The sequence below is a fragment of the Xenopus laevis genome, chromosome 4S, assembly GCF_017654675.1.
Source record: "Xenopus laevis strain J_2021 chromosome 4S, Xenopus_laevis_v10.1, whole genome shotgun sequence".
Taxonomy (NCBI): domain Eukaryota; kingdom Metazoa; phylum Chordata; class Amphibia; order Anura; family Pipidae; genus Xenopus; species Xenopus laevis.
This window is the reverse complement of record NC_054378.1, coordinates 10,298,757-10,368,510: the sequence shown is the minus strand read 5'-3', so window position 1 is coordinate 10,368,510 and position 69,754 is coordinate 10,298,757. Positions and strand designations below refer to the sequence as shown.

Below are 69,754 nucleotides of genomic sequence, written 5' to 3'. Positions count from 1 at the left end.
TACTTATAATAGCCGGACATTTTCTTTCTTTTGCTTCTAGAGTCTGGGGACAGTGTAATCCCGAATGGTCCTGTTTTTTTGTAGAATAGTCCCTCATCTTGGACCCTAAAAGAGGTTGCACTTCATTGGAAAGTGGACAGAGTCTGGCAGGTCAAAAATGGATCAGAGCATAACTGAGTATGTGTTACAGGGGTCTAATGGTCTAAATTGTCCCTCATTTGTCTGCACTTATAAATGTTGTTCACTCGAGCTAAAGCATATTGACTTTGTTTGTGCTGTCCCAAATTGTGTCCCGGTTTCCCATAACTTACCATTAGCAGAAAGAGAATGATCCTGTGGCAGAGGGGATACTAACTGTGCCAACCACAAAACCCTGCTGTATCACAACACCAACTATACCACCTAACAACGGTGCATATTGCTGAAACAAGAGCTGATTCCTGGTCTTTCTCTGTGGCTACTATTGGGCTCATGTGGTTCCATTGGTGCCCTCCATATAAGGGGGCCTGTAGTACCATGTCTCATTTTTCTTCAACAGGGGATCAAGCTCGTGGCTTCTTTATCAGAATCAGAACAAGCTGATCTTTTCTTATTTGGTCACCCATGTGACCTGATCCAATTTTTGGCACCATGGCCATCCACAGCAAGTAAAAAAAATACAAATATATTTGTAAATTCAATAAAATGACGTTTATTGACTGTAAGACACAGAAGAACCGTGAGGTGCAGAAGGTACTACAGTTAAGGACCCGCCATTTGTGGGTTGGGAAATGGTGGGAGTGAGTGATTTGGGTGGATTATAGGAGGAGCTTGGGTGTAAATGGGGAGAGTCCAGGGGGCAAATTGACTTACCTCCGAAATTGCGGCAGAGACGTCTTTGCTGACATCGCAACACTTCGCCAGGAGTAGATTTGGCAGGACAACGCTAATTCACAAAAATCCTAAATTGCGTCCAGGGTACCAAACGCTTGCGAAGATGTGCTAGCAATAATATGATAAGCAGTTCGAAGTTGCGCTTGCGATGCCTAATTTGCATACGGCGCGAAGTTAAAGATGAATTGACGTATATGTTGCAGCCATTACATTACACAAGGCCAGGGAACCTTAATAAAATAAAATAAAGTTATTATATTGCCCTACACATGAGCCCAGTGTATAGTTTATGTGCCATATGTTAGGAAATGTAGGGGGGAAGGAGGGTACCCTAAAAAAACCTTACGATCTTTTTCAACCTATCACCCTGTAAAAAGTAAAAAACGCCAGCGTTTTTTGGGACTTTCAAATATTTTTGAACAAACTCCTATCTACTCTATTGCACTTTGCCTGGTCTGAGGTGGCGAAGTAAACTCTGGCGCAAGAGGTAACGTTCAGAAAAATCCACATCTTCGTGAATTAGCGGAGTTATGTCCCTTCGCCAGAGTGCAACTTCGCATTGGCGTTAGTGAGCGAAGTAGCACTAGAGTCTATCTACTTCGCTAGCGAAATCGGCGAAGTGACAAAATTACGTCATGCTGGCGAATTTTCACCAGCGTTAGCCACTTCACACTTTCCCCTAGGTTGGCTCAGGGATGTTACCATGCAGGCACTGGGTCCCATTTTACTCGTTGGCAGGGCACACCACCTAGGGGGTTCACGTGACGAGTGAGCCAATAATAGGAGCATCCTGGGGAGACTTACATGCTAAGTAGTATGGGGTAGAGTTTGGGCCTGCGTCCATACTGGACCCACCAAGCAGTGGTTTGACCCCGACTCGCTGACCCCAGCATCATTGTCTTGAATATGTTAATAATCATGTTACACAACAGTCCTCATTTAGGGGGTTATTTATTAAAGGATAAGTAAACCTTAAAAAGAAGTGAATGTAAAATTGATGAGGGGGCTATTCTAAGCACTTTTGCAATTTAAATTCATTATTTTTTCTTTTTAAATTGCAAGATATTAAGGGATCCATGTGCTGTTAATATGAATGAGTTTTGTTACAACAGCGCCACCTGCTGGTCAGTTTCTGACCAGTCTGACCACCAAGTAGTCAAGGAAGTTGTCAGGAGAAAGAAAGAGGCTGCTCTGATGTTCTTCTGCTTAGGAAAACAATTAGAAACCTTTCTCACATCTTTCCTAAGCAGAAGAACATCAGAGCAGCCTCTTTCTTTCTCCTGACAACTTCCTTGACTACTTGGTGGTCAGACTGGTCAGAAACTGACCAGCAGGTGGCGCTGTTGGAACAAAATTCATTCATATTAACAGTACATGTATCCCTTAATATCTTGGAATAAAAAGAAAATAAATAATGAATGTAAATGACAAAAGTGCTTAGAATAGCCCCCTCATCCATTCTACACTCACTTATTTTAAAGGTTTACTTATCCTTTAAAGGCTGATTCTTTTTTCAAGTTTTTTCAAATCTTCAAGTTTTCAAGATTTATTAAACTCTGATCATGAACTCCATCTCAGACCTGTTGCGTTCATGTAGAAGTCAATGGCAGATGTCCGGTTGATCTGCTCTGGGTTTCGTTCAATAATCCAAAGATTTTGTGGTTTCGGGCATCAGATCCAAAAAAATTCTGCGGTTTTGGGCGTCAAATCTGAAAAAATCGCAGGTTTTGGTGACAAATCCGAAACATTCATATGATTCTGGGTTTTTTCACAATTTTATTTAATTTTTTCCCCGCACAAGAAATTTTCAGAAAAATATATTGATAAATAGGGGGAAAAGTCAGTGCGGATTTGGTCGGAGTCGTTTTCAGGAAATAGTGAGAACTTTTCGGATTTTGATAAATAAATCCAAGTGTTGGATAAAAATATTGTAAACGTAGCAAGGCTGCATGAATACATAGACTATATAATGTAATACACTGTAATAATGTTTCATTGTATTTCTGGTACAGCAAAGTATTCCACTGTTTTTTCATTCTGTATTGAGAACTGAGCTTGGTAGAAAAGAACTCATTTCCTAGATGATGTAATTGTTCCGAATACCGTATTACCAGTTTTATCGAGACTCGAGATTTTAAACGACTTGTTATTTCTTTCCTTATTACGATAATCCATTTATTGTCCTGTGTTTAATTTCATACCTTATAAAGCTTGAAAAATGTCTATTGTGTATTGTAGCCTGATCTCGTTATGTGACCCATTTTGATTACAGTCATCTTTAACGATGTGCTGATGTTTGTGCAGGTAAAGCCCTCGAAAACCCCGGCGACATGAAAAACAAAATATATGTGCCCTTTAAAAGAAACGTAATAGAAATGGGAAAGTGGTGCTTATTAACTGGAGGTCATTTGCCCAACTGGGAACTTGTAGCCGAGCTGATTATAAGATCTAAAGAGAAAAAAGGCTTTTGCTGGATTTAACAGTCTAAAGGTGGCCTGAAAGATCAGCTCATATAGGGGCAAATTCACTAAGCGCCGAACGCTAGCGTTACTTCGCTATCGTTTGGCATTTTCGTTACTGCGCAAATTCACTAACGAACGCTGGCGTAGTTTTGCTAGTGTTACTTCGCACCCTTACGCCTGGCGAAGTTTCGCTAGTGACGCAAATTCACTAACTTGCGCAGTGGACTGAACGCTTCCTTTTACGCCAGACTTCCTTCGCCACCTCAGACCAGGCGAATCGCAATAGAGTAGATAGGGATTGCTTCAAAAAAAGTCAAAATTTTTTCTAAGTCCCAAAAAACGCTGGCGTGTTTTCTACATTATGGGTGATAGGCTGAAAAAGATCGAAAAAATTTTTGGGGCTCCCCTCCTTCCCCCCTACATTTCCTGACTCATGGCAACTTACCTATACAGTGGGCACATGTGTAGGGCAAAAAAAAATTTTTATTTGATGTTTTGAAGCTTTTCTAGCCATTTGTAGTGCAGATACGTGTTCCTCCATTGAAATTTGAATTTGGCGCCGTATGCAAATTAGCCTTCGCTAGCGTAACTTCGCTTTACTTAGCGAAGCAATGCTAGCGCAACTTCGCAACCTTACGCTACCCCATAGTGCAACTATGGATTTTAGTGAATTTGTGAAGCGCTGGCGAAACTACGCCTGGCGAAGTGTGGCGAAGTGCGGCGAAGTTACGCCTGGCGCAACTACGAATTTTAGTGAATTTGCCCCATAGTGTTCTTACCAAAAAAAGTATTTAGAGCTCATTCTATTAAAATCACCAGACATAATGGGGCAAATTCACTAAGATGCGAAGTTGCGCCAGGCACAACTTCGCCACACTTCGCCAGGCGTAGTTTCGCCAGCGCTCCGCAAATTCACTAAAATCCGAAGTTGCGCACAGGGGTAGCGTAAGGTTGCGAAGTTGCGCTAGCGTTGATTCGCTATATAAAGCGAAGTTACGCTAGCGAAGGCTAATTTGCATGGAGGATTTTCAATGGAGGAATACGTATCAGCACTACAAATGCCAAGAAAACCTTCAAATCAGCAAATAAAAATTTTATTTTGCCCTACACATGTGCCCACTGTCTAGGTAAGTTGCCATGAGTCAGGAAATGTAGGGGGGAAGGAGGGGAGCCCCAAAAAATTTTCGATCTTTTTCAGCCTATCAGCCATCATGTAGAAAACACGCCAGCGTTTTTTGGGACTTAGAAAAAAAATTGACTTTTTTTTAAACAATCCCTATCTACTCTATTGCGCTTCGCCAAGTCTGAGGTGGCGAAGGAAGTCTAGCGTAAAATGTAGCGTTCAGTACACTGCGCAAGTTAGTGAATTTGCGTTGTTTCGTCGCTAGCGAAAATTCGCCTGGCGTAAGGTTGCGAAGTAATACTAGCGAAACTACGCCAGCGTTCGTTAGTGAATTTGCGCAGTAGCGAAAATGCCAAACGCTAGCGAATTAACGCTAGCGTTCGGCGCTTCGCGACTTAGTGAATTTGCCCCAATGTCTCTCTACCTGCAGGATTTGTGCAAAAGGCAGTTATTTTGTTTGTACTGGAATCAGTTATATGAGTGAGCTCTAATACATCTGTTAGGAAAGGAGCCCCCCTATAAGATATATTGGATCTGACTGTCAAATTCACAGCGAATTCGCGCCTGCCGAATAAATTCGCCCATCACTAACTGTCTCCATTCTAGTTTATATCATTATTTGAGTTTGTCCAGAGCAGTTGAGCCACAGGTCGGCGATAAGATGGAATTCCTGTTTTGTAGAGAAAAGTTCAACAGACCTACGTTTGTGGCCAGATAAAACGATTACTCCGCTAAACGCTTGCTCACCTCGATGGCGCTATTTAACAATTCTTGATACTATCGTCCAACAGATTCATAAGTTCTAGGAGAACGTCAGAGAGAGAAATGAAACAGACCATCCCTGGAAGTGAAGAGAGAGAGGGGGGTGCAAAAGAAAAGGGCACAATATTTATGGCTGTAGAATCGGTAACGTATAAAGCCAGACGAAAGTGTTTTCTTTATGATGTTATTTGCCAAAGAATGTCATGAGCATATTTCTAAATTCCGAATTAATCCGTAGTTCAAATAAAACCAGGGACGTTGGCGTTTCCCTTTAAAACCACGAGCCATTGATGTATGTGATTCATTTCTATTGGTCATCAGTCGGGTAGTCGGCCGGGAATGTTTTTATTTCTCTCGCCTTGATAAACGATTAAACCAAAGGGGCAGATTTAATCGAGGCGAAGTGGCTAACGCTAGCGTACATTAGCCAGCGTTACCGATTCAGGGACTTACTAACAAGCGCCACTTCGCTAGCGAAGGAGATAGACGCTAGCGTTGATTCGCACTCTAACGCCAGGCGAATTTTCGCTCTGGTGAATGGACGTTTCTCTGCAAATCCAATGAAATGCGGATTTTACTGAACGTTACTCTTTCGCCAGACCAGGCGAAGTGCATTGGAGTGCAGAGATCTTCCTCAGTCTTCTGTTACTTACATCATAGTTTTTTAGTGGAAAAAGTCCAAAAAAAACGCTGGCGACTTTTCCTTTTTTCAGATTAATAGCCTGCAATAGTCTTTAAATTTTTTTTGGGTAACCGGGTTCCCCCATACATTTTTCAACATGTGGAACATAAACTATACACTGGGCTCATGTGTAGGGCAATATAACAACTCTATTGTCTTTATTAAAGGGATACTGTCATGGGAGAAACAATTTTTTTCAAAATGACTCAGTTAATAGTGCTGCTCCAGCAGAATTCTGCACTGAAATCCATTTCTCAAAAGAGCAAATGGATTTTTTTTATATTCAATTTTGAAATCTGACATGGGGCTAGACATATTGTCAATTTCCCAGCTGCCCCAAGTCATGTGACTTGTGCTCTGATAAACTTCAATCACTCTTTACTGCTGTACTGCAAGTTGGAGTGATATCACCCCCTCCCTTCCCCCCCCCAGCAGCCAAACAAAAGAACAATGGGAAGGTAACCAGATAGCAGCTCCCTAACACAAGATAACAGCTGCCTGGTAGATCTAAGAACAACACTCAATAGTAAAAACCCATGTCTCACTGAGACACATTCAGTTACATTGAGATGGAAAAACAGCAGCCTGCCAGAAAGCATTTCTCTCCTAAACTGCAGGCACAAGTCACATGACCAGGGGCAGCTGGGAAATTGACAATATGTCTAGCCCCATGTCAGATTTCAAAATTGAATATAAAAAACCCTGTTTGCTCTTTTGAGAAATGGATTTCAGTGCAGAATTCTGCTGGAGCAGCACTATTAACTGATTCATTTTGAAAAAATTTTTTTCCCATGACAGTATCCCTTTAAGGTTCCCTGGACTTGTGTAATGTAATGTATTTGCTGCAACATATACGTCCATTCAACTTTAAATTTCCCGCCATATGCAAATTAGGCTGAGCGAAGACCTCTAACGAAGTTGCGCTAGGCAGAATTGAACGCTAGCACGTCTTCTCTTTGATTTGCTCGCATTGCCGAAGTAACGCTAGTGAAAATTCACCAGCGTTCGGGAACCCTGGACGCAACTTTGCATTTTAGTAAATAAAGTGTTGTCTGAACTAATTTTGGCCTGGTGAAGTGTCGCAATGGCTGCGAAGCTGTCGCTGGCGAATTTTTTCACCGCTTGGTAAATTTACTCCGATGATGGAAAAGCTAGCTGTAATTTAAGGACCGGAATAATGGGCTCTCCTTGGGCGTTGTTACTGCCAGGTTGTACATCATAAGAGAAGATCTAAGGGGCACATTCACTAACCTTGCGGAAATTCGCCAGCGACGGCTTCACTCACATCGTCAAACAAAAATTCGCCAGGACAACGCTAATTCACTAAAATGTGAACTTGCGTCCAGGGCACCAAACAATGTTAGCGTTAATTCGGCAACCAAAACGAAGTTGCGCTAGCGTTGGCTAATTTGCATACGGCGGGAAGTTAAAGTACAATGGACGTATATGTTGCAGACAATACATTACACTACACAAGCCCAGGGAACCTTAATAAAATAAAATACATTTCTTATATTGCCCTACACATGAGCCCAGTGTATAGTTTATGTGCCATATGTTAGGAAATGTAGGGGGGAAGCCGGGTCCCCTAAAAAAAATTTACGCTCTTTTGCAGGCTATCACCCTGAAAAAATGAAAAGTCGCCAGCGTTTTTTGGGACTTAGAAAAATTTTCACATTTTTTTTGAGGAAGTCCTATCTACTCTATTGCACTTCTGCTGGTCTGAAGTGGCGAAGGCAAGTCTGGCGCAAGAGGTAACGTTCAGTAAACACCGCATCTTAGTGAATTTGCGTAGTTACGTCCATTCGCCAGAGCGAAAATCCGTTAAGAGTGCGAATTAGCGCTAGAGTCTATCTCCTTCGCTATTGAATCAACGCCAGCGTCCGTTAGTAAAACGGCGAAGCCCCGAAATGACGTCACCCTGGCGAATTTTCGCCCGCGTTAGTCACTCCGGCTTTGACTCAGGTAAGAAGAAGTAAATGAGGGATGAGCACGGAGGTAGTCATTACGCACAGGATTCTGGTAATAAGGACAAGGAAATAATCTCAGCTATTAACCTGTTCTTTCCATTATTCGAAGGGAGCCTCGTGCTACATTTCAGCCCCCCCCCTTCCTATTATTCGTTTTCTCAGGACAATAAAAGGCACGCAGTGAATCTGAGTAATGGCAAGTGTTTTTATATCCCTTTATAGCCGTTTCTTTTCCCTAAACTCCCCCCGGTTTGCTGTTGGCTAAACTATAAGCACCTTTCTGTTAATTTATGGGAATGATTGTCGGTAGCGCGTTATCACTGATCTGTGCGGCACTTCCAGCATGTTAGAAACAAAGGTCCAAGCTACATAAAACACATTCAGAATTCATTAATGTACTATTGATTATTTTTTGGATAATTAATTTTATTGCTGGGCCCCCGGAGAGAGATAATGAGCTGCAGAGGGCAAAAGAAAATGAGGGAAAGTTCCTGGCGCTGCAGAGGGAGAATGAGAAAGCTTTGGAAACGTGGAGGAATCGGGTAGAATTAAATAGCGGTGCCAGTCTTTTTTTTCTCTTATTCACCTTGGCTAAACATGGGCACCATAGTAATGGTTTGTTACTACCAACTCCTCCTTAAATAGTGACTCTGCCAAACCAGGACGTTTTTGCTTCGTTCACAAAAAGGCTATGATGTAACTAATGGTCATAAAGGAACAGTAACAGTGTTTTAAAAGGGATGAATATATAATGTAGTATTGCCCTATAAGTACTACTATAGTTTATGTAAACAAGCTGCTGTGTAGCCATGGGGGCAGCCATTCAAGCACAGGATACACAGTAGATAACAGATAAGTACTACTATAGTTTATATAAACAAGCTGCTGTGTAGCCATGGGGGCAGCCATTCAAGCACAGGATACACAGTAGATAACAGATAAGTACTACTATAGTTTATATAAACAAGCTGCTGTGTAGCCATGGGGGCAGCCATTCAAGCACAGGATACACAGTAGATAACAGATAAGTACTACTATAGTTTATATAAACAAGCTGCTGTGTAGCCATGGGGGCAGCTTGTTTATATAAACTATAGTAGTACTTACCTGTTATCTACCGTGTATCCTGTACCTTTTCTCCGGAAACAGTCAAATTTTCTGATGAAACCCCCCCCCCTGATAACTGCAATTTGAGAGAGGCGTCTCTCCCATTGACTTATACAGGACCTCGACAGGTCTGAGATGGTGACGTTTCAGATTTGGGTGTTGCAACATCGGGGTATAAAAAATCTCGAAAGATTTTCCTCTAAGAATTTGACCTTTCTAGTTTGTACCATTCGGATATTAATAAATAACCCCCTTAATGTATGAAGATCCATATTATGGAAAGAGCCCTTATCTGGAAAACCCCAGGTCCCGAGCATTCTGCAGTACAGGTCCCTTACCTGAACTCTTTAGGGTAGAGACACGCTCAGATACGGGGAGATTAATCGCCTGGCGATAAAACGCCTCTTCTCTGGGCGACTAATATCCCCGAACTGCCTCCCCCCGACTAGAATCAAAATCGCTGGCCCCAAGGGAATGTCTGCACCCTCTAGTAACCCATAGCAACCAATAAGCTTTACTAGACTGGTCTCCAGAAGCAAATATGGGATTGGTTACTAGACTGGAGCAAAGACCGTAGCCATCGTTTTTATAACCCCTTAAAGGAGAATTCGACCCTAATGTTAAAAAATCCCTACCCTACATAGGGGCAAATGCCCCAACTTCTTACTTACCCCTTGGGCAGAATCAGGCATCGCGGAGCTCACGGGCTCCATCTTCAGTTGCTTTGGTAATCGCCGGAATGAGACCAGCGCTTCGCCAATTATTGTGAGTTTAGGCGTATGAACAGTTGTCGCGAAACAGAAAATTGCTCCAACTGCGCATGTGCCACCACGCCGGTCTTATTCCGAAGATGGTCGCCGTGAAATTCAATGTCTGAATCTGCACCAAGGGGCAAGTAAAGAGTTAGGGGCATTTGCCCGGGGGAGCAGCTAGGCTGAGGGGGAGGAGGGTCTATGTAGGGTAGGGTGGTAGTTTTTTTTTTTTGTATAATTAAGGGTTTGGTTATCCTTTAAAGGAGAACTAAACCCTAAAAACAAATATGGCTAAAAATGCCATGTTTTATATAGTGAACTTATTGCACGAGGCTAAAGTTTCAGCTTGTCAATAGCAGCAATGATCCAGGACTTCAAACTTGTCACAGGGGGTCACCATCTTGGAAAGTGTCTGTGACACTCACATGCTCAGTGGGCTCTGATTGGCTGTTGAGAAGCTAAGCTTAGGGCTCGTCACTAATTATCCAGCAGAAAATGAGCTTCCCTGGCTGTAATATAAGCTGATGCTACAGGTTTGCTGATTATTCAATTCTGATGCTAATTGCACTGGTTTCTGTGCTGCCATATAGTAATTATCTGTATTAATGACTAATCAGCCTTATATTGTGACATTTCTATTCTATGTGTACTGTATATTGTGAGTGGCTCCCTAAGCTCAGTAAGTGACAGCAGCACAGAGCATGTGCAGTGAATCAGCAGAAAAGAAGATGGGGAGCTACTGGGGCATCTTTGGAGACACAGATCTTTACTGCTAAAGGGCTGTGTGCCTTGGGTTGATACAGAAGCACAAAACTTCTTTAGTTAGGCTTTAGTTCTCCTTTAATTTATTTTGGTGGCAATTCATCAGGGAGTATTATGGGCTCATATTTTACATAGGGATGGTTTGAATCCACTATATTGGATTCGGCCGAACCCTTGACGAAAGATTTGGCCGAATACCGAACCGAATTTGCATATGCAAATTAGGGGTGGGAAGGGGAAAACGTTTACTTCCTTTTTTTGTGACAAAACGTACGATTTCCCTGCCCCTAATTTGCATATGCAAATTAGGATCCGGATTGGGTCGAATACGAATCCTGCTGAAAAAGGCCGAATCTGGATTCGGCGCGTCCCTAATTGTACATTATTTACATGATACAAACCTTTCGGTAAACGCACATTTTAAAATCCAAGTGTTAAATAAAAACAAACAAAACTTATATTTTTTTTTTGGTTTAATATCAGATGGTATAGAAACAATTTCCTTCCGATGTAAAGTTGAACTGCAAAAAGGGCTCGTCTGACACAACTGGATCCAGAGGAGGTAAAACTGATGGATTTTATAAAGCGTCCCAGAAACGGTTCTTTTCCCCCCGGATTAAAAAAAAAAAACAATAATATTTTTCAAGCGTCGGAAATACTGTAGAGGCTGTTCTTCACTTTGTTTAAGTTCAGCTTCCAAGTGTTCAGAATGTCGTATAATTGCTGCCACTGCTGCTTCCCAAACGTTCTGTGTGTGCTGTGACTAAAGAAAACAAATATATACAGTATATATATATATATATACACGTGTTAATAAATATGGCCCCTTTATTATGGAGAAGTCCAAATCAGATTTGCGGTATGTCTGCCATGTCTTCCTACAATAATCTTGTAGCCCTTCCTAATCTCCTATACAGGTAGGGGACCAGTTATCCAGAATGTTTGGGACTTGGGGATTTCCAGAGAATGGATCTTTCTGAAATTTGGATCTTCATACTTTAAGGGGCAGATTTATCAAGGGTCTAAATGAAAATTCTAATTTTCGAATTTTTTATTGTCAAAACTGTCAAATTCGACTAGGGATTTATTCAAATTCGATTCGAGTTTTTTAAATTAGATTTTCGCACTGCAGCCCTTTAAGAACTCGAATTAGACTATTCGCCACCTAAAACCTGCCGAATTGCTGTTTAAGGGCTCTTACACACGGGCGGTTCTTCCTGCGCTTCCTTCCGTTCAGCCGCAGGGGAGCGCAGGAGTAGACGCACTCAATTATTGTGAAGGGGGCTGGACTCACACAGACGCATGTAAGCGCCAAATGCAGATTGGGACGCATCATGTTGCATTTCACCTGCGTTTGGCGCTTCCATGTGTCTGTGTGAGTCCAGCCCCCTTCACAATAATTGAGTGTGTTCTAGCCGGCGGGGAGGCAGATCAGGGAGATTATTCGCCCTGAAGAAGAGTAGATTTGTCGCTGGGCGACTAATCTCCCCGAATCTCTGCCCTTAAGGTATGAAGATCTAAATTACGGAAAGATCCATTATCAGGAAAACTCCAGGTCCAAAGCATCCTGGATAACATTATATCCCCGAACTGCCTCCTGCCGGCTAGAATCTAAATGGCCAGCAGGATGGACTGGGATCGATTCGTTTTCCGAAGTTGCCTCGCTAGGAAACATCGGGCGACTTCGGAAAACAAAGCGCTCTGGGGGACATCCCGCCGGCGACTTAGATCCTAGCCGACGGGGAGGCAGTATGGGGAGATTAGTTGCCCCGAAGAAGAGTCGATTTGTCACCCGGCGACTAATCTCCCCAAATCTCCACGTGTCTCTGCCCGGAGGCAACTTCGGAAAACGAAGCGAGTCCATCCCGCTGGCGATTTAGATCCCAGCCGGCGGGAGACAGTTCGGGGAGATTAGTCGCCCCAATGAAGAGGAGATTAGTCGCTGGGTGATAAATCTCCCCAAATCTGAGTGTGTGTCTCTGCCCTTAAGGTATGAAGATCTAAATTACAGAAAGATCCATTATCAGGAAAACCTCAGGTCCCGAGCATTCTGGATAACAGGTCCCACATCTGTAAAACTGAGAGATTCTATGGCAACTGAGGGGCACAGGATAATCCCTGAGAGAGAATCCCTCATTGGTTAAATCCCTCCCCGGCGGTTATTGCAGGCACACAGCTAATTAACATTCAAGCCATTACTGAGCCCATTAAGTGAAATGTGCTGGAAAATAGGAGACTTTCATTAAATCAGCTAATCACATTCAGGCCTGGGCTTTAATAAAATTATGATAAATGGGCAGCATTTAACTACAGGCAGAGGACAGGAACAGGCCTCACTTCTGAACATATTAAACCCATACGATTACGTGAAATAATTAAAACCCGGTAAATTGTTTTGCTTGCGGAGAAAAAAAAAAGGCTTTTACCTGACGACAACCTTCTTCTGCGTCTGGTCGATCTTGCAGTAAACCATCTTGGTTTTAACAGCTGCACGAGAGAAATAAATCTATGAGCTTTTCCAGGTTATGACTTTGAAAAGGAAAGGGTTACAGTAGTATTACTATAAATCAGTTATGCACAAACCGGTTATCCAGAAAGATCTGAGATACGGAAAGGCCGTCTCCCATAGACCTTTTTATTAAAAATGATTTCGCTTTTCTCTGTAATAATAAAACAGTGGCTTGTACTTGATCCCAACTAAGAGATAATTAATCCTATTGGAGGCAAAACCAGCCTATTGGGTTTATTTTCCCTTCCCATCCCTAATTTGCATATTCAAATTAGGGTTCAGATTCGGTTCATATTCAGCCAAATCTTTCATAAAAGATTCAGGGGTTCAGCCAAATCCAAAATTTTGGATTTGGTGCATCCCTAATATCTAAATCTATCGATCCATATCTAAATCTACATCTATCTATATCTAATAGGGATGCATTGAACCCAGGATTGGGTTCGGGATTCAGCGAAATCCTTCTGGCCGAACGGAATCCGAATCCTAATTGGCACATGTAAATTAGGGGTGGGGAGGGAAATCGCACGACTTTTATTGTCCCAAAAACAAGGAAATAAAAGAGTTTTCCCCTTCCCACCCCTAATTTACATGTGCCAATTAGGATTCGGATTCCGAATCCTAATTGGATTCGGGCCAAACCCCCGAATCCTTTGTGAAAGATTCGACTGTATACCGAACCGAATCCTAATTTGCACATGCAAATTAGGGATGGGAAGGGGAAAACATTTTTTACTTCCCTCCCCACCCCTAATTTGCATGTATCAATTAGGATTCAGATTCAGTTCGGTATTCAGCCTAATCCTTCGTGAAGGATTCAGGGGGTTCGGTGCATCCCTAATATTTAAATTTTTCTAAATCTATCTAGATCTATCTATCCATATCTAAACAAGGTAAATATGTAATATATTTAAGCTGAACAACTACGTCAAAGTCATCCCATATCTGGCCAGTCCTACGCTTAATTTTCATCTGATTCATTAAGAATTCTATTGCTTCATTATACATTTTACACAGGGACTAAGTTTTACCTGCAACTTACTCGCTGCTCTCAAAGTAAAACTCCCAAACTTGGCTGCCCTTTTATTAGACACCAGTGGGATCACCTGACTATAGCTGGGAGGGACTAATACAGACCAGGGATGACTGTGACGTAGTTGGCCAGTGTAAATATATTGCAATATATGGACAAACAATCCCTGTTTTGTTTAAAGGGTAAGGCATTTTTTAGAAGCAGTATGCACAAAATGTCTCAATGTCCTTAATCTATTGATAATGAGTGCAGAGGACCTCGGGTGTGTATGTATGTGTGTGGATATATATATATATATATATGTGTGTGTTCATGATGTGTTGGAAATGCACCAATGGAGAGACACAAGAGAGAGAATGACTTGCCATCTATAATGAACGCTTCCACCTCATCAGCTCCCATCTGCAGCTCCTGCTGGATCGTATCAAATGAGATTTCCTTGTTGTCCACGGCCATTCCCATAAAGGTAAGGAGCCTCATCTTCTCCATGTTTTGCTCGTGAGACAGACCTGCAATAGAGGTTTAACCCTCCGATTGGTTAAATTGCAATTGCCAGCGGGTTTATTTCATTTACAATATTAAATCCTGAACTGTATTTATTAACTATGTATAAAGAAGTAAAATAAATGTGTTTCCCATAGGCACTGGTGTTCTGCTGTCCCTTTATATACTTTCCCCAGTGTGGGGTCAGTACAGCCAACACATACAACAGCCTTGTATAACACAATACAAGTAAATAAAGGTTGTGTTTTTGCTTTAGTCTCTCTTTAATTTAAACCTACAATGAAAGGTGGCAAAAGGCAGAGTTATTCATTAAAGGGTTTGTTCATCTTTAAATTAACTGCTAGTATGATGTAGAGAGGGATATTCTGAGAATTTGCAACTGGTTTTCATTTTTTTTTGTATTTTTGTTTTTACTTATTTAGCTTTTTATTCAGCAGCTCTCCAGTTTGCAATTTCAGGAATCTGGTTGCTAGGGTCCAAATTCCCCTAACAACCATGCATTGCTTTGAATAAGAGACTGGAATATAAATAGGAGAGGCCTGAATAGAAAGACGAGTAATAAAAAGCAGCAATAACGATACGTTTGTATCTTACAGAACATTTGTCAGTGACCCCCATTTGAAAGCTGGAAAGCGTCAGAAGAAGAAGGCGAATCATTTAAAAACTATAAATGATTAAAGGACCAGTAACATCAAATTTAATAAAAAAAAAAATTAATATACCACAAAAAAAACCACCAAGACAAATTAAAGGACAAGTAAACCTTAAAAATAACTGCATATAAAATTGATGAAGGCGCTATTCTAAGCACTTTTGCAATTTACATTTATTATTTTTTCTTTTTAAATCCAAGGATATTAAGGGATACATGTGCTGTTAATGTGAATGAATTTTGTTACAACAGCGCCACCTGCTGGTCATTTCCCACCAGTCTGACCACCAAGTAGTCAAGGAAGTTGTCAGGAGAAAGAAAGAGGCTGCTCTGATGTTCTTCTGCTTAGGAAAGATGTGAGAAAGGTTTTTAATTTTATTCCTAAGCAGAAGAACATCAGAGCAGCCTCTTTCTTTCTCCTGACAACTTCCTTGACTACTTGGTGGTCAGACTGGTGGGAAAATGACCAGCAGGTGGCGCTGTTGTAACAAAATTCATTCATATTAACAGCACATGTATCCCTTAATATCCTGGAATTTAAAAGGAAAAAATAATGAATGCAAATTGCAAAAGTGCTTAGAATAGCCCCTTCATCAATTTTACATTCACTTATTTTTAAGGTTTACTTATCCTTTAAACTTTAAAATGGCACAGCCTTTATTAAGAAATAACTTACCGAAACTCCATTTGCACTTCAGAAAAGGCAATCCATCGTGCGACGCTCAATTTCTCCTCCCTGCCTTCCTTATAGGAGATAGCCAGGTAGGAGAAATCAAGCGCCGCACGATGGATCGTCGCCGTGTCGCCTTTTCTGAAAAAGGAGCGCAAGCGGCGTTTCGGTAAGTTAATTCTTAATAAAGGCTGTGCCATTTTAAAGTTTAATTTGTCTTGGTTTTTTTTTTCGTGGTATACTAATGATTTTTTTTTATGTTACTGGTCGTTGAAGTTGCTTAGAATGGGTAATTTACTTAAAAATTAACTTAAAGGTGAACCACCCCTTTAATTCAGCCTCTATTACTGATCATAGATTCGCTGTAGAATGTGAATTAAAAGATACATTCAGAAACACCCATCCTCTTCATTCAACGTCCAGTGCAAATGCCTTGCATAAAGCAATACGTTAATTAGCAGTAATTGTAATGAGCCTTCATTAACCCGCACGACTTCACTTTCTGAAACCGTGGCCATAACTCAAGCCAATGAGGTGCATCGACCACGTGGCCTCATAAGTAAACAATCAAAATCAATTAGCGCACATTAAGCCAATTAATAAAAAGAAGCTGATGAACTTCCTGCTGGGGCGGTGAGATTCGCGCATGGAGTTACATGTGAGGGCGTTATTGTTGACAATGGTGAAAAGAAGGAGGAAAAACAAAAAACCCCAAATCAATATATAGTGTGTTTTTTTTTTGCCTATTATTAATTTATCTTAATCTCATTTTTGAAGGTGCAAACTTTTGCTGGAAATGTAAAAATATACGGATCCTGCAGAGGACTCGGATTTGACCTGTAAAGCAGCATAAAAGGCTGGACTTTAATTTAATAAGTTTTTGCTCAGCTCGGCCATCAGGAGCTTATTGCGGAATTAAAGGGACGCATCATTTAACATGTCTGCCATTGGCTGTGACCCCCCCAAAACCCCCGGCTGAAGGGGGCAGGGAAAAAAAAAAAAAAAGCAATATAGAAAATGTAATTTTAATGCAAGCAATAGCTGATGGACCTCTGCTCCTTTGAAACAGTCAATTACACATGAATGGGGGAGTGTCGGAGAGTTAATGACGACTCCCTTTTACCTTCGTGTGTAAATAACCGAGCTGCTGACATTAACATTCCATCACACACATCCCGAGCCAGGCAGTGAATGAATGGGAAAGAGTCGGACAGGGCCCTAGTTCCACTCTCTATGGGCATTATGGGGCAGATTTATCAAAAGCAGAGTATTTTAATTAAAAAAAAAAAGTCTACCCAAATTAGATTGGAGTTTATTTATTATTAATAAATCATGATTTAATCGGATCGGGGAGAAACACGGGAAAAAAATCGAGTGAAAAGCCTAATCTTACTTTTTTTGTGTACAAGTTTTTTCCCCTGAATCATTGACTTCTTCCAGGTTTTTTCCCCCGGAAAGTAGGGATGCACTGAATCCAGGATTCGGTTTGGGATTCATCCTTTTTCAGCAGGATTTGTTCAAATCATTGTGCTCTGCCAAACTGAATCCGAATTTGCATATGCGGGGATTGAAATCGTGTGACTTTTTGTCACAAGGCGAGGAAGTAAAAAGTGTTTTCCCCCTACCAGCCCCTAATTTGTATATGCAAAATAGGATTCAGATTCGGTTCGGTATTCGGCCGAATCTTTCGCTTTTCAGCCAAATCTGAAATAGTGGATTCGGTGCATCCCTACCGAAAAGCCTGAATTTTTTGGATTTCTGCCCGAAAAGTCTAAATAGTCAGATTTTCAGACTAATTCCAGCGCAAACCACAAAAACTTCCAAATAGGATAAGGAGCTCTCCCATTGACATATAGAGCCTCGGTAGGTCTGAGATGCCAGATTTTCGGATTCAGACTTTTTTTCCATCCTCGGGGTATAATTAATTACAAAAATATGAGTTCTTTTTCCTCTAAAAAATTCAGATTTTGTAGTTAAAAAAAAAAAAAAAAATGCGAGTTATTTTGAATTCGGACTAGGGATGCACTGAATCAACTATTTTGGATTCGGGTGAACTCCCGAATACTTTGTGAAAGATTAGACCGAATAGGGAACCAAATCGTAATTTGCATATGCTAATTAGGGGCGGGAAAGGGAAAACATTTTTACTCCCTTGTTTTGTGACAAAAAGTCAAGCGATTTCCCTCCGCACCCCTAATTTGCATATGCAAATTAAGATTCAGTTTGGCCGGAATGATTCGGCTTTTCCCGACCCGCACCTGCCCGCCCTCCCACCACCCGCACCAGCCTTCATTTTATAGACCCACACCGACTGGCCAAGGACATTACAAAAGTGGCGGGGTGAGAGGCTCGCGTCTATAAAAGTTCCACCCGGAAGTCGGAAGCCGGTATTTGGAAGGTTGCGGGCGGGGAGAACAGTCAGAAGAGCTCAACCCACACCCGCCTGCAACCCGGAAAGGAGGGGGTGAAAGTGTCGGTCAAACCCTACGGACCCACGGGTCACTAAGCTGCAGTATTTCTGGTCAGGTGATCTCTGAGGCAGCACACAGACCATCACAAAATGGTGGCTCAAGGCAAGAGATGTAAAAGGGCAATATTTACTTAAATATATATTCCAGTTCGATAATATTCTTTAATATGTCACTTCATTTGATATAAACTGCTTAAATATTAATTTTGGGGGTGAAGTTTTCCTTTAATAAATAACCCCTATGTGTAATGTTAAACACTGCAGGCAATCCTTCGGCCGAACCGAATTTGCATATTCAAATTATGGGCGGGGAGGGAAATTGAGCGACTATTTGTCACAAAACAAGGAAGTAAAAATGTTTTCCCCTTCCCACCCCTAATTTGCATATGAAAATTAGGATTTGGGTTCGGTATTCGGCCAAATCTTTTGCGAAGAATTCGGTGGTTCAGCCGACAAAAATAATCACCGTTTTTTTTATGAATGTATTTAAGTGGCCCATATAGGCTTAGACTCAAATCACCCGAGAGGCACTTGTAGCAGAAACAGCCCCGTGTGCCTCGTTATAGAATCAGAGAGGGAATTTTACGTAGAATTGGAGCATTCGTCTTACCCAGTGAGTCAATGAAATCTTTGTTGTTCTGGTAAAACTTGACGTAGGATGACAGCTTGGCACTGACAAATATGGTCAAAAGCTTACGGGATAAACACAAATAAAGGGTTAAATTATTTCAAATGCCTAAATGAACACGGTGCCTTTTAAATAAATAAAAGAAAATTCATCTCAAGGTACAGGTATGGGATCAGTTATCCAGAAAGTTCCAAATTACAGGAAGGCCGTCTCCCATAGACTCCATTTTAATCAAACAATTTAAAATTTTAAATGATTTCCTTTTTCTGTGTAATAATAAAACAGTAGCTTGTACTTGATCCAAACTAAGATACAATTAATCTTTATTGGAAGCAAAACCAGCCTATTGGCTTTATTTTATGTTTTCATGATTTTTTTTTTTTAGCAGGTTGGAGGTCCAAATTATGGAAAGAACCCCAGGTTCCAAGCATTCCGGATAACAGGTTCAATACCTGTACCATACAAATTGCTCATTAGCATAGAACTACAGAAAATAAAATATTGCATTTCGGGTGGACTACTTACGTCATGAATCAGTTCTCCTTCCAGAAATTTGACAGGCTTTAAAGCAAGAAGGTGATCAAGTAAGAAAGCTTTGGGATCTTTTAGCGCCCTCACGATGCACCTAAAGCAAATAAGAAATCATCAGTCACTGTATTTTCCTAAATTGAGGTCAAGGCCTCAAAAGAGATACTGACACCAGACACTGAACTATTTTTACATTTATCATAACATGGTCTTTGCATTTTTTTTTATAATTTTGCCATAAAAGTATTTTCCCCAACGCTTTTACATTACCTATCAGATCCACAATATTCCTCTATGAGGGGGCTGTCATTTTTGTGCAACAGTAGTCCGTTAACATTAGAAACTGACAGATTGAGAAGGGACAGTCAGGCTGACAAAACAGCCAGGTTTAGGTTAAAGTAACAATTACTGACAAAAGCAGACCCATCAGCAAAAAAAGGTCAACACGACCTGTAGGTAACTTTTAATGAATCATATTTTGAAAAGTAGTATTTTTTATTGTCGGTATCACTTTAATGTTCCCAGCAGAGCTAATCGATACCTTCTACAGTTGGATGGACAAGAGTCCCTAGAGACATTCATGGAGAAATACTGTACTGAAACACAGTAGGTGCCACGGCTCCACTAATGCTTGTCCATGAAATAGATGTGATGTCTCCTGTAATGATACTGTGGGGGCTTTCTGTCCTATCTGCTGCTAGTCCCCCCAGTGAGGCCTTTGAGAGTCCCCCCCCAGTGAGGCCTTTGAGAGTCCCCCCCCAGTGAGGCCTTTGAGAGTCCCCCCCCAGTGAGGCCTTTGAGAGTCCCCCCCCAGTGAGGCCTTTGAGAGTCCCCCCCCAGTGAGGCCTTTGAGAGACCCCCCCAGTGAGGCCTTTGAGAGTCCCCCCCCCAGTGAGGCCTTTGAGAGTCTCCCCCCAGTGAGGCCTTTGAGAGTCTCCCCCCAGTGAGGCCTTTGAGAGTCTCCCCCCCAGTGAGGCCTTTGAGAGTCCCCCCCCCCCCCAGTGAGGCCTTTGAGAGTCCCCCCCCAGTGAGGCCTTTGAGAGTACCCCCCCCCCCCAGTGAGGCCTTTGAGAGTCCCCCCCCCCAGTGAGGCCTTTGAGAGTCCCCCCCACCCAGTGAGGCCTTTGAGAGTCGTCCCCCCAGTGAGGCCTTTGAGAGTCGTCCCCCCAGTGAGGCCTTTGAGAGTCGTCCCCCCAGTGAGGCCCTTGAGAGTCGTCCCCCCAGTGAGGCCCTGAGAGTCCCCCAGTGAGGCCCTGAGAGTCCCCCAGTGAGGCCCTGAGAGTCCCCCAGTGAGGCCCTGAGAGTCCCCCAGTGAGGCCCTGAGAGTCCCCCAGTGAGGCCCTGAGAGTCCCCCAGTGAGGCCCTGAGAGTCCCCCAGTGAGGCCCTGAGAGTCCCCCAGTGAGGCCCTGAGAGTCCCCCAGTGAGGCCCTGAGAGTCCCCCAGTGAGGCCCTGAGAGTCCCCCAGTGAGGCCCTGAGAGTCCCCCAGTGAGGCCCTGAGAGTCCCCCAGTGAGGCCTTGGTGTTAAAGATACAGGGACCAAACAAACATGTTTTTAGTTGCAGCTATTGCTTGATTTCATGACATCTACATCTGCTGTATAAATACACCAGGCACAGCATTACTACTTCAATCAAAACCATCAACAAGTGTCATAATCCCTTGGGTGAAGCTTTGCACACACAGATATAGATATATAGGTGCCTGTGAGAACTCTGCCATATATAATTTGGCCAAATCATGTCCCATCTACCTACAGAGGCAAAAGGAAAGGTTACAGCCATTACTTGTGAGCGTCCAGGCGAGCCTGTGAAGCATTATCATCTGTGTAACTCCCCAGCAGCTCCACCATCACCTTCGCTGCTTCATCACTGTAAAGAAAAACAAAAAAAAAAAAGTCATTAAATTCAAACAAATGAGAATATAAAATTTGTTATAGGTGATCTGTGTAGCCACAAGCAGTTCATTAGAGCATGCCATTATTGGAGGAACTTTTTCCATGGAACCGCTCATCTCTATTTCATAGGGATCCACAGCAAACATTTTCAGTCCTAGTTAGAGAAATGATTCCACTGGAACAGACCCAAAAAGCTGACCTTGTTCATGTCGATGCATAATATTATTTTAAATAATAAATATCAAAATGCCTATTTATGCCCTGGAAATCCCTCATTAAATCATTTCCATTTTCAGCCAGAGATTAAAAGCAAACAAAAAGCACCCAGCAGTTTGAAGCGCATGTTGATTTAGAGGGTGATTTCGGATATGCAGCTGCTACACTATGCAGGATCCTTGGGCAGAGCCAATTCACCCGTCAGACATCGTTTGCCAGATTTAACCAGTGAACGGAGAATGGTATCTACTGATGAAAGTGCAACTGTCAATTTAGGATTTAGTAAAGACCATTAAAACTGGTCTTTAATAAATCAGCTGGTTTTTGCCCAATTTGGGACTGAGATGATGCAATGGTTAGACCCGAGGTCCAATTTGTCACGTTTGGCTTCCCAAAACTCAGAACCGACAACATGGTTCCAGTCAGGGCTTAAAGGAAAACTATACCCCTCGAACAATGTAGGTCTCTATAAAAAGATATTGCATAAAACAGCTCATATATAAAACCCTGCTTCATGTAAATAAACCATTTTCATAATAATGTACTTTTTTAGTAGTATGTGCCATTGGGTAATCATAAATAGAAAATTGCCAATTTAAAAAAATAAGGGCCACCCCCTGGGATTGTACGATTAACAGTGCACACATACAGACCATACATGTTAGGTCACATGAAACAATTGACAGTTGTCTTTAGCTTCCACACTTCTTCCTGTTACAGTTCGAGCTGCAGTATTTCTGGTCAGCTGATCTGAGGCAGCACAGAGACCATTACAAAATGGTGGTTCAAGGCAAGAGATGTAAAAGGGCAAGATTTACTTAAATATATTCCAGTTTGGTAAGATTCTTTATGGTCACTTAATATGATATAAACTGTTGCTTAAATATTTATTTTGAGGGAAGTTTTCCTTTCAGCTTTTGCATATAAATGTGGCCATACTCTATTAGATGCGCTTGTTTGGCGAGGTCGCCAAACGAGCGGATCTTAACTAGATGTGCCCACTAATGGCTGGGCGATATCGGGTGAATCCGAAGGTTCGGCCCTGGGGATTACAATGCTGAGAATGGGTGCCGACGGGTCATAGGACTGCATCTACTTATCGATATCGTCCTTGAAAAAAAATCAAACTTGACTGATTGATATCTGACCGATTTTTGGCCTGATATCGATCGGGAGGACCCGTCGGGAGCTCACATGGGCAGATAAGCTGCCAAATCAGTCTAAAAGACCGATATCGGCATCTTTAATCTGCCGTGCGTGGCCAACTTTACAGCCACCTTTCTCTTCAGAAGAAGCTCTCAAGGCAAGAGTTCTGGGCAGACAAGGGAACAGCAACATGTGCCTGGAAGGACGGGGAAAGTAAGCGTAGTCGTGGGACATCGCGAAACGATTGAATCATAATGCATCCGAAATCGCGGGACCGCATAAATGCACAGATCCGACGGGAATCTTTAACCTGCCCGATCGAGATCTGGCCGACTTTCGGATGGCCCCACACACGGGCCAATAAGCTGCCGACTGTGTGTCAGCAACTTTTATTGGCCCGTGTATGGGGGCCTTTATACAGATCTCCAATAGATATCTGACAAGATATTGGGCAGAATACCCCTACACACAAAACAATAAGCTGAAGGATCCAGATTGTAAGATTTTATCAGCCCGCGTATGGCCAAACTACCACCAAGAGAACAAAACTCTTATTTGTTGTTTTCATTGCAACACTTCTATTAATAGCATTTCTGTAGTCCCTCATCTCTTGTCCGACGTCTGAATATTGTGATCAGTGGAGCTTAAAGGAGAACTAAACCCTAAAAATTAATATGGCTAAAAATGCAATCTTTTATAAACTGAATTTAATGCACGAGGCTAAAGTTTGAGCTTGTCAATAGCAGCAATGATCCAGGACTTCAAACTTGTCACAGGGGGTCACCATCTTGGAAAGTGTCTGTGACACTCACATGCTCAGTGGGCTCTGATTGGCTGTTGAGAAGCTAAGCTTAGGGCTCGTCACTAATTATCCAGCAGAAAATGAGCTTCCCTGGCTGTAATATAAGCTGATGCTACAGGTTTGCTGATTATTAAATTCTGATGCTAATTGCACTGGTTTCTGTGCTGCCATGTAGTAATTATGTGTATTAATTACTAATCAGCCTTATATTGTGACATTTCTATTCTATGTGTACTGTATATTGTGAGTGGGTCCCTAAGCTCAGTAAGTGACAGCAGCACAGAGCATGTGCAGTGAATCAGCAGAAAAGAAGATGGGGAGCTACTGGGGCATCTTTGGAGACACAGATCTTTACTGCTAAAGGGCTGTGGTTGCCTTGGGCTGGTACAGAAGCACAAAATATAATGTACAACATTTCTAGCTACTTCTTTAATTCTCCATTAAAAAAAAAAATTCAAATGGGGGCTATTTCAAATGTTTTTCTGCAATGGCATTTGTAGCTTTGTGGATAGGGGGACAATACGCTCACTATGCAGGTACATTTTCTTTGTAAGCAACTTGAAAATAAAACTTGCAAGTCGTGATTACTTTATAGAATGGATATAAATCACGATTACATGATCTGATTAAACAAGTATTTTTTGTTAAATGTGAGGCTCAGTAAACATTTTATTAACATTTTTTAATGGCACTTTTTTCCCCTGATGTTATTGGGGCAGTGTACAAGCAGCACAGCAATTCAAATGAAATGTGTGTGTGTTCCACTATAAGAATCCTCTGTGCTTTCAGCAATTAAAAATCCAAATTATGGAGCAGCCAACACACCTTTTCTTGCAGTCGACAAGAGCTTCATACAGAAGCCTGAGCACAACGTGTTTCTTCTCTGTGCTGAGGTTCCAGTCGGAAATCCATTTGCGAACCTTAAATAGAACAAATGACATTGGAAGTAATGACTGTCGACCAGAGTCAGGGAAACAGGTCTCTATTTCCATGCAGAAGCGCAGCACAGGACAGCACAAAAGAACAACTATCAAAGCATCTATAATAATCTGCAATTAGCATTTACGGGTCACCTATTTCAAAGCCAACATGTGGCTACATAGCTGGCAATGAAGTGCAGAAAGGAACCTACCTGGTCAAGATCTGTGGGAATGTAGACGATGCCTCCGCAGGTGGCTGCAACTTTTATAAGGGCGCAGTATACGGTGTATCTAGCCGGGATACTTTTATCCATTCCGTGGAAGAGATTGCTCAGCCTAAAAGCAAACCAATAATCTATCACAATGAAGATACAAACATACAAACAATGACAGTACAGTTATTGGACCTATTAGCCAGAATGGCTCAGAAACCTGGGGTTTTCCGGATAACGGATCTTTCCATAATTTAGATCTTCATACCATAAGTCTACAAGATAATCATTTAAACATTAAATAAACCCAATCGGCTGGTTTTGCTTCCAATAAGGATTAATTATATATTAGTTGGGATCAAGTACCAGCTACCGTTTTATTATTATAACAGAGACAAATTAAAATCATTTTTAAAATTTTGGATTATTTGGAGTCTATGGGAGACAGCCCTTCTGTAATTCAGAGCTTTCTGGAAAACAGGTTTCCGGATAATGGATTCCATACCTGTGACAGTACAAACAGACACTGCTTTTAATACCACTAAAAATGTTTAAATATATGGAGAAGCAGTAGGGATGCACTGAATTCCCTACTTCGGATTCAGCTGAACCCCCGAATCCTTCGCAAAAGATTAGGCAAAATATGGAACCCTAATTTGCATATGCAAATTAGGAGTGGGAAGGGGGAAACATTTTTTACTTCCTTGATTTGTGACAAAAAGTAATGCAAATGCAAATTAGGATTCGGTTCGGCCGGGAGGGTCGACTCCTGCTGAAAAAGGCTGAATCCTGGCCGAATTCCGAACCAAATCCTGGATTCGGTGCAGCCCTAGTTTTGAGCAACAGTTTCTTTCATTCGGCCAAAAATGGGATGGAGTTCCCCTTTTAACAACAAACACAGAACTTACAGCTGCAGCCTTAATGATGGCCGTTCCCCTTCCCGGGACTTGACCAGCTTTTCGCACAGGCTTTCGATTAATGCCTCCTGCTTATCCGTCTCCAGAATAAGGACGAGAGAGACCACGCTATTCATACTGCTTTCCACATCTAGGAACAAGAACAATTTCATTACAATATGACAGTAGTACATATATTGCTATAATAATGAGAAGCAGCCAGTTAGCTGCAGCGTACAAACTTATGCTTGTAGATATACAGGTCTATATTCTTTGTGAATATTTCTTGCATAGATTATAGGTTGCCATAATGGGTGTGAAGTAATTGATTTATCCAGGTTTAAGGGAGTGAAATAGGGTGTTACCATGTGGAATGGATATATAAAATTTTATTGAATGGGTAACCCAGTAATATGCATACAATTATTCAGGTATATAATGGATATGACCTATAATAGCCACACCTGCTCTGATGAAGCACCCAATGGCACAAAACGCATGAGGAGGGAGTGGCGAACATGAGGTATGAAGACAGGGGTGAGATATGAAATTATGATATGAAATTATTTACCACTATTGTAATTCAATTGCTTTGGTGAATTTGCACAAATAAGTGAGTTACTGTGCATTTCTGTCTATGATTATTTGCTTAGTGCCTTATGGACCCAGGCATGGTGCTCACTTATAGATAGCATATTTCCATTCATTTATATAAATTCATTTGTTTGTAGATCTCTACCCAGCACTCACTTCTCAATCAGGGTGTCAAAAGGGCATCATTAAAGGGGTAGTTTTTAGTATGTGATAGGGCTGAGATCTGGAGTGGGTAAGGCACCCGCAGAATACCCACAAAGTGGCTGGGTTTTGGGTATGAAGTAGGGATGCACAGAGCCCACTATTTCGGATTCGGCCGAATTCCTGAATCGTTGGTGAAAGATTTGGTTGAATACTGAACCTGAATACTAACTTGCATATGCAAATTAGGGGCAGGAAAAAGTGGAAAAACAAACCTCTTTTGTGATGAAAAGTCACGCGATTTCCCTACCTGCTCCTAATTTACATATTCAAATTAGGATTCCGATTCAGTTAGGCCAGGCAAATGGATTCGGCCAAATCACGGATTCGGTGCATCCCTAGTATGAAGTCCCTGATTCACCAACCGGGAAGGTGGTCCGTGGGTACCCACCCTTGATATCTGGCTAAACCTCCCACCAATTTTTTTACTTGGTTGATCTGGAATGACATCACTTCTGGGTTGGATGGTAAGTTAACAGACTGCAGATAGTTTTGGATAGTGGGTGTGAGTAGGGGGCTTGGCAGGTGCAGGTCTGCCGAACCAGACTATTATATGGTGACCTATTCTTAGCAACTTTTCAATGGGCCTATATTTGTAGTTTCTGAATAATTATACCTTCCTCTTCTGCCTCTTTCCAGCGATCCTATGGTGGTCACTGACCCCAGGCACCCCCCAAAAACTAGGACTAGTTTTTTTTTTTTATTACTTACATTTCCATTCAGTCCTTCTCCTGGTTGCTAGGGTACATGTGTATTGGGGTCAGAAACCCATGTCTCAATAAAGGCATTTTAAACAAAGTAATCTATGGCTGGTGCTGACATCTGTAAATTGTGAGGGTACTTTTAACCACAGCAACCAAAAAGCTGTTAAAATTCCAAACTGCAGAGCTTCTAAACAAAACTTCTACAGTTTAAAGACCCCACAAAATCAGAAGATCGCCGTCTACATTATACTAAAAGCTAATTTAGGTAGACTTATCCCCTTTAAAGGAGAAGGAAAGGCTAAAATTAAAAACTAAGTAAGCTTTATCAGAAAGGTCTATATAAATACACCAGCAAACCCTCAAAGTAATATTGCTCTGAGTCCTCTGTCAAAAGCAACACCACATTTCTTTCCTTCTATTGTGTACTCATGGGCTTCTGTATCAGACTTCCTGTTTTCAGCTTAAACCTACAGGGCTAGGGCTTGAGCATGCTCAGTTTGCTCCTCTCTCACTGCTGTAATTTGATCTCAGATCTATGAATGAGCAAGGAGAGACTCAGGCAGGAAGTGATGTCACACCAAGCTAATATGGTAGCTGCTATCCTAAACAAACAGAGAGCTTCTAGAGCTGTTTACTAGGTATGGTAAAGCATTCTGCATAATAAATATAGTATTTTAGCTTGCACTATTGTGGCTAATCTATTGGCAATAAACTGCTTCAGTTGCTTTCTCTCTCATTTAACTCTATAATCAACACAACTCCTTTAACTCTATAATCAACACATTAGAGGCTCATTATCAGTCTGTACGTGTTCCAGGGATCCGGCCTTTTGTACCTGCATAACCCAGTAAAACTATAATAAATAACAGTGTGCTGACATTTGCCGTAAGGGCTTAAACAAGCTCCTATATTAGCCTCCTACACCCGCCTCACAGAGTAATTTATTACAGAGAATTTCTTACTCTCGGTGCAATATATCTCAATGCTGAGCACCTGTGGGGTTTTGCTCGTCTCCAAATACAGACCTTTATCATCATCTTTTAAACAGACATCGCAGGCTTCGATGATCTGGGCCAAGTCAATGTGAAGCCCCCCTTCTGAATTCTCCTCCGAGATCTCTGCTCCTTTAGACTTCAGGTAGGCCCGCAGCTCAGCTGCCTGCAGAGAAAACCCAGTAGGACAGTGTTGTTATTGAGTGGAATAAACACTGGTAACATATGGAGGGAGGTGTGGGGCGAGTCTTGTCTAAAAGCTGCAACATGGCAGTTCCTTATCTGTATGGAGCAGGCAACAAAGAAAAGCAGACTCCTTCTGTTGCAAACCTTTATTATACAGTGCTGAAATATTCCCCAGCGCTTTACAGAGCTTAGAAATCATTCCCATCAGTCCTCTGTCCCTGTAGAGCTTACAATCCAAGGTCCCCATCACATTCACATTTATCAGGAGCCATTTAACCTGCCTATAGATTTTTGGAGTATGGGAGGAAACTTTTAGTATGTTATATAGAATGGCTAATTCTAATCAACTTTTCAATTGGTCTTCATTATGTATTGTTTTTGAATTATTTGCCTTCTTCTGACTCTTTCCAGCTTTCAAATGGGGGTCACTGACCCCATCTAAAAACCAAATGCTCTGTTAGGCTTCACATAGTTATTTCTACTTTTTATTACTTGTCTTTCTATTCAGGCCCTCTCCTATTCATATTCCAGTCTCTTATTCAAATCAGTGCATGGTTGCTAGGGTAATTTGGACCCTAGTAGCCAGATGGCTGAAACTGCAAACTGGAGAGCTGCTGAATAAAAAGCCAAATAATAAATGAAAACCAATTACAAATTATCTCAGAATATCACGCTCTACATCATACTAACAGTCAACTCAAAGGTGAACAACACCTTTAGGGCCCTTACTCACGGTGACTGTCAATGTGGCTGTACTCACACTAGGGATGCACCGAATCCAGGTTCGAGATTTTTCAGCAGGATTCGGATTTTACCGAATCCTTCTGCCTTGCTGAACCGAATCCTAATTTGCATATGCAAATTAGGGGCGGGAGGGAAATTGCATGACTTTTTGTCACAAAACAAGGAAGTAAAAAATGTTTTCCCCCTTCCCACCCCTAATTTGCTTATGCAAATTAGGGTTCGGATTCGGTCCGGTATTCAGCCGAATCTTTCACGAAGGATTCTGGTGTGCGGCCGAATCCAAAAAAGTGGATTCGGTGCATCCCTAACTCACACAGACGCATGTAAGCGCCAAACGCAGGTAAAATGCAACAGCCTCATTGAAAAAAATTCAGAGCATCTACTCCTAACAACTATTTGTTTTCAGATCAGCAGAAATAACGACTTTTTCCCAATTATTTTCCATTTTCTGTGTGTCAACGTTTTTCTAATATTGAAGTGTAAAGTGTGATTTTTCACCTTCTAAAGCAGCTCTGGGAGGGGGGGTCGTCGACCCTGTTAACTGCTCTAAATTGCTACATTTAGTTGATACATTTCTTATCTTTGTCCCTGCTGAGCAGAATCTCTGGGTTTCATTACAGGCAGCTGTTACAATTGATACAATAGTTGCTAATACTCCAGAGATGCTGCCGAGTCTGCACCTGAATTACTGAGCTGCCAGACTCAAACACCAGAGACAAGAACATTCAACTTTAAACTGGGATTTTGGAAAAACAGTAAAAAATAAATAATGGAAAGTAAAAAATACAAATAAATAAAGTCTTTATTTCTGGGGAACAATCTGAAAAAACTGTTTGGAAGGTGAACAACCCATTCTAGCATTTTCTGGTGACTTTCCTCAATTTCAGACAATTGTGGGTGCAAACATCTGCAGGCCACCAAAATGTCTAGAGGTTGATCTGTTTTATCAATATTTATTGAAATTGCATTTGTTTTAGGCCATATTGGGTGCCTATACCCCCCGGTGACAGTCGAATGTTTACCATTTTTGGAAAAGGCATTATTTCACATATATATTTATTAGGGGTGTGCTGAATCCACTATTTGTGATTCGGCCGAATCCTTGGTGAATCGGCCAAATACCGAATTGAATCCTAATTTGTATATGCAAATAAGGATTCGATTCCTTGTGGCCGGCCAGGAAAGGAAAAAGTGGAAAAAAAGTTTGTGACAAAGTGACATGATTACCCTACCGACCTCTAATTTACATATGCAAATTAGGAGTCGGATCCAGTTTGGCCAGGCACAAATATTCGCCCGAATCGTTCTTAAGAAGGCTGAATCCTGCCCAAATCCGGAACCGAATCCTGGATTTGGTGCATCCCTAATATTTGTCTCTCTCGGTTAGTTTTGGGCTGGTTTCGTAGACGACTTTTGGCTGGTTTTGACAATGACACCTGGCAACCCTAGTTGAGCAGCAGAAGAGCCACAAGTGAGGCCTAAAACCGAATATACAAGTGTTGTGCTTCAGTCTTTACCTCTAACTACTTCCCCCAAAGAAGGAAGGAACAGGGAGCCCTGGGAACTCTGCGTGAGGAGAAATGAAACGTGTGAAGAAGCTTTAGCAGCTGTTGCACTGCGTCTCCCAACACTTACAGCCATTCCCCCGTGGGATGCTGGGAAATGTAGTTTTACAGACAGGTAATAGCATGAAAAGGCACTGAGTTCACCTACTCCAGGGCCCAGCGAGTAAAGCTCACAGCAGGGCGCGCTCCCAGCACCACAAGTAGCGAGACAACCGCAACGTTCCCCCTCGCAACATTAGATCCAAGCTGTCGTACCTGATCCTCCTCGGTAACATCAATAAACGCCGGGACACTCATTGCGGCGGCACGTTGTCACAAACACACGCCGCAGCTACACCGGAAAAAGAAGGAAGAGAGGAGCCGGCGAGCACTTCCGGGTCAGGCGAATTTCCGGTGACGTCAGGAAAGGGACGCCGCGGCTGCTAGACACGTGACACGGCAGCCAAGGATTTTTCTCTGATGGTGGACGCATGGTTAAAAAAAGTAGCCGCCATTTTATTGGTGGGCTTGCCTGAGTTGAAGGCGCTTGTCTGTCCCAAAAACATGAACCTTTGTGAAACATGATGGTTTATGTTTTGTACCTGCCTAGAATTGTTGCATTGTGTATTAAAGTTTATAAGCAGGTTTTCAGTTGGTCTTTTTTTTTTAATATAGGGTTTTTTTGTAACATTTGCCTTTATCTTATGACTCTATCCAGCTTTTATACCGGGGTCACTGACCCCATCTAAAAACAGATTCTGGTAAGGCTACACATTTATTGTTATTGTTACTTTTTATTACTCTTCTTTCTATTCAGACCCTCTCTTATTTAAAATGGAAAAGGTTCTCTTTCCTCCAACTAACACCAATAACATCCCGGAAGTATCCATCATAGTTAACAATTCCACTATCACTCCCTCTCCCCAGCCCCGTCGCCTTGGGGTTATTCTAGATTCTGTCCTGTCATTCACTCCTCATATCCAGTCACTTATTAAATCATGTCACTTCCACCTGAGGAACATATCCAAAATACCATCATTTATCACCCAAGATGCTGCCAAAATTCTTATTTACTCTCTCGTCATATCACGTCTAGTCTAGACTACTGTAACTCTCTTTTAATTGGCCTCCCCCTCCAGAGACTGTCACCTCTCCAGTCCATAATGAACACTGCTGCGAGGCTCATACACCTCAGCAATAGGGATCGGCGAATTTGACCCGTTTCGCTTCACCAAAAATTCGCCACCTGCGAAATGTCGCAGACGCCCATTAAAGTCTATGGCCGTCAAAAAAATGTTGTCGCGCGGCGAAATTGTATCGACATGCTTCTTTTTTTTTTTTACGCAGGCCACCATACAAGTCTATTTCACCGTTTTTGGTGAAACGAGGCGAAAAAATTCGCCCATCCCTACTCAGCAACTGCTCCGTGGCTCTCGCCATTCTGTCAATCCCTGCACTGGCTTCCGCTACCTTTAGAATCAAATTCAAATGAATGACCCTGACATTCAAAGCACTTCTTAACTCTGCCCCACCCTACATCTCTGAACTCATCTCTATATACTCACCCAACTGCTTACTATGCTCCTCTACTGACCTGCTACACAACTCTTCTCTCATTACCTCCTCACATGCTCGCATTCAAGACTTTGCAAGGGCTGCACCCCTCCTCTGGAACTCTCTCCCACGATCTGTCCGACTTTCTCCCAACCTTTCTGCTTTCAAGAAATCTCTGAAAACGCACTTCTTTCGAGAAGCCTACCCTCACTCTGCTTAACTACCAAACGCAACACCACATACAGTACCACATTTCTCACCCACTTAATTCGATCTTGCCCACTCCCACACCTTGTGTATTACTCCCTTCCCTTTAGAGTGTAAGCTCTTTCGGCATAGGGCCTTCCTCACCTTTTTGTACCGGTATTGATTGTAACGTATGTAACTCCATATGTTCTATGTATATAATTCATGTGATTTAGTTGTATAATCACATTGTTGCCGCTATATAAATACATGTTAATAATAAATAATAATCTTCATATTCCAGTCTCTTATTCAAATAAATGCATGGTTGCAAGTCAAAGTTGGACCCTAGCAACCAGCCTGCTGAAATAGCAAGCTGCTGAATAAAAAGCTAAATAACTCAAAAAGCACAAATAATAAAACATGAAAACCAATTGCAAATTGTCTCAGAATATCACTCTCTACATCATACTAAAAGTTAAATTAAAACTGAACAACCCCAACAAGGGCAGGGTCTGACTGGGGGGCACAGGGCTGATGTCTCCGTTAATATGAGGTTTGATGCCAAAGCTATTAATTAATACTAAATAAAAATGTAGGAAGGTTGGCATTGTTTTGTAGAAAAGGTGGCAACTAGCTTAGATGCCAATGTAAAGCTGGAAAACCCTGTACCTGGGATTGGCTGACAAACAAACAGCAATAACCTGCATCAAGTTAGTTTTGTGACTATTAAATCTTGTATTTCATAAATTGGGAATGTGACAACCACATAGTAAATAAGTGCATTTGCAGCAATTCCCTTTCCAGGGGTGCAACATAAATGACCTGCTTATCTGAAATTGTTACAGTTACTTCTTTGCTTATCTTAAATTGTTACAAAAGTATCCTAGTGCACCTGCCACGTATTCTGCACTCTCTGCCAAAAGCCAATTACTTTGTATCTTTTTCTGGCTGTTCAGTGCAGAAGATCAAAGATAAAGTCATTTCAGTAACAAACTTGGGACTGCAGGTTAAGATGTCAAAATCGGGACTGTCCCACGAAAAGCAGGACAGTTGGGAGGGATGCTCAAGGACTTGTAGATTCTCATTGTCTGGACCAGGGGGTCCCTAACTTTTTTTCCCGCAATCAAATATAAAAAGAGTTGGGGAGCAACACAAGCATGAAACAAGTTCCTGGGGGTTCCAAATAAGGGCTGTGATTGGCTATTGGTAGTCCATATGAGGACTGGCAGCCTACAGGAGACTCTGTTTGGTAGTACACATGGTTTTTATGCAACCAAAATATGCCTCCAAGCAGGCCCGGATTTGCGGCAAGGCCGCGTAGGCCCGGCCTAGGGCGGCAAAAAATAGGGGCGGCATGCCGCCCAGCCGCATTATGGGGACGTTTGCGTCCCCGTTCAACTACACCAGCTGCGCCTGGGTTTTTTCGCCGGCGCGCTGGGAAGGCGGGCGCTAGGACCGCGCGGCTGCCTGGTCGGACCGCGCGGCCTAGGGGCGGCCAGAAAAGAAATCTTGGAAATTCAAAATTAAGCACCTGCTTTGAGGCCACTGGGAGCAACATCCAAGGAGTTGGAGAGCAACATGTTACTCATGAGTTACTGGATGAGGATCACTGCTGTAGACTGTGCTGTCTTCTTTGCTGCGCTGGTAGAATGCAAGTTTGGACCATTTGCATGTGTATTCAGAGTGTGCACGCAAATGACCCAGAACAACAATATTTATTTTAACGCAGAAAAGATGGCAGTTCAACCCTCCTAAACTTTCATTATTGCAATGCATGTTATGAGTAGACAAGTAGTAAAGCAGTATTCCTTGCTTGATACTGAGGTAGATCATCTGATTCTTAATGCACGCGTTTCATGCTGAGAAAGGGTATTTGTCCAGTGCCAGGAAGGCAGCAGATGCTACGATTACTTAGTTAAATAGGAATTCTGAGGCTGGTACTGCTAACCTTCTGGAGATATGTTTATACAAAGAATTGTGAATCATTCTTTGGAAGAGCAGCTGGAGCAGTACGAGAAAACATGAGAAGGGGCCAGATTTATATTAAGGTAAAGGTTAAATGAAGGACCATCGGTTGGGCGCGCCCTAAGGTGCAGAAGATAAAAACTTTCCTTCTTCCATGCTTTTATATGGAACCCGATTAAAGAGTATAAAATATAAATAATGAAGACCAATAGCAAGGTTGCTAGGGGTTGGACATGCTATAACATACTAAAAGTTAACTTAAAGGTGGACCATCCCTTTAATAAAATGCACTTAAACCAACACGGGTTGTAAAAGGCATATTTCTATTACAGGTTTGGGACCTGTTATACAGACTGCTCGGGGTTTTTCTGTAATATTGATCTTTATGTCTTGTCTATTGAAAAAGAAATCACTTAAATATCAATTCAACCCAATACGCTGGTCATTATTCGGATCTTTTTAATTTTGGTTTTTTATGATACAATCAGCTCTGCCCCCAGAGTTACCCACAAGAATCTTATATTCTGTTAAAGGGGTGGTTCACCTTTAAGTTAACGTTTCGTATGTTATAGAACGGCTCATTCAAAGCAACTTTTCAATTGGTCTTCATTTATTCTTTCTTATAGTTTTTGAATTATTTGCCTTTTTCTTCTGACTCTTTCCAGGTATGAAATGGGGGTCAGTGACCCCATCTAAAAACAAATGCTCTGTAAGGCTACAAATATATTGTTATTGCTACTTTTTATTTCTCATCTACTGTATATCTTCAGGCCTCTCATATTCATATCCCAGTCTCTTATTCAAATCAATGCTTGGTTGCTAGGGTCATTTGGACCCTAGCACCCTCCCTATCCCTGACTTCTGGATTCTCAATTCATTTACATGTCGTTTGATGCCTACAAAGTGGAGATGTCTGTTTCGTTTGAGGAAGACAAATCCGTGGGTGCTTGTAAAACTGAAATCTCCATAACAAGAAGAGCAGTTATTTATATTGGGCCGTATAGATGAAGAGATGTAATGAGGCCAGCGCGAGGTTACTATACTTAAACAGAACCGGATGTGCGCCTGTTTCTGGAAAATCCCTTTCATGAAAGATTCTATCAATTCCCATTAAACAGACCATTTGATCATAATAAACTTCCTTCTCATTACAACTTACTGGATACACTCAAGCCTCGCGCTTCAAAGACCCTAAAATGAGGCTCACTTTCCATAAATAATACGTATAAAAGCAATATTTAACCTCCGTGGAGGAGAAGAGCTAAATCAGTTAGAAGAGAACAATCTGCAGAGCAGGGAACGGGGCAGGACGAGAGGACAAATCGGCATCGGTTTCCCATAAGTGTTTAACCAAAGCTGTGAAATGAGTAGGATTTCCTAATTTGTGTCCACCCACTCACAGTGTGCGCCTTTGTATTAATGAGAAAACAATGTCACATACTCTGTATATATCAAGGCTCAACACTTCTGTATCAGGATAAAAAGAAATGGTCCGTTGCTTATAATCGGGTTGTGTTTTGGCAAATTCTGAAAACAATATGTAGTATTGCGTATGATGGTTTTTGATACCCATCTCAAAAATCCAAAGATATATTCCAAATCAATTCGCCTTACGCGTTTCGCACCCACAGGCACTTATTCTTATGCCTATGAATAAGTGCCTGTGGGTGCGAAACGCGTAAGGCGGAGTACCAATTGGTCTCTATGCCTACTTTTTAATATTTATGCTGAATAAAGAGTGATTTTTTAACTTTGAGAGAATTGATTTGGAATATATCTTTGGATTTTTGACTTGGGTGCCCTTTTGAGTTGGGGGCTATATTCCAGCATCTTTGGGCCCTTTTTTGACAGGCCTTTATAGACTGCAGCAGCTGAGTAATAATATTTGATACCCATCTGCCTAATTGTTTCTTTTGTAAGGACAGCAGGCCCATCTTGCTTTATGGCAAGCCCGTCTTGCTCTATGTCACGACCATCTTGCTTTATGGCAGGCCTGCTTGCTTTAAGGCAGGCCCATCTTGTTTTATGGCTTGTCCATCTTGCTTTTGTCACAAACAGCAGCCTAAATCGAGAACCAGTACTAGGCTCCCTGGTCTCAGCTCTTGCTTCTGCCTTTAACAGCCGCTTTTCGCCTAATTGGATGCCGCCAGGTTTTAAGAGGTATTAATGTATTAAGAGAGGAGCAAAGCTACAGGTTCTGGATGAGCAAAGGGGCACAATCGTCTCACCAGACAGGCCAGACAACACAGTGTGGAACAGGCAGGTCGGGACAGCACAAGTGGAGATAGTTTATATTTTATTAAGAAAACCACGACCAAACTCCCATGCCCAATTTGACCTTATTTATTAATAAAAAATAAAAAAAATTAAATTAATAGGTTCGGGGGAAAAACTCGATAAAATCAAGCAAAAACCTGAATTGTCCGATTTTTTCTGACTTTTTTCCTGAGACGCTAAAATTTTTCTGTTTTTTGCCCGACAATTTTCAGGGCTAAACTCAACTCAGACCACGATATCTTCAAATTGAGATTGGTGCCTTTTCCATTGACTTATATTGATTGCAGATTCAGATTCAGGCTTTTTGCAGCATCAGGTATAATAAATCAAAAAAATATTAAAAAAAAATGTTCACGAAAACTTCCAGACCAGATAAATTCGAGGTTTAGTAAATAACCCCCCAAAGAGCATACTTCACTAGCATTTGCCAACAGGAGGAGAAGCACCCGTGCAGTCTGTCATTTGCATTAAACAGGACATATATCCACCCATATGACGTAATATTAAATTACTCAAGAGTTCTCCTCTGAGCACTTTGCAATTTGTTGTGTTTTTGTGTTCATGATATTAGCAGTTGTACAGTGCTAATTTCATGAATGTAGAACATGAGCAACCCCTGTTGTTCTGTACAGCCAACCACATATAAAGCCAAAAACCTAAGTTATTGATGGGGAAGGGGGTCTCCTGATTGGTTCTATCACACTTAGGGTTGTTACCTTATATGGGTTGTCAATCTTATGTTACATCATCACCTCGCCCTCTTCTCATACTAGCTGGTATAGTATAAAGGGAAAACTGCCAAACCTAGTCACATTTAATGATTGACCTGTTTTCTAGGAACAGTAACGCCAAAACATTAAAATATTTTAATGCAATGAAAATGCAATGTACTGTTTTTCTGCACTGGTGAAACTGGTGTGCTAGCAACAGAAACTATACTATAGTTTATATAAACAAGCTGCTTTGTAGCTATAAGGGCAGCCATTCAAGCACAGGATACACAGTAGATAACAGATAAGTACTAGTATAGTTTATATAAACAAGCTGCTGTGTAGCCATGGGGGCAGCCATTCAAGCACAGGATACACAGTAGATAACAGATAAGTACTACTATAGTTTATATAAACAAGCTGCTGTATAGCTATGGGGGCAGCCATTCAAGCATAGGATACACAGTAGATAACAGATAAGTACTACTATAGTTTATATAAACAAGCTGCTGTGTAGCCATGGGGGCAGTCATTCAAGCACAGGATACACAGTAGATAACAGATAAGTACTACTATAGTTTATTTAAACAAGCTGCTGTGTAGCCATTGGGGCAGCCATTCAAGCACAGGATACACAGTAGATAACAGATAAGTACTACTATAGTTTATATAAACAAGCTGCTGTGTAGCCATGGGGGCAGCCATTCAAGCACAGGATACACAGTAGATAACAGATAAGTACTACTATAGTTTATTTAAACAAGCTGCTGTGTAGCCATGGGGGCAGCCATTCAAGCACAGGATACATAGTAGATAACAGATAAGTACTACTATAGTTTATATAAACAAGCTGCTGTGTAGCCATGGAGGCAGCCATTCAAGCACAGGATACACAGTAGATAACAGATAAGTACTACTATAGTTTATTTAAACAAGCTGCTGTGTAGCCATGGGGGCAGCCATTCAAAGCTGAAATGACTGATCTAATTGCTTGGTACCTTGACCAATGATCAATTGCAGGAAAACAATAGTATCCTGGCATAGTAGCTGATGGCAACCAATCAGCTAGTGCCATTAGAACAGTTAGTGGTTGCTATGGGTTATTGGACTGGCACAAATTTTGAATATCTTTCTATCTAATCATCTAAAAAACCATCGGCAGTACATGTCATTGATATTGTTCAACAACAAGGAGCAGTTATTCTCGCCCACCACTGTTTTCATTAGATTTTGACAGTTCTTTAATTGACAGAAACATTTTTCTTTTCCCCACTGATGCTTTGAACAGACTTTAAAGGTTTTCTCTGCTATCTTCCAGCCATTATACCCCGTGCATGATTATTCCTTGAGTCACAGAAGAATTCCAAGAATGTTGTATACGTTACACGTGTCCTTTAATACCTGTTTATTAGGAGGATTACTCTGGCGTTCAAGATGTTCAACCTCTGCTTTTTCACACTGGGGCAAATGGAAAACTGATCTACAAACTGTTTATCAACCCGATAAGAACTATTTAATCATATAACTTAAATATGAAAGGGTGGTTCACCATAAAATTCACTTTGAGTAAGATATAGACAGCAATATTTTAAGTGAATTTGTGGCACGATTTTTTCGAGGCATCCGTTTTGATGACGAAAACCCAAAAAAGTTGTGGTAAAAAAAACTAGATTTTTTTTGCAATATATTATGCCCCGAAGCTGTTCCAAGTCCGAATCTGAAAATACTCCATCTAAAACCTGCCAAATTCATGTAAAAGTCAATGGCAGATGTCCCCATAACCATTTGAAGATGTTTTGTTCAGAGTATTCAGGATTTGACGCTGGTTTTCCGCGAAAACTAGAATGTTCCGTGGTTTTCGGGCGTGAAACTCAAAAAGTAGATTTGTTCTTGGACACTGTAATATGGACCTCAGTGGCTTATCCATTCTGTTTACGCATTGAAACGTTCCACTAATTCTGTCTCTTGTGTCCTTCCTGTTTTATCTTCTTAATATATTATAGTTCTGATAATAATCTCCATGACCAGCAAAAAAAAAAAGTCCATTTTGAAATTCTCCGTTTGTTTATTTTTTAACAGCCAGGAATTAGAGAGTGTGATGCTCCGAGATAAGAGGGAGCAGCTTGTCTTTGTAATCAGGAACTCATTTGTTTCAATACTCTAAAACTGAATGATCAGCAGTGTTTGGATTTCTAGGGAAACTGCCAACAAGGCCAGTGATGGATGAATCGCTTTCTGGTTTTCACTTTTGCAAAAGATTTACACGGTTCCCATATGGGTAAGGACTTGACTTTCCCATATATGGGATCTATGAATATCCCAGGAACCTCAGTGAGACAATGACAATCCATGAACACCAGAAGTTGCTGCCATTTTTACTGTTTACTGAAGTGTTACCTGGAAGACAGATGTCTTCCCATTTTAAGTCCATTTAGGAACTGACCTCAGGCTCAGAACGTAAAACTATTACTTGGAACATAGGGTCCTTATAAGTTCTTCTCTACTGAATCCAGCACTGCACATTAATCTACATGTTTCAGGCCTCATATCTCTTTCCCCTACTAGACTGTTCCTACCACCATCCATTCTTATCCGTCCTCAGAAAATAATATTAAAAACTCAGTTCAGTTGGTGCTGTGACTAGGGATGTACTGAATCCAGGATTCGGGTCAGAATTCGGCCAGGATTCAGCCTTTTTCAGCAGGATTCGGATTCTGGCGAATCCTTCTGCCCGGCCAATCCAAATCCTAATTTGCATATGCAAATTAGGGGAGGGGAGGGAAATCACATGACCTTTTGGCACAAAACAAAGAAGTAAAAAATGTTTTCCCCTTCTCACCCCCTAATTTGCATATGCACATTTAGATTCGGTTCTGTATTCGGCCGAATCTTTTGCAAAGGATTCGGGGGTTCGCTCAATACAAAATAGTGGATTCAGTGCATCCCTAGCTGTGACTAATTGGGTGTATGCATCAGGACCATCTATCTAGAGTGAGACCATCACTCTGAGGTCATCAGTGACCTCAGAGTGTAAAGACAGAGAGATATATTTAACTGTGTATTTTTTAGTTTTTTATACTTTGAACATTAAGTAATTTAGGTATCCCTACCAGAGTCTACTGGAAGGATGGTTGTACAAAAGAGTGGGAAATATTAGGTAGACCACCACAATAATGTTATTCCTTTCTTGTGTGACCAGAATACACTTGTTGACCATCTCTAGAAATGGAAGAGGTCTAAAGTAATCTCTTGGGACCCCCTGAGGATTGAGGGTGGATTTGTGTTCACAGTCACAGGCTATGGGCCCCAAGAAAGTCTCAGCCATGGCCGAACCAGTGCAGGGTTTGATTCACCTTGACCATGGCTTGGACTTCGTTGGGGCCTTTAGACTCTGGACTCAAGATAAAAAATCAATCATTGATCCTCAAGTAATTCTAAGAGATTGATTCAGTATTCTCCTGTTTTTAGGGATGGTCAACAAGGATTCATGTTCACAGCCCAGAGACTATCAACCAAGAAAATCCGATGTAAATGAAGATTAGCCAGTGCCAAGCTTGATTAACAGATTAAATTTGTTAATTGCCTTTGACAGAGAGTATAATCTAATATCAGGTTGACCACCGTCAAGGATTTGTGGTTTGGTTATTACCTTGATATCAGAGACACTTGTATAGGGACCCCAAGTATGAAGGCAAAGGGGAGAAAGTGATTGGCCCTAAAGGGGAGATCTGAACAGTCCACAGCCTTGAGAATGTAGGAGCCAGGAACATTCAGATCATAGCCTGATGTGTCTAATCTAATTTCTAGTTTTATCTAATCTAAGTAATACAGCTATGGGACCTGTTATCCAGAATGTTAGGGACCTGGGGCTTTCCGGATAACAGATCTTTCCGTAATTTGGATCTTCATACATTAAGTTAAATGTAAATAAAAAGAAAATCATGTAAACATTAAGGGGCACATTTACTAAGGGTCGAATATCGAGGGTTAATTAACCCTCGATATTCGACCATCGAAGTTAAATCCTTCGACTTCGAATATCGAAGTCGAAGGATTTACCGCAATTCGTTCGATCGAAGGATCGAAGGAAAAATCGTTTGATGGAACGATTCAAAGGATTTTAATACATCAATCTAACGATTTTCCTTCTATCAGAAATTGCCTAGAAAGCCTATGGGAACCTTCCCCATAGGCTAACATTGGTGGTCAAAGTTATTTTTAAAGAGACAGTACTTCGACTATCGAATGGTCGAATAGTCAAACGATTTTTAGTTCGAATCGTTCGATTCAAAGTCGTAGTCGAAGGTTGAAGTAGCCAATTCGATGGTCGAAGTAGCCAAAAAAAACCTTCGAAATTCAAAGTATTTTTTATTCTAATCCTTCACTCGAGCTAAGTAAATGTCCCCCTAAATAAACTCAATAGGCTGGTTCTGCTTCCAACAAAAATGAATTATAACTGAATATGGATCTTGTACAAGGTCCTGCTCTATTCTTACAGAGAAAAAAAATCACTTTTGGAGTCTGTGGGTGACGGCCTTTCAGTAATTCAGATCTTTCTGGATAATGGGTTTCCATGGATCCCATACCTGTGCAGTATATTATTTTATAGCACAAGGGATTTGTCTTCCAATCAAATTAATCTGTTTTATTTTCTTCATTGGAAATTCTTGCAATTGTACAATTTTTTTTGAGTTGAAAAAAAGGAAGAAAGAGCTTTTTATCTAAATTTCCTGAGATTAAACAAAGAACACTTCACCAAATAACTTCTCTTTTGCACAAAACTCTCTCCATAAATTACCGGGGGAGATCTTATTAAAAGTCAGTAAAGAGTTGCCATTAAGCGTGCTTGGGTTGCAGCGTAGGCCATCACATAGATTTCTTTTTAGCTTTCTCTGAAATGCCACAGCTGTCACTGAGAAATATTGTGCCGGACAAAAGGTTTTGTTTTCTCAGCAATAAATAATTGTTCCGATATCTCCAAGTGAGATAAAACTTTCACTTATGCTTGAGTGAATGGAGATGATAATGATAGCTGCCTAGAAAATCTATCAAAAGAAAATATGAATGGGCACCAAGATAGAGCATTCAAATCCGGTTTCCTTCGCTGTTGGAAAGCAATTACTGCGAGATTGTTTCTACGGATAATGGAATGACTGTGTAAAAATATATGAAAATGCAGTTATTTGAACTTTTTAAAATGTATTTGTACTTTTTGTGCCATATTGCATTGAATGAACTGATTCTGGACATACTTCATTGTGAACCTTTATTTACTCACATAGATACTCAGTTGGAACAAGTGGAGTAACTAGTATACAGCAGACACCAGTGATAGGCGAATCTGTCCCGTTTGGCTTCGCCGAAAAATTAGCGAATTTCCTGGGAAATTCAGAAAATGACGAAAAATTTACTAAACGTGAATTTTGATGTTGCGTCAATTTTGACGCCCACGTTAATAATGTTGACGTGCAACAGTTTTGATGCAATCGACTATTCCGACGCATGTCCAAATTTTTTTGGCCGTCAACAAATTTTGCCGCACATGGAAGTTTGCCACGAATTTGCAGCAAAATCGCGCCTGCTGAATTTGTTGGCCCATCACTAGCAAACACCATTGCCACTAAAGGGCACAAAGGAAATGGGGGGCCAGACCTGGGTTCCACTCATTCCACATCCTCCTTCTGCACCCTCAATCCTGCCTGTACCTTTTCCATCTGGCGACCACATCCTCCCTCCTTGCCTTGACTATGGCCAGCTTAAAGGGATGCTGTCATGGAAAAACATGTTTTTTCCAAAATGCATCAGTTAATAGTGCTGTTCCAGCAGAATTCTGCACTGAAATCCATTTCTCAAAAGAGCAAACAGATTTTTTTATATTCAATTTTGAAATCTGACATGGGGCTAGATATTTTGTCAGTTTCCCAGCTGCCCCAGTCATGTGACTTGTGCCTGCATTTTAGGATGGACTTACTTTCTGGCAGGCTATTTCTCCTACTTAATGTAACTGAATCAGTGGGACTTGGCTTTTACTATTACGTACTGTTCTCATATCTACCAGGCAGAGAACTGTTATCTCGTTACCTTCCCATTGTTCTGTTGTTAGGCTGCTGGGGGAAGGGAGGGGGGATGTCACTCCAACTTGCAGTACAGCAGTAAAGAGTGACTGAAGTTTATCAAAGCACAAGTCACATGACTGGGGGCAGCTGGGAAACTGACAATATGTCTAGCCCCATGTCAGATTTCAAAATTGAATATAACAAAATCTATTTCCTCTATTGAAAAATGGATTTGAGTGCAGAATTCTGCTGGAGCAGCACTATTAACTGATGCGTTTTGAAAAAAAAATGTTTTCCCATGACAGTATCCCTTTAAAGTGCCGTCTTGAAGCTGACTTTTATCATTATATTGTACCCTGAGATTAAAAAAAATATTTGAAATACTAAAAGAAAAAAAACGACAAGCCTATGATTAAGTGCCAAATACTGCATGAAACGAGTAAGGCTTATAATAAGTTTAACATTCAATTAAATCAAAACCTTCAAACCTCCTTCCTGGCTGTTAATACATTGGTCCTTCTATCATCTTCGTCAGACGCAAAACTGATTCTCATTTAAAAAATTGTATATAGTCTGTCTCTCTTAGATGTTGTCAGCTATCCAGTGGAGCCCTGTACATTTTAGTTTGCTTGAAAAAAAGGATACAATGAGAAATGGTCAAATTTTTATTACGCTTTCATTATTTACAACAATTCTTAAAATCCTTGACATTTTCATATTAGAGATTTGAAATGATTTCTTTATTGCATTGATTCTTTCTCTTACTATATTATATGAGCAGTGTTTTCTCAGTTATCCTCTTTTCTCACCTTTTATTTCTTTATAATACACAAAAGCCATGAATGTCCTGTAAATGATCCTTATAAACGGTGACTAGTGATGTCATTTCTGTCACATGACTCACTAAAACTTGTGTATTGTAATAAATAAATACCCCTAGTTGGAAAATATGAGGATATTAGAAGTAATCTTCCATGACCTGTATTAAAAACTAGGAATCCACTATTTTCCTTCTGGAAAGATTCGGCCGAATACCGAACCAAATCTGAATCCTAATTTGCATGTGCAAATTAGGGGTGGAAAGGGCAAAACATTTTTTACTCCCATGTTTTGTGACAAAAAGTCACGTGATTTCCTTCCCCGCCTCTAATTTGCATATGCAAATTAGTATTCGGTTCAGCCGGGCAGATGGATTCAGCCAAATCCCTATCCTGCTGAAAAAGGCCGAATCCTGGATTCGGTGCATCCTTCGGTCTCATACTTTTATATGGTCATGGAACACCTCAGCAACTTATAATTTCCTTATATTTTACAATAGGGGGTACTTTATTTACTATATAAAATCAATTTTATTTAATATAAATTTGTTAGATTGCAAAAACGTCTATTTTGTTTGTATTGCTTGTGGCTTAACTGTAAACAGGTAGGGAAATTTAACAATAATCAGATTTGAGTATTTTATTGAAAATTTTCCAACTTCAAGGGGCAAATTCACCAAGGGTCGAATATCGAGGGTTAATTAACCCTCGATATTCGACTGGGAATTAAAATCCTTCGACTTCGAATTTTGTGCAAAATACTTTGATCGAACGATCGAAGGAATAATCGTTTGATCGAACGATTAAATCCTTCGAATTGAACGATTCGAAGGATTTTAATCCAACGATTGAAGGATTATCCTTCGACCAAAAAAAGTTTGGCAAGCCTATGGGGACCTTCCCCATAGGCTAACATTAAGTTCGGTAGCTTTTAGTTGGCGAACTAGGGGGTCGAAGTTTTTTCTTAAAGAGACAGTACTTCGACTATCGAATGGCCGAATAGTCAAACGATTTTTAGTTCGAATTCTTCAATTCGAAGTCGAAGTCTTACTCGAAGGTCGAAGTAGCCCATTCGATGGTCGAAGTAGCCAAAAAAACACTTCGAAATTCGAAGTTTTTTTTACTTCGAATCCTTCACTCGAGCTTGGTGAATGGGCCCCCAAATGTGCACTTTTTTTTTAATTAAAAAACCTCAAATTATTCTCGAAAAATAGCTTTTGTTTTGAAATGACAACTCCCATTGACTTCTACTTGAACTCAACCAGCTTTTTAATTCAAGTTTTTGCATAATCTGCGAAAAAGCTTGTTTTCTTCCCTGGTGAAACAAAACACACATAGAAACTCTAGTGCAGATTCGCAAAAGTTTAGCCACTCCTGATAGCGTGAATTTAGCCTCAAATCCGTATCAGATGTAAAAAGGGCAGAGACACACACTCAGATTCTGGGAGATTAGTCACCCAGCGACAAATCTCCTGTTCTTCGGGCGACTCATTTCCCCGAACTGCCTCCCGACGGCTAGAATGTAAATCGCCAGAGGGATGGCAATCGGTGTGCTCCGTTTTCCGAAGTCGCTCGAAGTCGCCTCACGAGGAATCTTCGGGCGACTTCTGAAAACGAAGTGCTCCGAGTGCCATCCTGTTGGCGATTTCGATTCTAGCTAGCAGGAGGCAGTTCGGGGAGATTAGTCGCCCCGAAGAATACTCACGGGCTACTAAATCTCCCTGAATCTGAGCATGTGTCTCTGCCCTAATAAAGGAAAAAGGAGATTTTTAGTTTCAATAAATCATTCTCGAAGTTTAAGATAAAAGGTTTTTTTTGATGTAGTTATTGATAGACATCAGACGTTTTCCTGCTAAAAAAATGCTAGCACAGAAAGCCTCATGTTTGCCATAAGCTTAATACTGTATCTTTTATAGAAGTGGATAACATGTTTATTTCATTCAGTACCCAACGTCTGTTTGCACAATGCTCTTAAGTTTCTGGTTTAAAGGGTTTATAGAAAAGAAGAAGTTCAACCCCATAATATCTACATGGTTTGATCCAACACGAACCATCTCCCAAGCCCTAAATAACACATACATCACGGAGTGTCAGTTCTCAACAGCAGAAATAGACACACACAGTATGTTTCTCTTCTCGCAGGCTGGAAATGTTAAAAAGAAATAAATCACTGAAACAGGGTCACAAGAAACAAAGGCCACTGCAGGTTCAGAGTTTACAGGTCTGCACACTTAATGGGTAAAAATATGTTACTTTTTTACTCTTTCATAAAATATCCCCCCCTTTTTTTTTTAATAGAAAGTATTCTGTCTCTGGGTGTCTGCTCGGGCTATGATTCCTGAAATGAAAACAGTGAACGATGACACTATGAAAAGTGGGAAAAAGAACTTTTACGAGATGAAATGTGATGGACCACCATGGGTTGAACATGAGTTTTCAATTTGAGCAAAGATGTTATAGGTTATAGGTTTTGCTAGACTCCCACTGCTTTGTCTGCTGACTGAGACACTTTCTATATTGACACTTTTAATTGATTATTTGTTAGGATGCATTCTGGCACGTGGCTGTTTACAGTTATACAGGTATAGGATCCCTTATCCGGAAACCCGATATCCAGAAAGCTCCGTATTACGGAATGGCTGTCTCCCATAGACTCCATTTTATCCACATAGTCCAAATTTTTAAAAATGATTTCCTTTTTCTGTGTAATCATAAAACAGTCGCTTGTACGTGATCCCAACTAAGATATAATTAATCCTTATTGGAAGCAAAACCAGCCTATTGGGTTTATTTAATGTTTAAATGAATTTCTGGTAGACTTAAGGCATGAAGATCCAAATTACGGAAAGATCCGTTATCCGGAAACCCCCAGGTCCCGAGCATTCTGGATAACAGGTCCCATACCTGTATCAGTTTTATCAAGATGAAGCTATAACAGGAGTAGCATGCTGGTCTTGAAAGTCTTATATATATAGTGTCAGAGGTGTCAGCTCCTGATTATATTTGTCCTCCCTTATACTTGCTACATTACTTCATGTGTCATCCATGCTGAAAGCTGGCCAGGAGGAGTATGGTCTTCTGCTAGTCAACCAGGATTTGAGTCTAGTTATGATGCTGCACAATGGAAAATAACTTGCCTTTTGGGGGCATACAGTACTGGTACTACTTCGGAATTGGCCAAAACACAATTCCCTGCACTGGGTCCAAAACTGGAAAAGCTTTCCACCTTGAAGACCAGGAGGTGCAGGTAAAAAGGAGATGATTATGCCAACCCATGGCATTTGTTGTTGAAGTATGGCTCCATGCTAGTAAATTACATTCAAAAACAGTTAAAAGGTCATACATTTCAAAATGCTGCAAAGTCTCTTTTGGCCCAGGTCTTCTAAAGATGGCCAACCTTCAATGCAGCAGCACAGTCAAATACAATGCATGATTTTCTGCTCAGTCTTGCTTTTTCATGGTTGGAAGATCTTCTGTGAAGCCCTTTCTACCCATTGCTGGTAAAAGGTTTCCCCCCCCCCCCAACCACTGGCTCCATCCTTTTTAGTTCTGATTCCGGAGGCCTCAAAAAAGAGGCAAATTTTTTTAAATTTCTGCCTTAGAATGAAAATTTGGAGGCATAAAGACAAAAGTGTTTTGTTAAACAGAGTCTCCTTAAAGGTGGAGCTAAGAAATATCAAATCAAAGATCTTATTTAGCAACCACCAGGCATTGTTTTTCAGCTTGTGTGGTTTCCCAACACTTTATATAATTCAGTTTGCTCCTCTTACTGCTCCTACATTCCACTGGTGTCCTGAGTGGATCTTTGTTGGTGCCACTGGAAGACTCAATATCTTGGTGATGGTGCTTAAAGGGATACTTTCATGGGAAAAATTTTTTTTTTCAAAATAAATCAGTTAATAGTGCTGCTCCAGCAGAATTCTGCACTGAAATCCATTTCTCAAAAGAGCCACCAGATTTTTTTATATTCAATTTTGAAATCTGACATGGGGCTAGAAATATTGTCAATTTCCCAGCTACCCCAAATCATGTGACATGTGCTCTGATAAACTTCAATCACTCTTTACTGCTGTACTGCAAGTTGGAGTGATATCACCCCCCTCCCTTTTCCCCCCAGCAGCCAAACAAAAGATGGGAAGGTAACCAGATAGCAGCTCCCTAACACAAGATAACAGCTGCCTGGTAGATCTAAGAACAACACTCAATAGTAAAAACCCATGTCCCACTGAGACACATTCAGTTACATTGAGAAGGAAAAACAGCAGCCTGCCAGAAAGCATTTCTCTCCTAAAGTGCAGGCACAAGTCACATGACTGGGGGCAGCTGGGAAATTGACAAAATGTCTAGCCCCATGTCAGATTTCAAAATTGAATATAAAAAAATCTGTTTGCTCTTTTGAGAAATGGATTTCAGTGCAGAAGTCTGCTGGAGCAGCACTATTAACTGATGCGTTTTGAAAAAAACATGTTTTCCAATGACAGGATCCCTTTAAATCAATGAATTTTTGGAGCTAGATCAGTCCAACTGCTCTTGGAACACTGGAACGTATTATGGGGGTGCATTTCTGCCATATTCTGCATATTACTTACAAGTATGAAATGTTGGTGTCCATTTCATCTGTCACCATACAGAGACCTTATATAATGGACATATTCTAAAATTTTAATATGATATATTCTTTCCAAGAATGTAGATGCAGACACAATTGATTTTATTTGTTTTCTCATTACTTAAGCAATGTAAAGTTCCCTTTTTAATGGATGTACAAAATCAAGGTTTTTTTGCCCATGTCTGTTTTTCCCTTCAGTCTGTGATTGGCTAGCAATTCTGTGAAGATTCTTAAATGACCCCTTTCTCTGCTGATTATGTGAAGTGGAAAGCTGACCTGAGCAAATGAAATATATTGAACCCTTAATATCTTTTTTCTTTTCAAATATCCGTTTCTCTTAAAATAACCTGCCAGTTTAGAATGCCAAGAATTATTATATCCTACATAAAATCTGGAAAGTATTTGGATGAATTTATGTTTTCTCACTTGGGTTTCCACCATTGGATTTATTAGAACAACGACTTTATCTGCATTTCATGAAACGTTGTACATTACCGATATCCCTTGTTGATTGCATGAACAGAGGTCGCTCATCATTCACATACGTTTTAGCCCTTTGGAGCTTACAGGCCAATGTCCCTACCACTGGCAATAGAGTTGCTTCATGTTTTCAAAAGCCAATTAACCTCTATATATTATGGAGTGTGAAAGGAAGTTAGTGGTGCATGGGCTGACCCAATACCCATGGAACCAGGCAGGCTTGAGCCAACTCTTCACTTTATGGGCGCATTGCAGGCAGGTCAAAATCTTCCCCATTGCTCTCCCACCCCCAGCCCTCTCTAATGAACTGTCCCAAGCAAGCACGCCATAATTGTGCCAGCCTCTCCCTGCGCCCTTTAGTGGGTCATGTGCAGGTATATAAGGAATTGTAGTATATTCCCCAGGTTGAGAGAGGACAGTTTGGGTTGGAACCATAAAGGTAACCGACAAAGCGTGGGGCAGAAGTTGGCAGCAATCCCCCCGGCTCTGTTATTCCTCCTTTTTTACATTGTCTGGATTTTCCCCGTGAAAAATTTGAGAAGCTTTGACCAAACAGAAAAAAGGGACCTATTGACTATTGTCCTATTAGGAGACCAAATGAAACAGGAATACTGTTTACACCTTCTTTTTGAATTCTATAGGACCAAAATGTCCAGGAGCATGCTGGGTGTTTAACTTCAATGTACCGTATTAGAGAAGAACACAAGAAGTGTTGATCAACTTCAACTACTGGCTTTGCATGTATGTCAGATAAATGAGGGCTCAAGCTTGGGGTCAGACTGTTGGAATTTCTACAAAATGAGTCCCTCCAACTGTTACGAACCCCCCCTTGATACAAAACACAAGTGATCTATTGATGCAGTAAACTGATTGGTTGGATGCCTACAGGCCCGGACTGGCAATCTGTGGGTTCTGGGAAATGCCAGAGGGGCTGCTATGAGGTGCCATAGAAAGTCAGTATTTAGTGGACTGGTGGAGGCTGTTTGGGCCTCTGTGTGGGATGATTGGGCCTCTGTGTTCCTGAAATGCCAGGGCCTATTTTAATTCTCAGTCCGGACCTGGATGCCTATTCAGCTGTTGTATGGAGCCTGCTCTAAAAGGGAGCTCCTCCACATCATCTGTCAGTACGTCTTCAAGCATCAAAAGCCACCACTGGTGGGGGGGGTCACCATTAATTGCCCTCAAGAATTCCAGGGTGACTTCAGTCGATGTAAGAAAAATTGAATGCACAATACAATTGCACTCAATATATTTGCCACTGATGAACTGATCACGCGGTGCAATGCTCAATGAAAGCCCTGAACTCATTGACTGCTCATATTCATTCACCACCGGCATGATCATTTAGGGGCATTTATTCCTAAATTTCAGACATTTACATCCATTTTTCTATGGGTATATACAACAAACACTCTATGTTACAGCCTGGGCCTCCCTAAGCCTTTAGAGAAGTCTTGCATTTCTTGGACAACCCACACAGCTTCTGTAGATCATTTCGCATGTCAGCTCGCATTGGGATAGTCAGCACTCAATATCATATTCTGGCCCCATCTTGCTAAAAAGCCTGATCATAAAACAGTCTTCAGCAGAATGCCATCATATTCCACTGTAAATCAACGTGTCTTTAAGGCCAAAGAGTAACTACTACAAATTAAAGTCATCTCTTGGCAATAATTCAACAGAGATTTGGTTGCCGCCTGGGCTAAAATTTTTCTTCCCCTTTTCCAAATGCTTCTGTTTGCTTTTGCCGAGTTTTGTACAAAAAGCTCTTAATTCATTCACTTTTTTCTTGCCTTGTCTTATTAAGTAGAACCAGCTGTGGCTTTTTAAGATATGACAAGTATGAAGGCAAGAGAGATGCTGAGCAGTACAGTATGTTAACATGTGCAGTCCATCAGCGTTGAGAAGGCACAATGCAGACAGATCTCATCCTTGGCTCAATTCAGCAACATTTTATTTTAAAGTTTACAATGCACCAGAGAGAAGAAAATATCTATATTTCTATAAAGAAGATGTGATCTGATCAGGAGATACAATGCAGAAGACGGTAACTAACCTCAGGGTAGGGCCCCGTGAGGGAAACGCTAATAATCACTGTCAATTTTAACTTCTCCTTGGGAAACTTTAAACACACTGCTAAATGCTATATATTTGCAATAGTTGGGGTGAAAAGTTAAAATAAATGCTTGATCTCCAATAGGCCACTTGAAGGCACTGGTAGGCAATGGGAAGTTCTAATTGGGCCCATGAATTCCCAACTTTACCCCACCAGTATATGAAATCCAGAGTTTGTTGTAATATATTGAAACATTCAGAATTCCTTCCCTCTTATCGATATCAGACTCAGACTAACTACTTGCCAGCGGGCCCTGGTACAGGATGGGCACCCGGGGCCCCCGTCAGGCCCTACCCCCTATGAATTGTGCTGTTGGCATGCATGCTACAAAATCTCCCCTGCCCAGCCTCCCACAATAACTGTTATCATAGCTCCGGTGGGCCCCAAGGGGGTGTGGACCCGGGTATGATTGCACCCCCTGCACCCCTGGTAGTTACGCCACTGATCAGACTACTGAGGCCATGAACTTTAAATGGATGTGATCTGTTCTTGTGAAAAACATTAGATATTGTCTCTTGCTGGCAGGACAAATACAGAATTCTACAGTAATCCAAATCATCATTAAAGGGGAACTAAGCCTGCTTATAATGAATTCTTTAAAAAGCATCATTTTTTTTAACAGAAAAATCTTATTTTTCTCCTGTCATCTCCTACAAGTACAGGGGACAGCAGCCAGGGGTTATTAACTATGCAGGATGGTCTCTCCAATCAGAAGCTTCCTGCAGCACGGCTATAGTGCTTGTTTTTCTGTTGTTTACCACTAACCTGTGGAAAGTAACCTAACCTGTTACCTAACAAGAGCAAAAGGGTGTACCAGTAGTGGAGCATCTGTTGTGGTATCAATTTTATCCTATTACTCTTTAATTAGTGCTGTACGTTCCATGACATATTTAGTTTAAGAAACTCTTTGAGGCCCAACATTTGGCCAGGGCTGCTCATAACAAGGTTGTTAACTTATAAAGCATTGCTGAATCAGACAATGGAATACAGTCATATGAAAATCTTAATTCTTTGGAGTTTTGTTTATCATAGACTGAGCAACTTCCTTTTAATATATAACATGCCTAATGGAAACATTAGTATTTCAGCAGTGACATAAAGTTTATTGGATTAACAGAAAATATGCATCATAACAAAATTAGACAGGTGTATACATTTGGGCACCACAACAGAGATATTACTTAGTTGAGCTCCTTTTGCAAATGTAACAGCCTCTAGACGCCTCCTATAGTGAGTGAGTGTCTGGATTCTGGATATTTTTGGCCATTCGTTCATACAAAATCTCTCCAGTTCAGTTAAATTTGATGGCTGCCGAGCATGGACATTCTGCTTCAAATCATCCCATAGATTTTCCATGATATTCAAGTCGGGGGACTGTGACGGGCATTCCAGAATATTGTACTTCTCCCTCTGCATAAATGTCTTTGTAGATTTCCAAGTGTGTTTAGGGTCATTGTCTTGTTGGAATATCCAACCCCTGCAGCGGAACTTCAACTTTGTGACTTATGCTTGAACATTATCCTGAAGAATTTGTTCATATTGGGTTGAATTCATCCGACCCTCGTCTTTAACAAGGGCCTCAGTAGTCCCTGAACTAGCTACACAGCCCCACATCATGATGGAACCTCCACCAAATCTGACAGTAAGTAGCAGGTGTTTTTCTTGGAATGCGGTGTCCTTCTTCTGCCATGCAAAGTGCTTTTTGTTATGACCAAATAACTAAATTTTTGTCTCATCAGCCCAAAGCACTTTGTTCCAATATGATGTGGCTTGTCTAAATGAGCTTTTGCATACAACAAGCGACTCTGAGTGCAGAAAGGGCTTCTTTCTCATCACCCTGCCATACAGATGATCTTTGTGAAAGTTGTGCTAAATTGTAGAACGATGTATAGATACACCATCTGCAGCAAGATGTTCTTGCAGGTCTTTGGAGGTGATCTTTGGGTTGTCTGTAACCATACTCACAATCCTCCACTTATGCCCCTCCTGTATATTTCTTGGCCTGCCAGACCTGGGTTTTACAGCAACTGTGCCTGTGGCCTTCCATTTCCTCATTACATTCCTTACAGTTGAAACTGACAGTTTAAACCTCTGAGATGCTTTTTGTAGCCTTCCCCTAAACCATGATACTGAACAATCTTTGTTTTCAGATCTTTTAATAGTTGCTTTGAGGATCCCATGCTGTCACTCTTCAGAGTCAAACAGAAGCACAACTTGCAATTGGCCACCTTAAATACCTTTTCTCATTTCTTGAGAAATGAAAGACATACCACTGTCATCTTTTTTGTTGAAAGTGGAGTAAATTATTATGCAGGCTGAGAGGGGTTCCCAAACTTTTTCATATGACTGTAAGTGTTAACCCAAAAACTTGCTCTAATTGACCATCAAGATGGGCTTCCCAGAGTATCTGGGGAAACAAAAGACATTCTACCCTAAATAATTTCTCTTCCATCTGGATCTCCCCAGTGAAGGCTCTGAGCCACCCAAGGTGCCATCCTCTTCTTCTGGAACCACTGTCTTTGTTATACGGCACCATTACCCATTCAAAAATCTGGAATTCTTGGGGGATCATTTTCTGGACCGTAAATTAGCTGATTCAGGCACCTGCGCCATTTAGAATCCTCAACACACAAATTTGGGTCAGCGTATTCATAAAATTAATGATGAATTTCCTGTGTAAAAAGATTTCTCTGTGGTTGCCAAAATTGCGTAAAGATGCTTAGAATAGAAACGGCACTTATTTATTAAGATTATTTTCTCTTCAGAACATTCTGCAGGAGAACGTCCGACAAAACACAATTCCTGGGCTCAGACAACCAGAGGTCATATCCCGTATCTCCCCCTCTACGGATAAGGCGGAAGGTGCTGTACAACAGTGATTTTGGCAATGTTTCCCTTCAAATTGCTTGGGGTTCCTGTGCGGACTGAACTTTTAGGCAACCAACGACATGGATAGAAGATCCGCAACAAAGAAAACTAATCCTAGTATGTCCACATTGTAGTCGAGTCAGCAGCTATTCCACAAATATTTCCTTTTAATAAATGTACCCCTTCAGAATGTGTACAGATGCCTTCAATTCTTGGAATTTCTGTACCTTCTCAAATGGAGCTGTTGGTTTCTCTTTAAATTCTTCTTTTTATGTCTTTAGACCAAACATTCATCCTTTCAGTATATAATCACGCTGAAATTTTGCAGGTGTTGGTAAAGAATGAAAGATCTCCAGTGAATGAATTTGACTTTTTTTCCCCTCTTTACTTGGCCTTGATTGTGCTCTCAGTACTGATTCCAAAAAAACAAAATAGCTCTCTCCCCCACTTCTGTGTCCTTCACCTCAGGAATGAAAGTGAACGAGCGCCTGGAAACCTAATGCACATACAAGAAAGAACAAATTTGTTCAGCTTGTTCAACTCAGAGCCGTCATGAACTCATTATACAATGTTAGAAAAACAGTAGCTGAAACATGAAAAGTTTTTTGTGCCGAAAAACACACGGGAGGTCATTTATTACATGCAGGACAGGGTGCAAAGTGAAAAAATATGTATAAAAATATGTAATATGGAAAAATATGTATTTTTGCTCTTTGGAGAACGTAAAGCACCCCCTTCTTTTGCACGTGTGCCTGGGGTCGGTAAATGGCCTTTGTAATGTTCTTTTTAGAAGAGGCAACTCAGCACCAACACTATGGGGGTTATTAACTAAAGCCGGTCTGGCTTTTTGGTGCAAAACTCAAATTTTTGGGTTTTTTTTAAACTAGAATTTTTCGGGATTTATTAAAATCCGATGCTGCAAAAAGTTCAAATCCAAAAATCCGGCATCTCAGACATGCTGAGGTTGTATATAAGTCAATGGGATAGTCCCTATCCTATTCAGGGTCGGACTGAAACCTTGGGGGCCCACCGGGGCTGCAAAACTAAGGGCCCTTCTGGCAGTCGCCTGGGCCCCTCCAGACCTCCAAACTTGCGCGCATGTGTGTAAGACGTGCCACGTGCATGCACGAGGGCCGGCTCACCTCAGCACAACAGCCATGGGAGCAGGTCTGCGCCGGCCAAGGCCCATCGGGTTCAGCACCGGCTCAGTCCTACCCCGATCTTGCTGGAACTAGGCCGAAAATCCGACTAGTACTGGCTTTTCGGGCAAAAAAATCTGAAAACTTTGAGCTTTACAGGGAAAAATCCCCAAAAAACCAAACGATTTGTAAAAAAAAAACTCAAAAAATCATATGATTCTGGTTTACGCTCCGTTTTATCAAGTTTTCCACTGATCCGATTAAATTGTGCTTTGTTAGTAATAAATAAAGTCAAATTGTGGATTCTAGTTTGTTCAGACTTTTTCATTTTAAGAAATAAGAAAAATTCAGATTTTGATAAATAACCCCTGTATGTAAATATTTAAATGCAGGGATGAGGCACTAATGAGGATTTCGGGGGTGGGGGTTCATGGGATGTGAGGGAAAGTGGGGTTCATAGGTTTTAACTGTTGGCCTGCTACCCCTAAAAATATGCAATTTAATAAATTAAAAGGACTGTATTTAGGTCCAGGGCACCCTAGGCACCCACATCCTCAGTCTGCCATTGGCCCACCTGCACGTCTGCTAATCGGGAGGACCGCAAGATTTAAGCCACTGCAACTATTCGACTGCCAGCTGAGAAGGCTTTTTGTTTTTTTGCACAAATTGTGGGCGCGCCCCCTAAAGCTAACGCCCTAGGCACAGGCCCTCGTGTCCCAATATCAGACCTCCCAACATTTGAAAACTGTTAAAAGGGGCAAAAAGATCTTCCACATGCAGTGAGTAGTGATGGGCGAATTTGTACCGTTTCACTTCTCCGACAAACTGAAATTTTGACGCCTGCGTTAATTCTGACGCTTGCATCAATTTTGACTCCGGTGTTAAAGTCAATGGGCGTCCCAATAATGTTGACGCGCAATGGTTTTGACGCGAGCAACTTTTCCGACACGTGTCCAAAATTATTTGACGCTGGTGAATTTTCACGCCAGTTTTACGAATTTATTCGCCCATCACTAGTAGCGAGGCAACATTTTCATATCCTGTGAGCCGAAAGTGCATTAAGTTAAAAAAAACGCTGGCGACTTTTCCTTTTTTGAAGCGGAATTGCCTGCAAAAGTCCTAACTTAAACTTTTTTCGGGTAACCGGTTTTCTCCAGACATTTTATAACATATGGGACATTCATTTTACAGTGAGCTTATGTGTAGTTTATTATATAAACTCTATTGTCTTTATTAAGGTTCCCTGGACATTTTTAGTAAAAAGTATTTGCAGCAACATTTATAAAAAAGACGTCCATACAACTTTAAATTACCCGCCCTATGCAAATTGACCTAAGTGTAAGATCACTAGCCGATTTCCGCTAGGTACAAACGAACGCTAGCCCATCTTCGCTATGAAATGCTCACACTGCCGAAGTAACGCTAGCAAAAAGTCGCCAGCGTTCGGCTCCCAGGACGCAACTTCTCATGTTAGTGAATTGGCATAGTTGTAGTGGCGAAGTGGTGTGAGGTGTGCGAAGCTGACGCTGGAGAAAATTCGCCCTTTTAAACTGCGCATATTATGCGCATCGTTATTTATTCTCAATGTACTTGTTTTATGCTGGATGCTTTTCTGTGACCAAAAAACTCCTGATTTTAGTAACTGAACACACTACGGAGCTGTTTACACACAGTCATTTCCCAGTGAAGAGCTTGAAATTTGGCCTCGGTACAGGTAACATTTTTCAAACTCGCTGGAATCAAAGGAACGTTCCATCACCCTACGTAAAGGCACGAGGAATGTCCTGGGAATTGTTGCCTGGATAGAATAAATTTTAATCTGGCACGTTATGATTAAAGGGACTCAAGGGTTCATTTTTTATTTCCTCTATGTATTGGTTTAACTGATATATTAAAAAGTGAATGTGTTATTGTTGTTTCCCCTAGCATCTAAGAAGGTTTGGCTGAGTCAGCTGGCAGTTTCAGGCTTGTGTAAACCTCCATTATATCTTTGCTTCCTTGAAACCTAAAGCTGGCCATAGATGTTGAGATTTTTAAAAGATCCGATTGTCATCGTGAGACCACGATTATCTAGGACAGTGTCGGACTTGGGGGCCCGGGGACCACCGGGACTGCTGTCCAGGGCCCCCCGCCCCCTTGCTGCACCGCACCGTGCACTCCCTTCCTTGTGTTCCAAGCTGGCGCGCATGCGCAGACGGCTTTTTTTTTTTTTAAATACTACGATTGTGGGTCTGGCCCGCCAGGGGCCCATGACGGGTCAGGACCAACCGGGTTTCCCGCCGGGTCAGTCCGACCCTGATCTCGGAATCGATCGTACAATCGCACGAATTGTCCATCAACTAAAAATACCAATTTGCCAGGAAAACAAAGGGGAGCTGCCTGCTTGGCCCTGCAAACATAGATAGATTGCACTGGGATCGACAAAGATTTTTTAACCTGGCTGATCAATTTTCCCACTAACCGCACGATTATTTCAAAGGATTGGTCGGACTTCGCTAAAATCGGTCGCTCGGCAAGAGAAATCTTTGCGTCTATGGGGACCTTTACTTATCAGCACCCATAGGTCTCCTGGAGGCCACAACCCCTATTAGTAATCAATGGACTTAGTGTGGCAATAGTGCATATACTTGCTCACAGAATATTGTGTAACCAAACCAATAATTTAGATAGGACACTCTCCTCACTGTGCACATAGGGCTAATTTAAAAACCCAAAACCTTAGTCTTTAAGCTGGGCCCAGTCCTCCATAACAACCAATCAAACGTTTGCTTTCAAACACCTGAATTATTGAATAGTTATTTCCGATTTGCTAAAGCAGATGCACACTTTGTGTCAAGGATTAGATAGCGGGTGATGTGGAGGCAGATAAGGGAAGGGTTCAGACAAGGCAAGGCAAGGGAAGGAGGCTAGAGCAGGAACCTTTAGCTAGGGGCGATGCCACAGTGCTAGTAATGAAACCAATGTTCCGGCAAGAAGTGTTTTGAGGGCTGGCCTTAAATTGGGCAGAGTCAGTCCTGATTGGCTGACTGCAAACCAATCAGGCTGCTGCTGGACTAGGACTGCAAAGGCCAAGTATTATACAGTGAACTGCCTTCCAGGCTGCTCATCTGGCCCAGTGGTTAAGGCACAAAACCAAAAATCCATACGTCCCTGGGTCGAATCCCATCAAAGCCTGGCCCTTTGAGACTTTTACTATATAACCCATTTGGTTTTTTAAATGAACATAAAACACATTTTTAGCACATACCCTATGAAATCTTGAGGTTTGGATAATTGGTACTGGCTTACATGGAATTGCGCAGGCATGGCTGCAGTAGGAACAGCCTGTAGGCACAAACCTATGACATCAAACACCTGTTTAACACCTCCAATTTTAACACAGGAGCCACTTGGCTGGTCTGCAAGGTGACCTCAAATGGGATGGAAGAAAATCCACCCGTTCATGGAAAGTCTTCTCGGAAGGGTAGAGGCTTTATAGCAGCAAAAAGGAGGACCAATGTCATATTAATACCCTTGATTTCAAAATAAGGTGTTGGACAAGCTGGTGTCTGGATACTTTTGGCTATATAGAGTATTTAATTGCACAATTTAAAAAATGATTAAGGATATGGTTAGCCTTTAAATTGTCATCAACCTGAACACCCTTTGTCAATTGGAATACTCAACTTTGTACTGACCTCTGTACTTGAGCACAAGAAGAGAAGAAATCAATAGCTTTCCCCAATCTACCCAAACAATACATGTATAAACCAGCTGCTGCCACCGACTTGAACCATTTTGGGACATTGTGCCCCAACTATCCCAAGGTGGAGACCTTTAACTGATCTGGAAGGAGATGTTGGTTGTTTATGAACATGGGGAATGTGTGTTTCCTTTGCACAGTGCTGTAAAAACAGAGAACAGACAGTAAGAACAGACAGTTAGGACTTGCCTGAAAGTGCATTACTAGAGCGGAGCTGTAGGATTAGTGCCTGTAATTGTCCCTGTCAGAGTGATAAAAGGCAGCGCAGAATATACAGAGGGAATGCTCTACAGGCCGAAGCAGAGTCTTGCCAAATGCAAAGTGAATTTTGAAAACAAATTCTTGGCTGGCAACATAAAAGGAAAGGTGTGGAATGTTATCTGGAAGCACAAGGTCTTTCCTCAATGAAAAAATAAAACTTCCTTTCTCATTCAGACGCTCATGGTTACAACTTACAGGACCCTCTGGCTCAAAGCGAGAGACAAGTCGGACAGTTGATACGAACTTTTATTAGTATTAAAGGAGACATAAACCTCACATTGCTATTCCACCCGCAGAATTTTCCATTTTCCTGGGTCTTTTTCCCTGCTGATAAGAAACAAAGGGACATAACACTTCAATTCAAAAAGAATTCATTTAATTCATGGAATTAAAAAACAAAGAACAACCCATTTCAGGCCCATGCAGGCGTCTTTCATCAGAAGCGTAACTAGTGGGGGGCGGGCCTGGCGCAGGACGCGCAGCCGGGCCCCCGCCCCCCTCCGTACACCCGGAAACTGTCCGGGAATGTGCGCCACGCAGCGGCGCGAGGACTGCGCGGACTGCCGGGGGGCCCTGAGGGGGTGCGGGCCCTGGCCCACTCACACCCCCTGCTCCCCCGGTAGTTCCGCCACTGGCTTTCATTGGGGCTTAGAAAAAAATGAAAGTTCTCTGTGTTGGCATGAAACACGTTGCATTTAAAATTAGGGATGCACCGAATCCAGTGCATCCGGTTCGGGATTAGGCCTTTTTCAGCAGGATTCGGATTCGACAGAATCCTTCTGCCTGGCCGAACCGAATCCGAATCCTAATTTGCATATGTAAATTAGGGGCGGGTAGGGGAATCACGTGACTTTTCGTCACAAACGAAGATTTTTTTCCACTTTTTACTTACCTGTCCCTAATTTGCATATGCAAATTAAAATTCGGATTCGATTTGGTATTCGGCTGAATCTTTCACCAAGGATTCGGCCAAATCCCAAATAGTGGATTTGGTGCATCCCTATTTAAAATATTTTGTTTCAGACTGGTGCATTGGGGGCTGCAATACCAATGGCCCTCCTGGCAGTCACTGGGGGCCCCCGTCCGAATTGCAAACTCCCGCTGCCACTTGTTCAAGCCGTTGCGCTGTGTCACATCTTCTTTTCTTTAGGGGGCAGTCAATTGGACCTGGGGCGGCCGGGGCCCACCAGGTTTTTTCCAGTGTCCCGGGCGGCCGGGGCCCACCAGGTTTTTTCCCAGTGTCCCAATCCAACCCTGGAACCAATCTATGGCTACAAAGAACATTAGAATGTATTAAAAGGGGCCCCATGTCCTCGTTTCATTCATCATCATTTTCATTCATCAATGCTAGGGATGCACCGAATCCAGGATTCGGCCTTTTTCAGCAGGATTCAGATTCGGCCGAATCCTTCTGCCTGGCCGAACCGAATCTGAATCCTAATTGGCATATGCAATTAGGGGCAGGGAGGGAAATTACATAACATTTTGTCACAAAACAAGGAAGTAAAAAATGTTTTCCCCTTCCCACCCCTAATTTGCATATGACAATTAGGATTCGGATTTGGTTATTAACTAATATTTCAGGTTCGAAAAAAAAAAAAAAAGACCTAAAAGAAGACTCGAACCTTTCAAATTGACAAACAAAAAACTAGAAAAACGAGTCGCCTTGTACAACTTTATCGAACGACCGCTCGAAAAACTCAAATGTATTGAGTTTCCGAATGAAAACCAGTGTCAAACACCCCAAAATTCGTGAAGGTTAAAAACATCTTCCAATAGTTAAAGGGACAACTGCAATTGACTTTTACATGACAGGTTTTAGATGGAGTATTTTCAGATTCAGACTTTTAGCAGCTTTTTGAGTTATTTCTAGTGATGGGCGAATAAATTCGCCAGGCACGAATTTGCTGCGAATTCCTACGTTTCGCCGCCGGTGAATAAATTCGCAAATCTCTCTTGCCTGCAGCAATTTCCGATTTCACGATTTTTTTGTGAAAACGTTCGAAATGCTCGATTTTTTGTGAAAAGGTTTGAATTGCTCAATTTTGAGTGCAAATGTCTGAATTTCTCCAACTTGACGTGAAAACGTTAGAATTTTTAGTGAACTTTCCGTTTCTGTGTTTTTTGCGAATTTTTCGCCATTTTGTGCATTTTGCTGGAAATTAGAGAATTTTCAGGCGAAGCGAAACGGGAGAGATTCGCCCATCACTAGTTATTTCACTAGAAACACTTGACTAGAAAAAAATGGAGTTTTAATAAGGGGGAGATTCTAATATTCAGCGAGTTGAATGCACTTATATTTGCCCCACTCCTATTTGTCACCCAGTCTGCAGTTCATATTTTCTAATAATATTGAAAAACTGCCATATTAAAGGGGTGGTTCACCTTTACGTTAACTTTTTGTATGTTATAGAATGGCCAATTCTAGGCAACTTTTCAATTTTCTATTGTTTAGTTAGAAAAAGTTTCGTTTTCTATAGTTTAATTATTTGCCTTCTTCTTCTGCCTCTTTCCAGCTTTCAAATGGGGGTCACTGACCCCATGTAAAAACAAATGCTCTGTAAGGCTACATATTTATTGCTATTGCACGTTTTTATTACTCCTTTTTCTATTGTGGCCCTCTCCTTTTCATATTCCAATCTCTTATTGAAATTGAATCATGGTTGCTAAGGTAAATTGGATACTAGCAACCAGACTGCTGAAACTGCAAAATGGAGAGCTGCTGAATAAAAACCTAAATGACTCAGAAACCACAAATAATACAAAAAAAAATTGAAAACCAATTGCAAATGAAAAAAAAAAAGCTCTATAGCTAATTAAAAAACCCAATCCTCCCCAATCCTCCAAATTCAGCCATGTCAGCTGTGTGCATCAGATATCTGAGCAGTCATTTAGCCCCGCCTACGAATTCAAGATGGCAGATTAGAATATGTGGGAAAATGTATTCCAGTGGCTCCTTCCCTAAAAATAAAGCAGTTCTGAAAAATGTGAAAAAGGTAAAAGTTCCCTCCATTGCCAATCTGAGAAATTATTGAGTCCTCTTGGAAAGCCTTTAAAAAAAACCCCCCTTAAAATCTGACGCAAATGGGAATAGATTAATTGTTGTAAAACTGGTCCTTTAGTAGGGGAAGTTGGCCTGAGGTTTCTACATATATTTTAATATGTATATATATATATATATATATATATATATATATATATATATATATATATATATATATATATATATATATATATATATATATATACAATATCTAATATTATTTTCCGTCCTTCTATTTGACAGGGGGATCCAAGCATTAAATGGTAGTACATTAAAGGGTAACTTCACCCAAAACCTGTTCTTTGCATAATGAAAGAAAGATTCATTCTAAGCAGAATTCCAAAGTAACTTAATGAGGGCGCAAACTGAGAAATCAAGTGATGTAAACTTACTTAGGGTCGTTCCCTGAGCACTTTTGTAATTTACATTCATTTTCTATTTATAGTGGGTTTCTGAGATATTTGCATTTTTTAGCTGCTATTATCAGGCCTTTATCTCAACTGAGAGTCAGCAATCCAAGGGTTAACTAAATACAGTTCATAGACTGACCCTCAGGGCCTTAAGAGTCAGGCCACACAGGGCGTTTTGGGGAGATTTGGTCGCCTGGCAACTAATCGCCTGGCAAACGCCTTCCCTATTCCTAGGCCGGCTAAAATGAAAAATTGCACACGCGGTGGTTCGTTTTCCGAAGGCGCCCGAAGTTGCCTCACGAGGAAACTTCGGGCGACTTTGGAAAACTAATCGCCGCGTGTGATTAGCGCCGGCGTTTTTTCATTTTAGCCGGCGCAGATTCAAGGAAGGCGTTTGGGGAGATTGGTCGCTGCAAAAACGAGGCGATAAGTCGACAGGCGACCAAATCTCCCCAAAACGCACTGCGTGGCCTGACCCTTAAAAAGAGCTGTTGAATTGAAATTCGGACAAGCAGTTTATAACTTTAAATATTTTTAAAAACCATTACAAATATAAAATGAATGTCAATCGCAGAAGTGCTTTCAATTCAATTCACTTTTTTTTAAGTTTAAATTAAGTTCATTTGATTAAAAAATGTAATTAAAAAAATTATTAATGGGTTTTTAAGTTATTTGTAGAGGCTTTTAAAAAGCAGCACTTGCCTGGATGTTTATAATCTCCCAGTTTGACCACTAAATTGAAATAGCAAAAAAACATTGTATTCGAGAGTCAGAACTAGAGAACAAAAAGGGATAAATAAATGTAATTGTGATTACATTTACACATAAAATCAATGAATTAAAAAAAAAATGGGTGTGGGATCAGTTCTCGAAAATGCTGGGGACTTGAGGTTTCCATAGTTTGGATCTCCATAATTGAAGTCTACTAATGATTTAAACATGAAATAGCATTGTTCATATGGAGCTAATTAGGATTAATTATATCTAAGATGGGATCAAGTACTGTTTTATTATTTAGAGAAAAAGGAAATATGTTTTGAAATTTTTAATTATTTGATCAAATAATTCCGAGCTTTTTGGATAACAGGGTTCTGGATAACTGATTCCATACCTGTACTGGTTGCTTAGAATCACATTTTCTTTCACTCTGCAAAAAAATCCCCTCTAATTAATGCACCATAAATCCACATTGAAAGAGAAATGTATTCTCAGCAATTTACAGGCAGACTGGAAACGCCATGGCAGGGTATTAGAATAAATAGGGGCCCATTTACTTAGCTTGAGTGAAGGAATAGAGGAAAAATACTTCGAATTTTGAATGTTTTTTTTGGCTACTTCGACCATCGAATGGGCTACTTCGACTTTCGACTTCGAATCGAACGATTTGAACTAAAAATCGTTCGACTATTCGACCATTCGATAGTCGAAGTACTGTCTCTTTAAGAAAAAACTTTGACCCCCTAGTTCGCTACCTAAAAGCTACCGAAGTCAATGTTAGCCTATGGGGAAGGTCCCCATAGGCTTTGGTAGCTTTTTTAGGTCGAAGAAAAATCGTTCAATCGATGGATTAATCGTTCGATCATAACCCTCGATATTCCACCCTAAGTAAATTGCCCCCATAATGCTTATGTTTTTCATTACTATTTCATCACAGCGCAAGTTCAATCATTACATTATGGGGCTTATTTACTAAACCCCGAATGCAAAAATCTGAATTTATTAAACCCTGAGGATGGAAAAGTCCAAATCAGAAAATCCGGCATCTCAGACCTGTCGAGGTTGCTTATAAGTCAACAGGAAAAGTCCCAATGATTTTTTGATGCGCGCTGGGTTTCGTGCAATACCCTGAAGTTTTCAGGCAAAAATCTGAGTTTTCGGGGGAAAAATCCGAAAAAATGGTGAAAATCAGATTTTTTCCCGAAAAGCTAATTTTTGGGAAAATGTAATACAGGTATGGGACCCATTATCCAGAATGCTCGGGACCTGGGGTTTTACGGATAACGGATCTTTCTGTAATTTGGGTCTTCATGCCTTAAGTCTACTAGAAATTTATTTAGACATGAAATAAACCGAATAGGCTGGTTTTGCTTCCAATAAGGATTAATTATATCTTAGTTGGGATCAAGTACAAGCTACTGTTTTATTATTACACAGAAAAAGGAAATCATTTTTAAAAATTTGGATTATTTGGATAAAATGGAGTCAAATGGAGACAGCCATTCCGTAATTCGGAGCTTTCTGGATATCGGGTTTCCGGATAAGGGATCCTATACCTGTAATAAATAAGCACAAAAAACCGAGCGGATTTGATCAAGGTTTGTAGCTGAAAATATTGACTTAATTCGAACTTTGATAAATAACTCCCTATATATTAAGCAATTGCTGTTTAACTAATTTATTTCGATTTTTTTCCCCCATGCTTTTCATTGCCCTGCGGATACATCATTAGACCTGAGTTCTCACGCTCGTTATCTTATCTATTATTCCTGAAAGTTTTGTATTCTAGTGTCATCATTTGTATTTTTGTCTCAAATTTGTCTTTTGCCAGCAAATAGGTTCGGAGATTCATAAACCTATTTACAGAGTTCCTAAAAGGTTATATTTCTTATTTTAGCCAATAAAACTCCCCCACACACACAATACTGTTCTATATGTCAGAGCTGTTGGGGGGGGGGAATTTACTGCTTTCTATAAAAAGCCAAGATCAGATCGGAAGAAGAGGAAGAAAATCTCGGTTTCTCCGATTTCAGTTTTAGCACCAAGGTCATTCCTGCTGCTTCATGGTCCAGGACGTTAATTAATGTTTCTGCAGCTGGTGGTACCACTTTGGCTGTTTTGTCTGCCCTCCATTCCATAATTCTTCAGTGTGTATACCCAGTATTGGATCCAGTCCCATTCTTCTTCCCAGTACACAAAGTACTTCAATCACAGACGGACAGACGCCAGCACTTTATAAGGAAGGCTGGTGCTTGTTCTTCTTAAATTTCTGCCCATTTTTCCTCTTTCGCATATGAATATCTTTTTTTGGGGAAATTTTGTTGCTCGAACCTGGAAAATTAGCAGCTTCAGAGACGGTAAATCGGCATATTGACGTGATAGAGCTTGTGGTTTTCGAACGCAAGAGCAAACGTTTGGAAACAACAAAGCAGAATCAAGTTTTGGGCAAGCTGATGCTATTGTTTAAATTTCTGTCCAAATTTCTCTTCACTGTTGAAAAAAACAAACCCTATCAATTTATTAGTTCTTTAATACAGGTATGGGATCTCTTATCCATAAAGCTCTGAATTATGAAAAGGCCGTCTACCGTAGACTGCATTTTATCCAAAATATATCAAATGTTTTAAAAGTTTTTCTCTGTAATAATAAAACAGTAACTTGTACTTGATCCAAACGAAGACATAATTGATCCTTATTGGAAGCAAAACCAGCCTATTGGGTTTATTTAATGTTTAAATAATTTTCTAGACTTAGGGGCAAATTTACTTAAGGTTGAATATCGAGGGTTAATTAACTAAGTTAAATCCTTTGACTTCGAATATCGAAGTCGAAGGAATTAGCGCTATTCGTTCGATCGAACGATTAAATCCTTAGAATCGTTCGATTCGAAGGATTTTAATCCATCGATCGAACGATTTTTCTTTGACCTAAAAAAGCTAGCTAAGCCTATGGGGAGCTTCCCCATAGGCTGACATTGACTTCAGTAGCGAACTAGGGGGTCGAAGTTTTTTCTTAAAGAGACAGTACTTCAACTATCGAATGGTCGAATAGTCGAACGATTTTTAGTTCGAATCGTTCGATTCGAAGTCGTAGTCGAAGGTCGAAGTAGCCCATTCGAAGGTCAAAGTAGCCAAAAAAAAACATTCGAAATTCACTCGAGCTAAGTAAATGGGCCCCTTAAGGTATGAAGATCAAAATTATGGAAAGATCCGTTATCCTGAAATCCCTGGGTCCCGAGTAGGACCACTACCTATTTGGGTTAAAATATATAAGGATAAACAGAAGAAGTTTTACATTAGAGAATAATTATTGTGAGAAAACAATGGAGCAGGTTTCAGACGGGAATAAAATCTTTGATGAACGTCATCTCCATATTGGGTTTTTATTATGTCTGATATGAAAATTTAAACAGTTCTATGTATTCTGGCAATTTTTAATACTGTGATCTAAAAAGCATTGAGCAGCTACAGTATCTGTTTGCAAGAATCCCATTTACCCACCAGTGGTTTGAATTGCAGACTAGAAAAAAGAAAGGCAGTTCGGAACTACCGGGGGTGAGGGGGGTGCTGGGCCCACACCCCATCAGGGCCGTCGGACTCTCGCGCCGACAGTTATCCGGAACAAATATTCCGGGGTGGGTTCCCTACTGCCCCAGGTGCACTGGTTACGTTACTGAAGGAAGGTGACCTTCCACCCAGTAATCAGACATTTTCAACAACAGACTGAAAAAAAAAGCATAAAAGGAAGCAAAATAACGAAAAAACTATACAACATAAAAAGTGAAGACCAATTGAAAAGTTCAAAAAATAGTTGAAAATTTCTTTTTAATGCATCTCCGATTAGTAATAATTGACCCCAATTTCCATGGCCATATTTGCCAGAGAATCCACCTGTTCTGGGTACAAGCAGCTCATTGTTCTTTGTTAATGGAATCATCACTGGAGTCATTCAATATTCTTTCTAGCACCAAACACTTATCACTTGTACATGTCTGTATAGTTATTTAACATATAGTGTAATATATAAGAGAGTAAAAAGCCAGTGAGTATTATACGGTAATCTCCCTGTATCAGTGAGCAGCAGGGTGACTATTGGAACAAATCTTCCTAAATCTGCAGTTAGGCTCCAACTTTCTACTACTTTTAGATTAAAAATAGGTGAATAACATTTCTCCTTTATTTCATTTTAGGAGTAATGGCGGCGGCAATTTTACCCTACAATTGTCGGAATGAATAAGGAGGTGCAAGGAGCGGCTTTAGATGCAAGAATGTTTAATAATGAACCCTGATACATCGCCGGATTTGCTGGGAGGGAGACCCTAGGCCATGCGGTCTTAGCACCCGTCCACACTACTTCACGCCGGCACAAGAGCGCTGGCGTCCAAGCACCTAAGCACTGGGGAGCAGCACGTCCCCATTGCTTCCCATAGAGCTGCTGGGCGGCATATCGCCCGAAAAATGTTCCACCCTAGGCCTGGGCCTATGTGGCCTCGCCACAAATCCAGGCCTGCCCTGATATTTATGTATATATACCCTGAAAGTATAGAAATATCTGGGGTTTGATGTGTTCATCTACCTAAGGGTCTCCATAGGATCAGATCACTGGCCTAGAGTCCAAGTCCCTGCATGCCAGTGTCCAAATCTGGTGGATCTATCCAGCTTTCATACTGAACTGGATTCCCCTTTGCCTTCCCCTTTCATTTTAATGAAACATTTCTCCGCTAGGCTCCTCCGTTGGCTTGACATAATTAATTACAGGCCAACTGAGAAAGAATTTCCTTGGAAAACAAAATCTCTCGGAGCTAATTAGATTCATCTAATTCAGTCGGCCAGAGCCAGTCACTCGTTCCTTCTGAGGGGGAGGACAAAGTAAAGGTTACGGTGAAACAAATTAGACTACAGTGTTGCGAAGACCAAAACCCATTTCCCACTTCTACTGCTTTGTCATCACAATGATAATGATGCGCTGATTGCACAGTTTGTTTTTTCAGATGAGTCCTAATGTATTAATGAGAAGATGTTGCTTAACACCAAAGGGAAAACATGCTGACGGCAAAAAGACAAAGAATATTGTGGTGTATAGAGGTCAATATGTGTGCATAAATGCTGGTGCAAATATTTCTATTTCAAGTCCCTAGAGCAGGGGTCTCCAACCTTTTTCAACCTTGAGCAACATTCAGATGTAAAAAGAGTTGGGGAGCAACACAAGCATGAAACAAGTTCCTGGGTGGTGCCAAATAAGGACTGTGATTGGCTATTTGGTAGCCCCTATGTGGACTGACAGCCTACAGGAGACTTTGTTTTGCAGTACAACTGATTTTTATACAACCAAAACTTGCCTGGAATTCAAAAATAAGCTCCTGCTTTGAGGCCGCTGAGAGCAACATCCAAGGAGTTGGTGAGCAACATGTTACTCACGAGCCACTGGTAGGGGATCACTGCCCTAGAGCATTGGTTCCTAAACTGCAGAAATGAACTCCCCCCCAGGTGAGCTTGGAGAACTTGCATTGGGGAGACTCAGGCTGGACGCCAGATTGAGATTTGGAGAGAAATAATACTTAAATTGGTCTCTAAGAGCCACCTGGAAGACCAGGTTGAAAATCAATTAAGGTGAGAATTGGTGACATATTGAAGATTGAAACTGAAAATTGTATTGAGAGTTGTATCACCAAGATTTCCCTTGACTTTGACAAGGAGAATACAACAGTATTTGGAGAATAAACATCACAGTGTTAAAAATTCTCTTTGCATTTGCATCTCCAGATGAAATTTCTCCAGCGAATATTCAATTTACCAAAAGCACAACTCATTTTCGCCAAAATTTCTCCAGGTTCAGGTTGACAAACTGCCATTATAAAGCTAGAGTAACCACGTTTGAATATCTACTGTATATTACCCCCCTTTGTGCTAATATTCTATGTATGACATTTCTTCATGGTAGAAAAAAAATGCTCCAGAGAATAATCTCTATATGTATATGTTTTCTTGAATTTGGACTGGAAATTTTGCAGATGGAGCAGATCCAATGGACCTGTGGGGTGGAACCAATTGATTCCCAGTGGTCAGTAGTTCTGTGTGAGTGGAATTATTTTGTGCACCATTTTACTGAAGTTAAGCTGACCATAGACATGTAGATTTAACCTTTATATTGGACGGACGAACAATTGTTCGGTGTCATCTCCCGACCTGACACTAACCATTCAGATCAAATAAAGTAGTAAAAGAACAGATCAGACCATGTTCTGCCCCTGACAGCAATCG

At 41.0% G+C, this 69,754-nt stretch overlaps 1 protein-coding gene across 1 annotated transcript; it reads right to left on the bottom strand.

Annotated features, from left to right (window-relative positions):
- Nucleotides 1–10,953: 10,953 nt before the first annotated feature.
- On the bottom strand, nucleotides 10,954–30,893 carry eif3m.S (eukaryotic translation initiation factor 3 subunit M S homeolog). The gene is given in 11 exon segments (NM_001086592.1): nucleotides 10,954–11,256; nucleotides 12,920–12,980; nucleotides 14,401–14,544; nucleotides 18,942–19,023; nucleotides 19,485–19,584; nucleotides 21,274–21,357; nucleotides 24,373–24,467; nucleotides 24,680–24,803; nucleotides 25,588–25,726; nucleotides 28,100–28,232; nucleotides 30,817–30,893. Coding segments are annotated over 11 exon segments (1,125 nt in total). The 5' UTR covers nucleotides 30,859–30,893; the 3' UTR covers nucleotides 10,954–11,135.
- Between the last annotated feature and the right edge of the window lie 38,861 nt (nucleotides 30,894–69,754).